The following is a 72,089-nucleotide window of genomic DNA, read 5'->3' on the forward strand; positions in this document are numbered from 1 at the left end:
TTGAGTCCCGCCGAAAAGGACCATGTCAAATCGGCTGTTGATGACATGCTAGCCGCCGACATCATTTCTCCCTCCAACAGCCCTTGGGGAGCGCCGATCGTCCTGGTTAAGAAGCAGGACGGTTCGTTGCGGTTTTGCGTTGACTTTCGGCGCCTTAACAAAATTACGGTTGCCGACGCATACCCGCTCCCACGGATGGACGAATCGCTTGACGCCTTGGCGGGAGCGCGATTCTTCTCCACATTGGACTTACTTTCGGGATTCTGGCAGCTTCCTCTGGACGATGATTCAAAGCCTAAAACTGCTTTCCGTACTCCGCACGGCCTGTTTCAATTCAACCGGTTGCCGATGGGCTTACACTCAGCGCCGGCAACTTTCCAGCGGTTGATGGAATTAGTTTTGGCTGGATTGCAATGGGAGTCGTGCCTGATTTATTTGGATGACGTTATTGTCTTTGGCAAAACTTTTGATGAACATCTCCAGAGGTTGCGGGCGGTTTTCCTAAAGATGCGGGCTGCTAATTTGAAATTTAAGCCCCAAAAATGCCATTTGTTACGCGAGTCGGTGCGTTATTTGGGGCACATCGTGGGACGCTCAGGTATTTCTACCGATCCCGCCAAAACGCAGTGTGTAAGCTCCTGGCCGACTCCCACCTCAGTGGGAGAGGTTAGGAGTTTTATTGGGTTTGCGTCGTATTATAGACGCTTCGTCGCTAATTTTGCGACTATAGCAAAACCCCTACACGCTTTAACATCAAAAGGGGTTCGGTTCTGCTGGGGTCAGGAGGAGGAAGCTGCTTTTTGCTCCCTTCGGGACGCTTTGGTAAACGCTCCTCCCCTGATTTACCCTGATTTTTCAAAACCATTCTTGCTCGACACCGATGCGAGCAACACGGGTATTGGGGGCGTGCTCTCCCAGGTGGTTGACGGCGTGGAACGTGTGGTTGCGTACGGCAGTCGGGTGTTGTCTCCAGCGGAGCAACGATATTGTGTCACCCGTAGGGAACTGTTGGCAATTGTCCATTTCATCCAACAGTATCGCCCATATCTGTACGGTCGGCATTTCACCGTCCGCACAGATCATGCGGCACTGCAGTACGCCCTGAGGGTTCAACAGCCATCGGGACAATTGTCCCGATGGTTGGAGGTCCTCCAGGATTACGATTTCCAAACCACATACCGTAAGGGCGTTCGCCACACCAACGCGGACGCTCTGTCGCGCTTGCCAACCACCTCCGAGTGTGCATGCCTCCTGGGGTCTGGACGTTGCAGACCTCCAGGGGACACATCGGTTCCTGTCTTGGCGGCCGCCAACGACGACGATACAGTAGTTACTAATTCGATCGAACAACAGGGCAAAGATTCCCTGTTGGGGTTGCCCGTCATTGACTGGGGGCGCCTCCAGATGGAGGATGTGTCCCTCCTCGGGTGGCGACGTCGCGTTGGCGGTGCGGCGGGGGGAAAAAGAGGTGGTTCCGACGCATGGGAAATGTGCCAAGGCCTGCTGATGCATTGGGACGGGAAGTCGCGTCGACATCGGCTGGTGGTCCCTACTGGGTTGCGGGGCAGGGTGGTATGGGCCGCTCATGAGCGCCTCCTACACCTGGGGACCCAAAAGACTCTCGCCTTGCTGCAACTTGATTTTTATTGGCCTGGCATGACGAGGGATGTTGGGGATTTGTTGGGATCATGCCCTCGATGTGCACAACGCAAACCGCCGGCACGGGAGTCTAACCCGCCCTTGCAATCGATCAAAGTGTCCAGGATAAACGAGCTGGTCGCTCTGGACATTTTGGGACCATTCCCCGCCACCCCCAGGGGGAATAGATATTTGTTGACTGGTGTCGAGTATTTTACACGCTGGCCTATGGCCTGGCCTCTGGCCAACCAGTCGGCAGCAGCCATCGTGGAGGCCTTTGTTCAGGGTTATGTCCTGGACAAAGGTGCTCCGGAGAGGCTGCTGACCGACCAGGGCAGAAATTTTTCCGGTAAACTACTCAGACAAGTCTGTGATCTCCTGGGCACAAAGAAAATTCGGACCTCCCCATATCACCCACAAACTGACGGGATGGTCGAACGGTTGCATCGCACCATCACGTCCATGTTATCACAACAAGTTTCGGACTCGCAAACGGATTGGGACCTACAAATTCAGGGGGTCTTGGCGGCGTACCGGATGGCACCCCATGCAGCTACGGGGTTTTCTCCCTTTTACCTCATGTACGGCCGAGAACCAGACCCGCCTGTTCGTGCCCAGTTGCAGATCCCCGTGCCGCAGGGAAAAACTAATCTGGCTGACCACGTTAAATTTAATCTGGACAAATTGACCGAGGCACGGGATGCTGCAATGCAAAACTCTGACCTCCGTCAGAAGGCGAATGAGCGCCTCAGATTGAGTCGAGCGCACATGCTGCAGTGGAAGCCGGGGGACAAGGCATGGCTGCACTGCCCCCAGGTGCCACTGGCAACCTCCTCTAAACTGGTGCGGCCGTGGCGGGGCCCTGTGGAAGTGGTGGAGGTGTTACGACCGCAGTGCGTGCGCATCAAGTGGGGGAAGCGGCGATGGTTCGTGCACCCCTCTAGGTTAAAACCCTTCTCTGCGGTACACAATCACACTTCACACGCGCGTGGCCAAGCATGTGGGGGGTCGGCCGACTCGCTGGGTCCGTCTCCGTCGCTCTCACCTAATGCCTTGCCGGCTGTGCCACCTTCAGGTGCATCAGGAGTGACGGGCTCACGCCCAATCACCCCTCCTGCGGATACCGAGGGTCACGCGGAGTCGGATGAATGCTCACCCCAAGACGGACAATTGCCACCTGATGGTCCGCCACACGCGGTTACCCCGTGTGAGGGGCCCGCTGCAAGGACGCGCGCTAAAATGCGCAAACTGTTGTGAGGCCGGAAAATGTGTACATAGCTGTTGTGTTCATTGGATGTTGTGTGGGTGGTGTGTTCCCCACTCCTCGGATGTACATATGTTGGCTTCACCGTGTGTTGTGTGTGCGTGGTGGGTTCCCTGCTGATTGTATATAGGCTGTTTTTTTTACGGAATTCGTATTTATTCGGGGGGGGTGCGACGGGTTGTTTTCTCATCTTGCTGTTGCGTTCTTGTTCTGGTTCCTGTTATTGTTCAAAAATAGTGAGGCACACGCGCGGTCAGGGGGTGAAGGCACCTTTATTGTCAAATTTTTGTATGTTGGCAGCCGGGACGGCTGCATGCTATGCAGGGGGGAGTGATGTAGGGGTGTTAGAGAGAGAGCCCGTTATGCATGGCAGCCTATGGTAAACAAACACAGTAGGCGGGGCTACATGTGTGCACGAGCAGGTGCCCTCTGCGACGTCCGCGCCAGACACCCTGGGGGGTCGATTCGGTCATTATGATCCCCCGGGGCCCCACCCCTCAGGGAGGGGTTGGGTATAAAAGGGGAATGTATCGAGGGGCTCGGGAGTGTTGTGTTAGCTAAGAAGAGGAGACGGAAGACGTCCTAGATAGAGCCCTGGTCTCCCCCTGGCACGCCGTCCTTATCAGGACCGCGCAGGCTCGAGCCAGTGGCGTGGTACCAGAGCCAGAGCCAGTGCTGGTCTGGACTCTGGGTACCGGGCCCGACTGACCAGTGTCGGGCCAAGATAGCCTCCCCTAGCCCATTAGAGGAGGACTCAGAGGCAGGCTAGGGTTAGCCTAGAGGTGTGTCCTCAGATAGACGGGTGAGGGGGCCGATACCCCCTCAGTGTGTATGTCACAACGTGTGGTGTTAAATAAACAAGTGTGCCTCCAACTCCGGTGTGAACGAGTCATAAGCGTTACTACATATGAATTAATTACACGCACACACACACGCTATGGCTAAAATTATTCAGATTCATTATTAGTAATTGAGGCTGCAAGATCCAGACACGCACACCTTGATGATCCTTAGGGTTCAGTGTTAATGCCTGAAGTTCTCAGACTCCAAGGTACCTTTAAGATTCTGTATTAATATTCGTAGGTTTATCAGACAGCCAAAGGCTTAACCTAGGTTGATCTTGTACAACACTACGCGGACAAAAATGTAAATAACTATAGAACGTGTATCAATATACATTAATATATAGCACACACGCAGACGAGTGTAAATCATTATTAAATGATCTCTATTAACACTGCACGTGTGTACGATTGAGTGAGGATGCTGTTGCTATTCTGCGTGAGTGTTTGACACACACGCTATGGCTGATATTATTAGGATTCATTATTAGTGCTTGAGGCAGGGCTGTAACACTGAACCCTGAGGATTCTTAGGGTTCAGTGTTACAGCCTGAAGCTCTCAGAATCAAAGTCAACATTAGGTTTAATTAGACAGCCAGACCAAGGTATAACCTGAATTGCCGTGTAAATCACTACACAGGCAACAACAGGTTAATTACAAAAGAACACGTATCAATAAATACTGATACGTTGATATAGACAGAGATCCCTCGTATGGCCTTAACAGACTGTAAGGGCTGTTAGAGAGCACCTATGAAGGCCGGCACGGCACACGAGGAGTGGGTGGCCACCACCACGCCCGACCGCCTTTGTCTTCCCAGTGGCGATGTAGTCATCACTACACTATCTCACACACGAGTGTACATCACTACACTATCACACACACACACACACACGAGTGTACATCACTACACTATCAAACACACACACACGAGTGTACATCACTACACTATCAAACACACGACTGTACATCACTACACTATCACACACACGACTGTACATCACTACACTATCACACACACACACGAGTGTACATCACCACACTATCACACACACACACACACGAGTGTACATCACTACACTATCACACACACACGAGTGTACATCACTATACTATCACACACACAGTGTACATCACTGCACTATCACACACACGAGTGTACATCACTACACTATCACACACACACACACACACGAGTGTACATCACTACACTATCACACCCACCTCGTGTGCCGTGTCGGCCTTCACAGGTGTTCACCAACACCACTTGCCCCTACAGCCTGTGTTGTACACACACAGAGACGCTGCGGCGGTGTCAATATCCACGCTGCTGCTGCTGCTGTGATCCACTGCCTCCCACGGGCACTACCGCACAGTGGGGCTGAACGATGAATCGATTTCAAATCGAAGTCGCAATTTGAAACAATGCGATTAGCAAATCGCAAAGGCTGCGGTTTTTGAAAAGTCCTATTACTTTCTTATTGGAATGTTTTATTTTGTATTATTATAACTTTATTGATTTAACTCAACAATTAATTCTAGATTTGAAGCTTTCGTGACTGCAAGGATTCATACTCTTAGGTTGTTTCGGTAAAGTCACGTAGGTTAAAATAAATAAATAAATAAAAATAATAATCTATGAAAATAACTCAATTAAATCATGACGTTTCGGAGGCAAAACAAGTCTCCGTCTTCAGGTGGGACCGTCACAGCTAAATTTACTGTATCACTTTATTTTATTTTATTATTATTTTACCTACGTGACTTTACCGAAAAAACTTAACAATTGCTCTATGTTTGATCGTTCTATTTCAATTAAAACATTTTAATAAATACATGTTGGAAGCAATTAATATCTTTTAAGTTTTCAGCCTTGCATTAGAATATATAGAGCAGTTCACATTTTGATGGTATCATCACATGTTGTACATCTATTACACAGTGAATATTGAACTGAAGCTCGACTTTTAAAAATGTAGATGACAGGGCAGACAAACGCACCGCTGTACTGTACTTCTGTGCTCTCGCCAGCTGCGCCGCCTGCCTTCGCCAACGCGTGGTGACCGGCGTGGTGAAGTATGGTCAAATATCCCCGCGACCCGCACGGTGTAGGGAGGCCCTCATCCAGCAGCGGATTGACAAAGTGCCCGTTACATGTCATCACACCGATAGCTACGCATTACAACGTTGTGTAACAATGCTCATTATGAATTGCTCTATTGTAGTATATGTGCGTGTTAGTGCACGAGTGCTGTTGTTATAGTGGTGCTGTTGTTACACGGCTACTGTGATTATCGTTACTGCAGACGGACGCTCACCGACTGTGGACACAAACTCGGCCTACAACAAGCTCCAGATTTCCTCGGACCTCAGGACGGTGACGTGGACCACTGTCTCCCAGGGTCGCCCCCATCACCCACACCGCTTTGATGGCTGGTCACAAGCCCTGTGCTCCGAGAGCTTCTCGTCGGGTCAGCACTACTGGGAGGTTGACGTGGGGGGTGCGGCACGGGGCTGTGAGGTTGGAGTCGCGTACGGGACGATCGCACGCAAAGGGAGTGATAAAGAGTGCAGGCTGGGACACAACGACTCATCCTGGGTTTTATGTAAAGATCACAACAGCTGCTACGTGATTCATGGTGGTGTCTGGACCTCAGTGCCGGTGAGGGATCCTCCCCGGAGAGTCGGGTGTCACCTGCACTGGGAGGCGGGGCTGCTGTCGTTTTACCGCGCTGACTCTATGGAACTGCTGCACTCCGTCCACCACTCGTTTAGTCAACCGCTCTACCCTGCACTGTATGTGTGGGGTGTTGTTGGTGACTCAGTGAGGATTCTGGATCTGAGTCGTGCGTCCTGAGAGCACCGAGAGTGAGCAGCGCAGAGAAACTGGCACAACGCACAGACTCACGCACACAAAGACACAGATCCCCCGTGTAGCCTTCACAGGCTGTTGGGTCAAGTGCTGTTAGCAAACGCCTAAGAAGGCGGACACGGCATTCGAGGGGGTGGGTGACCAACACCACGACTAACCCGCCTTTGTCTCCCCAGTGGTAACGTTGACACACCGCACCAGGAACTAATTTGAGGCTGATTCGACCTAGGGGAGGCCCATGACCCGTTCACCAACACTATTGACGATTATCCGATTCGGTCCTGGGTCTCTCCTAGGGTCGACTCAGCCTCAAATGAGTTCCTGGTGCGGTGTGTAAACATCGGCACTGGGGAGACAAAGGCGGTCAGTCGTGGTGTTGGCCACCCACCCCCTTGTGTGCTGTGAAGGATATACGGGCGATATTTGTCCGGGTGAGTGGGTTGGTGTGTTCATGCCTTTCTGTGTCTTTGTTATTGTCTCTGTGTTTTCGTGTCTGTGTTATTGTGTCTGTGTCTTTGTGTGTCTGTGTGTCTGTCTTTGTGTGTCTGGACATGGTGCTTGCCACCCACCCCCTCGTGTGTAACAGTGCCGGCCTTCATAGTTGTTACTCGCTACTTACAAAACTTGCCCCAAAGGTCTGTTAATGCTACGCAAGGGATCTTTGTATTTTTATAGAGGGGCATGTGCGTAGTGTGCAGTGGAGCGGTAGTGCAGTGGTTATCGCACTGGTGGGGGGGGTAGGGAGGGAGTGGGGGATTTAAGGTTCTCTCTGACCCCATCGTCCCTCGCACTACACTGCAAGCTGCGTGGCGCTCAACGCCGAGAGCGCTGAGTTCTACCGCGGGCGTGCTCGGAACATGCGTCACGTGATGCTACGGGGTGACGCACGTGATCCCCTCACGGTCACTCGCTCTTTGGGTGATAAACCAGGGGTGGGAATGGGATGGCATCCCTCGAGGGGAACTACCGTATTTTCCCGCATATAGCCCGCATACGCATATACCCCACAAAAATAGCGTTTTGTGTAAAAAAAACAATCAGATAGCCCACACCTCCATATACCCCGCATGCATTCATATATTTAACGTCGTTACCGCAGCTTAATTCCATCATAATAATACGAAGTTTACATTTGTAATACATTCCACTCTCAATTGTTAAAATTAAAATCATAACGTGCACAAAGAAAACAAACTAACCAGAAACGAGTGAACTTAAAACGGTAAATAAGTAACAAAAGTAAATATCCAATAAAAAGTAACATAACTGGTAGTCGCACTGGTAGATTGCGCACTGCGCAGATAATAGCGGCACTACGGTAACGCCGTCGCCTCGCCCCCAACCCCCCACCCCCCACCTCTCGCTCCCCCCAGCTGCCCCACCCCCCATTCCCCCACATATCTCTCCCCCGCAGCTCTCCCGTCGCCGGTAAACAGTGCGCGCACTTCAAACATTGTCGTTAATTGTACAAACAATTCATTTAAAACGTGATAACATGTGAAATTTTAGTGTGAGTGGTTTATTCAGCAGTGCTTTAGTCAAAGGTACGTGTTGTTTAGTGGATAGTCCTACTATGAAAAAATTAAACGAGTTATGACATGCCACACGTGTAAAATATTTTTGAGATAGCCCGCACCTCCATATACCCCGCAGGGTCTTGTTTTGTTTGTAAAAAGTGGTCTACCCCGCGGGTTATATGCGGGAACATACGGTACTCGTGGTGTGTGCCGAGCGTCGCTGGGCTAAAACATTTTTGTCATAACCAGGCGTCAAGTGACTCCTCCACCCACCCAAAGTAGTTTTATTTTATAGGGCACTGAGAGAGAGAAGCCATTTTATAACCTAGTAGGAGGGCTTTCGCCACCAATATTATCCATAATAAAGGTTTGTTTTGTTTAATTTTTAATTATCTTTGGACCTCCAGCCACAACCTTCGATTCATGGGATAACACCTCCCTCTGCTGACAAAAATTGGAACTGTCTTTGACATTAAAATCTGTTATTTAATTAAGTCTGATATATATCTCGAGTGAAGATATACCTTTCACTACAACACGACTAATATTGTCTCAACATGCATTAGTACCACACAGACACTGTGTGTTATTACAGCGAGAAAGACCGCAAACTCCAAATATACAGCAGCTGTCACGGTCGGAATCCAACCCACGACCTCCTGCATACCAGGCGTAGGAGTCAACATCTCCTAGCCACCACGGACCCCCTCCTTGACGTGATACACCAATCCGGTGTGAACCCAACCTCGAGTCTCAGGCTGTTTAGCAATGCGTAGATGATTTGAGACACATGTATTATATCGTACCAGTTGTGTACTTGTGTGAACGCGAATCGCATTGTGCTCTGGGCTGTGGGTGAGATTTATATTTGCTTCATTGCTGGCATTGGATTGACTTGTTTTGCTTTTTCATTTTTGTGACCCAGGTCACTCTTGTCAATGAGACTCATCCTGATCTCCTGAGTTCTGGCCTCATTAAATTTAAATTCAACTCGACTCGATCATCAGCATCAGCAGAAGTATTATCAGCAGCAGAATTAGTAACAGGAGCAACAACATCAATAGCAGTAGCTCCATCATCAGCATCAGGAGTAGAACCAGCAGCATCAATAATAATATAATCATTATCAGCAGTAACAGAAATATCATCAGCAGCGGAAGCAGCATCATTATCATCACTCTTGCAACCGAGACTCATCCTGGTCTCTTGAGTTCCCACCTGGTTAAACAAATCGACTTTAACACATAGGCTTTCGCGACCAATATTATCAATGATAAAGGTTTATTTGGTTAGATCGCGTAAATGTAAATATACTTGATTGTGTTCTGGGTTACCTGTGAATTGGAATCGCATTCTATTGTGGGTCAAGGGTCAATGTGTTCTGGGTGAATAAAACATTTAATCTGAAAATCTATTTTCAAGATTGTCATCCAGGCTGTGAATGTGCTTCTCTCATAGCTGAGACTGACTTGTATAAACATGTATTTTTTTGGATGGTTCCAGTTGTTTTGTTTGTATGGAGGTAATATTATCGGAGATTAAACCTGGGCACGGTTTGTAAATCTACAGCTTACGCCTTTGTCGTGTTGTAATTACAGACGAATAAACTTCTCTATGAGGCACACACTGTTAATTGTCTTTCTTCGACACGGTCCCTAACACACAAGGTCCCCGTACCCGATACCTAGGGAGGTATGGCCTCCGGACTCGGCAGGACTTCCTCACGAGTTACCCGCTAACCTAACGTCCTCCAGCTGGGACCTTGGAGAGGCTGACTGACCCGACCGTTGGCTCGGTGGGTCCCCGACCACTAGTTACGCCGAACCTCAGTCCTTAGAAGGGCTGCAAGGCTTGGTCCTATCTATCTTCAGCCCGGGCTTCGGTCTTCGTGTGGAGAGAACTGCCCCGAGCCCTCAGCGCTCTCCCTTTTATACCGGTTCGTCGCTGGCTCCATCCAAGCCATGCTCCATCGTGTAACCTTCTGATTGGTCCTTCCCAATCGGCTTGGTGCCTTCTGATTGGTCCTTCCCAAATAGTCGTTCTGATCCGCTCTCACCTCCGCTTGACCCCGGGCATTTCCCCCAGGGAGGTAACGCTGCTGCACGCCGTTGACTCTCAGTGGTACTGCAGGTTACTGAATGGTGAGTGGCGATCACCTTTACATCTTCACAGGTAAGTGCTGTCTGAAGCCTTGGGCCACATTCCATGGCGTGTCTCGTGGTATTTATAGCTGCACTCTCAGTCAGTTTCTGTGTTCCTCATCATCATTAGCAATGATGATGAATGGATCCTGACAGATGGATGATGATGAAGAGGACAATGATGATGATAATGACTACGCTTGATAATGATGACTACCACCCACTCACCTGCACCCAACACTCTACTACCCGGCACCTGCCACTCCCTAACCTAATACCCCCCCAGCCATCTAAAGGGCCCATCCCTCCCACCTGCCCACACTCACACCTGTTCAGCCATACACTTGCCCATCCCGCCACCCTCCCACCTGTCCACCTCATGCTTATTCAAGCGCCCATTCCCCGCTGATGTCCCTCCCACCTGATCACCTGTAACCTGCTCACTCACCCGCACAAAGACAAAGATTCCCCGTATAGCCTGAACAGACTGTTGGGCAAGTGCTGTTAGCGAGCATCTATGAAGGCCGGCACAGCACACGAATGGGTGGGTGGCCAGCACCAATCCCTGCCGCCTTTGTATCCCGAGTGGTGATATGTATACTCCACACCAAGGTACTCATTTGAGGCTGAATCGACCTAAGGGAGGCCCATGACCGGTTCAGACAATGGTCATTGGTGTTGGTGGCCATGAGTAGGAATTGAACTTGGATCGGCAGGTTCATATCACAGCGCACTAACCACTAAAACACCAATCTCCACCCACACACACCTCAACCACCCACACGATCACCCTCCTCCCGTCCCATCTGATCCCCCACTCATTTACACGTGAAGTTAGGAGATGATTTGGGAAATGATTAACAATAATAAGTTGACTATTTTTTTAAGACAATTTTAATCAGTTATGCTAAAATAAATCCAGAACAAATAAATGTCAATGATAGAGACGACATACTTTTTTTTAAAACCTTTAATAATAGAAATCCACAAAGCCTCACCATAGACGACGACATCAGTCCAAGGGACAAACCATCACCGTTTGCCTGGCCACTCTGGGTCTTGTAGAAATCGCGACCCATAAACCCCGCGGTGTGAATGCAACGCTCCTGTCTGCGCAGGTAAGTCGATTCGTTTCTTGGTTCGTCACCGCCGTGCGCGCTCCTGGGACAGCGTCTCTCAGCCACAGCGAGCGGCTATCGGTGAGAAGCAACTGAGAGTCGTGGCGAGCACAGCTCCCACTGAGAGCGGAGCGAGTGGACCTGGCTCCCGTCTGGAAGTGGTCAAAGCCGACCGTGTAACGTGTCTCACGTTGCGTCTAGACCGCTGCGTGCAATACGAAGCTCGTGTCTGTGACCTTGACCACCTGAGCACATTTCCACGGAGTGTCTCGTGAGGTTTGTAACCTCGTGCTAAGTAATGTTGGTTTCCTTGCTAATCTCCGATGTTGTGAGCCCCCAGGATGTTGACGGGTTAAAATACTTTACCTGGAAAGTCGCTCGATTAAACATCTCATTTACAAGGGTGTCCAAGGTGTCAAGTGACACGCGTAAAAACTTCAATGAAACAATTTACCATGGACTATATTTTGTTATATTTTATCAGGTAAGGCACACTGAGCAATGTAGCTCTTTTTCAGAAACGATCTGGCCATCACAGATGATAGCTCAACGAAGTGGCTTATAATCACGTGGAAATGTATATCAGTAGCTTAATACTCGAAACGCGTGATGTTGATTCTAAATGTGGAGGGAAAACCCGACCATGGGGAGAGAGAAACACGCAAACTCCTAATATGCAGCAGGCGTCGGGATCGAATCTACGACCTCCTGCAGACCAGGCGAGAGAGTTAACATCTTATCACTCCAAATAAAAACGTTGAAATCTACATCTTACACGGTTTACGTTTATATACAACGTGAAACACATTGATACAGAGCCGAGAACAGAGGCAAGGCATCGCACCCACGAACATCAGAGGGCAGTCAAACGCACGAACGCACGGTGCACACTGCCGGTTCATGTGGGATGTTCTCTCGCTGCCACAAAATAACTCGACGCGTTCGTCAAGAAACACTGTGTGGCCCTTATTGGTAACATATATTAAATGACGTTTCAGGCAACGGGCCTATTCATAGGACATAATTGAGAGATAAAGCAGGACTGCGATTCTGAATGAGTGCGTGCGTGTTTGGGGTTTTTAATCTGATGATCGTTGCTTGAGTGAATGTAAGGATTTGGAATTGGTTCCAACGCACTCGTTTCTCTCTCTGTGTGCACGTGGCAGAGTTTAGCGGATCAACAGCGAATTAATAAATAAATAACAACGCCAGTTTCTGCAGCACCGTAGCGTGGCGAGCCGTTCTCAAGTCACCGAAATGTTTTGGCGATGCTGTGTTTGGCAGTGGCGCTCAAATAACAACAACAAAACAATCTCAGCACATTCGTAGAGTCGCTCTACCTCGCGATGTGCTGTAGAGAGGGGCCGTTGCTCGAAACGTCGCCTGTTGTATACAGTACTACCTTCTAAGGCCACAAAGTGTCATGAATAAACGGGAGAGCTGTAAACAGTCAACGGCGAGGTTATTGTGAGAAAATGATGAAAAGTAAACTCATTGGTTCTTTCGGTAAAGTCACGTAGATATTTTCACCGAAACAACCAAAGAGTATGGATGCCTGCAGTCACGAAAGCTTCAAATCAATAACGATGAGAAGTGTCCATCGTCAAAGTAAAAAAGTTGCATCGGTGATAAAATCGTGCGTAGTTAATTGAAAGAGACATTGATGAGGCGTCAACCATTAATGTTGTACAACAACAACAGCAGCAGCAGCTGCTGTGCGTCAACGAGCTGCACCACTCGCACGCCGTTCGCCTCAATGCGCTACAGACGCAGTCCATGGCGACACGGAGCCAAGGCGAAGTCGTCGCTGCACTCCGACAACAAAGAAAGCGGTGGATAAAGCAAAGCACTTTGTGGCAATCACCCGAATGTCAACAAGACGCAGGGAACTACTAACTTTTATATTTATATATATACTGTAGATGTCCATAATGCAGGTTGTTTGGGTTAGATGGTTAACCCCAAATAAAACTGTATAATGGATATTGGTCGCGAAAGCTTTACGTGTTAAACTACTGTTAGGTGTTCTAGATTTGAAGCTGTCGTGACTGCAAGGATTCATATTCTTAGGTTTTTTTCGGTAAAGTCACGTAGGTAAAAAATTATAAGTAATAAAAGTAAAATAAAAAATAAAATAAAAATCACGACGTTTCGGAGGCAAGACGGAAGCTTGTGTTGCCTCCGAAACGTCGTGATTTTTATTTTATTTTTATTAATTTTTATTTAAAATGTTTACCTACGTGACTTTACCGAAAAAACCTAAGAATACTGTTAGGTGTGTTAACTTTCCTTGTACTTGCGCAACTATCATGTTTGTGTACTGTTTATTGTTGTGACGTTCTTACCCCGTGCTCCTACTGGACATCTGTTACAAAGAGCTTTACAGGTCATCGGATTCCTCCTGCAGTATAAATATTCCGATGCTGATGCACGTCAGTCTAAATATGCCAAATTAACATGTGATAATAAAAAATCGCGTTACCGGTATCTGCATTGATCCACATTGCTCACCGTAGCTGTTGGGCTGTTCGGAATGTACCACTCACTCAGCGGGGGTGGGGGGGGGATAGCAATAATTTCGCATAAACGTTTGCTTTAAAACATAAATGCAAGTCAAAGCATGATAAAAAACACTGTAACCGTTATTATACAATGATTAACAAATTACAATTTAAATCGACGGAATAGGGTAAAGTTTTATTCGTAACATTGTGAAATAATGGTATAGAATCACCCCTGTGGTTGGTAATGGTTTCTCTCTCCGTGGGTCATAGCAAGACAAATTATTTTATTCAATTGTAATTAAACTTTAAAGCATGTTTTAAACATGTTATTGTATTTTAACTTTTAAATACAGAAAAACTTTGTTTTTCATGTAAACATCCCCGATTGTAAATGTTGTTTTGGCCAATCAACAGGCGGGAAATAATGAGCGTTAGCGTGACACACGCTGGTGCTTGTTTAAGCCAAGGGCGCGAATCTACAGGTACATCTAGACAGGTTTGTGTGATGCGGGGCTTGTTTTTACATTCCTTAAACATCTGAGCACATTCCATGGGGGTGCCTCGTGAGGTTTGTAACCCCGTGTAAAGTAATTTTACATCCTTGTTTCTCGTCTGTCTGCGAGCCCTGATACAAATACTCACCACTCACCATCTACACACGACAAACCAGCCGATATCCACAAACATTACTCACCATCTCATATGCACACACTACTCACCACTCACCATACACACACCACTCACCATCCACACACACTACTCACCACTCACCATCCACACACACTACTCACCACTCACCATCTCATATGCACACACTACTCACCACTCACCATACACACACATTACTCACCACTCCACATTCACACACTACTCACCATCCACACAAACTACTCACCACATACGCACTACTTACCACTCACCATCCACACACACTACTCACAACTCACCATCCACACACTACTCACCATCCACACACACTACTCACCAGTCACCATATACTGTACACACATTACTCACCACTCACCATCCACACACACTACTCACCATCCACACACTTCTCACCATCCACACACACTACTCACCACTCACCATCCACACACACTACTCACCACACACACTACTCACCACTCACCATCCACACACACTACTCACCATCCACACACACTACTCACCACTCACTATCCACACACACTACTCACCACTCACCATCCACACACACTACTCACCATTTACCATCCACAAACTACTCACCATCCACACACACTACTCACCATCGCATATGCACACACACACTACTCACCACTCACCATCCACACAGATTACTCACCACTCACCATCCACACACACTACTCACCACTCACCATCCACACACACTACTCACCGCTCAGCATCCACACACATTACTCACCACTTACCACTCACCATCCACACACACTACTCACCACTCAACATCCACACACCACTCACCATCCACACACAACTCACCATGCACACACACTACTCACCATCTCATAAGCACACACTACTCACCACTCACCATCCACACTCTACTCACCATCCACACACTACTCACCACACACACACTACTCACCAGCCGCCATTAACCAGGGAGAACATCTCCCCCAGGAATAAACCCGTTTCGCAGATATTCTGATGGAGATAATGAGACCAAGTAAGAACTGCAAAGTGTAAAAACAAATACTTGCAGAAGGAAGAGGCAATTACAGAAACGAGAAAAAGGCAGCTCCAACCAACTCGCCTTCGCCTTAAATGGACTTTTTCGATTTAAAGCTTTCGTGACTGCAGGGATTCATCTTCTTGGTTCTTTCAGGAAAAAAAATCACGTAGAAGGGAAGTAATGAAATAATAAAAATAAAACATAATTATTTTATTATGTTTTATTATTTTTTGGTTCTTTCGGTAAAGTCACGTAGAAGGGAAGTAATAAAATAATACAAATAAAACATAAAATAATTACGTTTCATTTTTATTATTTTATTACTTCCCTTCTGTCAAGAAATTAAATGGACTTGCTCCTCGCTACATTCATGATCTACTACAGCCACGAATATTCCATCAAGATCGTCAAGATCCTCAGCTTGTGCATTCCTCACTGTCCCACGGTCTCCATTATGTTTTATTATTTTTTGGTTCTTTCGGTAAAGTCACGTAGAAGGGAAGTAATAAAATAATAAAAATAAAACCATAAAATAATTATGTTTTATTTTTATTATTTTATTACTTCCCTTCTGTCAAGAAATTAAATGGACTTGCTCCTCGCTACATTCATGATCTCCTACAGCCACGAATATTCCATCAAGATCGTCAAGATCCTCAGCTTGTGCATTCCTCACTGTCCCACGGTCTCCATTATGTTTTATTATTTTTTGGTTCTTTCGGTAAAGTCACGTAGAAGGGAAGTAATAAAATAATAAAAATAAAACATAATAAAATAATTATATTTTATTTATATTATTTTATTACTTCCCTTCTGTCAAGAAATTAAATGGACTTGCTCCTCGCTACATTCATGATCTCCTACAGCCACGAATATTCCATCAAGATCGTCAAGATCCTCAGCTTGTGCATTCCTCACTGTCCCACGGTCTCCAGGCTACACACGTAGAGGTGCGTTGGCAATCGCGGCACCTACACTCTGCAACTCGTTGCCCTTCAAGGTCAAGGGGACTTCCGAGTCACTGCTCATCTTCACATCTCCACGAAAGCCGTCTTTGTTTAAAATGGCTTTCTCTCTTTAGTGATGTTCAAATGTCCTTCTCACTTCTTTCCTTGGGTGATTTTCACTATTTTCTGACACCCGAGAGCGATTGTTTAAGGGCGCTTTGTAAATGTTAATTATTATATTACCATTACTGAATGATTATGTAATCAGTAGAAATGTATTATTTAATTATAAAAATACAATTATTGCATTAGCGTCAGTAGTATAGCACGAGCAATTATTTATTACGTGACTTTACCGAAAAAACCTAAGAATATGAATCCTTGCAGTTACGAAAGCTTCAAATCTAGAATTATTTAATTATTGTTTAGGTGTCAGTATTAAACAGTTATTTAATTATAATTAAGTTAATACATACAAAATAGCTAAATCATTATTTTATTATTATCCATTTCCAATTAAGTAATAATTTATTTATTATTATTACTACATTATACAGTACTAATGAAAGTACTGTATTATTACTTGACAGTCACGCCAGTTGGTTCAGGGCACGGGGTCGGCAACCTGCAGCTCCGTAGCAGCGTGCGGCTCTTTGAGGGACAGCTGCTTCGTGAGACGTTTTTATTTATCAAGGACCACCACCACCACGGTCTCTCGTACTTACACCACGTTTTTATTTATCAAGGACCACCACCACCGTTTTCGTACTCGCACCACGTTTTTATTTATCTAGGACCACCACCACCGTCTCTCGTACTCACACCACGTTATTATTTACCACGCACCACCACCATCACGGTCTCTCGTACCCCCACCACGTTTTTATTTATCAAGGACCACCACCACCGTCTCTCGTACTCACATTACGTTATTATTTATCAAGGACCACCACCAGCACCATCTCTCGTACTCACACCACGTTGCATTACGGCTCTTGAAATAATGAGTTGTTTGGTTTCTATTTTACTTACCGAATTATAAAAAATAAGAAAAAATATCTCTCCTTGTTTTGGTTTCTGAACCCCCTGGTTTAGGGGAATCTTTTTTTGTTAAACCTTGAATACGAACTGACAGCTGTGTGGTTTGCTGGGCAAAACGCACAGCCTCACCCTAGCGGGAATGTTTTTATTATTATAACACGCTTTTATTTAACTCACTGTCTGTTGTTGTTGTCGTATCCTCAAATCTTGTAACTCAATTTTAACCCACTTCCCAATGTGGTATCGACTGCAAACTTGGTATACTTACGTCATACTGATGACAATACTATGGGTCGAATTGTCCACGCTCAACTGACGTTGGTTGTAAATCACCGCGGTCCCTTACGTTATGGCAAGCTTCGGGGCCACTTCCTGGAGTCGTCGAGTTCTGCCATTCTGAGTACGGTACATTTCATTAAAGCGTGTTTTAAAAAAAAAAGTATTTTTAAACATTACTTATTTTGTTTACGTGACAAACCTTACTCATTGGTTGTGTCGGGTGGTGGCGAGTTTTACGACACTTTCATATTTACGCGATCTACCCCCAAAACACGTTTTATGGATAATATTGGTCGCGATAGCCTACTTATGATTTTAAATCTTTAATAAGAATTTACACGGTGAGGTTTACAGTGGAAAAACACAGCCTCACCCAAGCCGGTGTAACCAGTCTATAAGACAAACCATCACCGTTTTCATGGTTACCGTGCGGTTTTTGTAAAAAATATATCAATTGCGACTCTTTAACCCTGACACTGTGTGTGAATGTGACGCCACGTCTACACAGGTGAGTACGGGCTGCCGCGTGCAACATTCCAGGGCGCGTCTCGTGGTGTTTATATCTTTACTGCAGGTTAAGTCAGTTCGTTTCCTTGTGCGTTGTCGCTGCTCTGTGATTTTTTTTACATCTCGCTGCGGTGGCTACGAGATGTTAACTACCTCGCCTGGTATACAGGAGGTCGTCGGTTCGATCCAGACCCTGACGCCTGTACATGCAATTAGAGTTTGCTTGTCTCTCTCCCCGTAGTCGCGTGAATTTGTCTCCGGGTTCTCCAATTTTTCCCTCCACACTTAGAAACATGCACTTAGAGTGTTTGGCTGCGAAAAATGTCCACGTAATAAGCCACGTCTGTGAGCTATCAATTGTGACCAGGTCGCTTCTGAAAAGAGCTATATACCTCAGTGGGCCTTACCTGGTAAAAGAAAAATAGTTTTTTTTATAGAATCGACCAAACTCAGCGAGTCCAGGATGTCAAATCTTAACATTAACAATAGGTGATGAATTTATATTTTTTAGGTTATTAAGATTTAAATCCTCGATTTTTTCACGCATAATAGGAAAATGGACGGTGAAAGTCATACAGATAATGAGCTTAAATGAACTACGATTTTTGTTTAGCTAGGGGCTGTTCACTGTGGTAATGCGTGAGGCCACTCACCTCGGGACCCAACCACTAAACCGCACGCCCTCCCAACCACTCTTCCTCCAGCCCTCTCTCACCGCCTGCTCGCCCACCCTTCACGCCATCCTCCTGCCCATCTGTCTCCCCTCTCACCAAATAACCCCCCCTACTTACTCACTCAACCACCACCCACTCACTCGCACCTTCGATTAGCACGAATGGCTACGGAAGCTGCGAAATAAGTTCAACATAATACCTACCCACTCACCCACACACCCATTCACCCAACCACTCACCCACAAACTAAACCACACACCTTCGATTAGCACGGTTTTACTACTTACGGTGACAAAGAAGTTCAGCATACATATAACCACCATCCACTCAAAATAAAACTGTGTCGTAAGAATGAAAAAAAACTAAAAAATAATTGACAGGTGAACAGAGGATGCACGAAGCAAGTAATAATATTAGTTGATAAAGGTTTAACACGATTACAGACTGTGAAGCTTTAACAAACAGGCCTTGCAAGAAAAAAATGGATAAAGACACAGTTGGGAAAAAAACAAGTTCACCTTCACATCAGAATGTCTGTACAAGGTGCGGTTCCACTAGCAACGCACACAGCCTGACCCTATGTTCGACGCACGACGGTCAAACCACTACTTTACAATGCTCACAGCTGGACTTTGGAAAAATGAATTTCATAACCAAACTCTGTATGGGTTTGTGTTCATGCCTGGCATTGATAATGGGGCTTAAGCCATCAACTCGTTTCACTGAAGAACCACGTTTAATCACAGGCGACTGCTTGGAATCGAAAGCCCGCATCTCAGGATGTGTTATTTTTTACGATTGTGATCATGTTCTTACAAAGTCCATTGTTGGCACTGGTTAAAGCCAACGGTGCGAATCTACAGGTACATCTAGACAGGTATGTGTGATGCGGAGCTTGTTTTTACATTCCTTAAACATCTGAGCACATTCCACCATCCACACACACTACTCACCATCCACACACACTACTAACCAGCTGCCATCCACAAGGGAGAACATCTCCCCCAGGAATAAACGCGTTTCACAGATTTCAGGAGAGAATGAGACATGTGGGACAAACCATTATCGCTGTGTCCCTGGCTGCTGCTGCTGGGGTTTGTTTGTACAAATATATCACTTGAGACCAGTCAAAGCTATGTATGTATGTATGTTGAACTTCTTACACACCGTACGTAGCCAACCATGCTAATCGGAAGTGCAGAGGGAGGACAACAAATTAAACACAAAAGCAGTTTTAGTTAACACAGTGCGTGACTGTAACGCCACGCCTACACAGGTGAGCATGGCCGCCGTGTGGAACATTCCAGGGCGTGTCTCAAGGTATTCATAACTAAACTACAGGTAAAGTCAGTTGATTTCCTTGTTCGTCTCCGCTGTGTGAGCTGCGCACAGAACAACTCGTCAATGATATTCAACATCTCAAGAGATTATAAAAGTAAAACTATTTTTTGTTAAAATATATATTTTTCCGAGCGACAGGGAGTGACTAACTCTGGGTGCATCCTCGGGTCATGGCGAGCACAGCTCCCGCTGAGAACGTGGACCGTGAGTTGATCTGCTCCATCTGCCTGGACACGTTTGACTGCCCCTCCACGCTGAGCTGCGGCCACTCGTTCTGCCTCCAGTGCCTGGAGGATGCCTGGAAGGAGATAGATTCCTACTGCTGCCCGCAGTGCCGCAAGACCTTCCCTCGGCGACCCCAGCTGACCAGGAACGTAACGATCGCCAATCTCATAGAGCAGCTGCGAGTGGCTGAGACCATGGCTGCTGCTGCTGTTGTTAGTGCTGTTTTCTGTGACCACTGCCCAGAAGGAAAGACGCCTGCAGTGAAGACCTGCCTCAAGTGTGAGATGTCCTTCTGCACGGAGCATCTCGCGCCTCACCTGGAGAGAGCGAAGTTGAAGGACCACGTACTGGTTTCACCAGATGTGAACCCTGAAGAACGCAAGTGCAAGAGGCACAACGAGGAGCTCAAGTTCTACTGCAAGCAAGACCTTAGCCTCGTGTGCAGGGACTGCACCATCGCAGGAGACCACACGGGTCATAAGTTCATCACACTGGAGGATGAGCATCAGACACGGAAGGTAAGGCCTGCGTGAGTTGAATTGGAGCCACTCAGGAGCGAACAGTGCCATGACCTTAGCCCAAAAGAGTGCTACAACAACATTTAATTAAATCAAAACCATCATGGTGGGATGATTCTCTCTCCATGCTGTTTATTCTATCAATCTGACTTCCTTGGACTCTTTTCTGGTGGGCAGTTAGAGAACGATCACTGTGGAGGGCTCCGTATGGAGTGGGGCTGAGAGGGAGTCGCTCAGGGTGTGGAGACTCCTCTGGTGACTTTGTCTCTTACAGAGTGGAGTCGGAGAGGAGACGCGAGCGGTGGAGGAGAAGATGACGGAGGCGGAGGCGTCCGTGGGACGGATGAAAGCCGCTCGCAGGGCCGTGCAGGTACCACGCGTGGGCTTTGTTACCCTGTGACCTCCACCCTGTGTGGAGTCTGTGACTCTCTCCCTGTGAGGACAACTCCGTAGATTCAAGTGAACTTTATTAGCTTTGAGTCATTGTGTAATAAGTGTGTAGGATATTGCATTATTATAGCTATGGGGGCTTAAAATATCAATATATATAAAAGTAAAAAATTGTTTGTGGGTTTGTGTGTGTTCACGCGCTTGTGAGAGATTTGGCTCTCAAACGGTGGGGTTTCTGAAAAACAGAGCCAGGTACCACGCCGTATGCCTCGCGGTTGGCAAGCGCTATTCCGTTTTCCCGTTACTCACCTTTAAAAGAGTTAAAATAGGCGTTTTTCGCGATTTTTCTTTATTTAAATATGTAGTTGTTCATTTATTTATTTCCCTTCACCGCACGGGAAGTGACGCCCACTGGGTTACCCCCTAGCAATCCACACGCACCATCGCCCAAGGTACAGTGAGAGAAAAAAGTATTTGATCCCCTGCTGATTTTGTACGTTTGCCCACTGACAAAGAAATGGTCAGTCTATAATTTTAATGGTAGGTTTATTTGAACAATGAGAGACAGAATAACAACAAAAAAATCCAGAAAAATGCATGTCAAAAATGTTATAAATTTATTTGCATTTTAATGAGGGAAATAAGTATTTGACACCTCTGCAAAACATGACAGCACATGGTGGCAAAACCCTTGTTGGAAATCACAGAGGTCAGACGTTTCTTGTAGTTGGCCACCAGTTTTGCACACATCTCAGGAGGGATTTTGTCCCACTCCTCTTTGCAGATCTTCTCCAAGTCATTAAGGTTTCGAGGCTGACGTTTGGCAACTCGAACCTTCAGCTCCCTCCACAGATGTTCTATGGGATTAAGGTCTGGAGACTGGCTAGGCCACTCCAGGACCTTAATGTGCTTCTTTTTGAGCCACTCCTTTGTTGCCTTGGCCTTGTGTTTTGGGTCATTGTCATGCTGGAATACCCATCCACGACCCATTTTCAATGCCCTGGCTGAGGGAAGGAGGTTCTCACCCAAGATTTGACGGTACATGGCCCCGTCCATCGTCCCTTTGATGCGGTGAAGTTGTCCTGTCCCCTTAGCAGAAAAACACCCCCAAAGCATAATGTTTCCACCTCCATGTTTGACGGTAGGGATGGTGTTCTTGGGGTCATAGGCAGCATTTCTCCTCCTCCAAACACAGCGAGTTGAGTTGATGCCAAAGAAGCTCCATTTTGGTCTCATCTGACCACAACACTTTCACCAGTTATCCTCTGAATCATTCAGATGTTCATTGGCAAACTTCAGACGGGCATGTATATGTGCTTTCTTGACCAGGGGGACCTTGCGGGCGCTGCAGGATTTCAGTCCTTCACGGCATAGTGTGTTACCAACTGTTTTCTTGGTGACTATGGTCCCAGTTGCCTTGATATCATTGACAAGATCCTCCCGTGTAGTTCTGGGCTGATTCCTCACCGTTCTCATGATTATTGCAACTCCACGAGGTAAGATCTTGCATGGAGCCCCAGGCCGAGGGAGATTGACAGTTCTTTTGTGTTTCTTCCATTTGCGAATAATCACACCAACTGTTGTCACCTTCTCACCAAGCTGCTTGGCGATGGTCTTGTAGCCCATTCCAGCCTTGTGCAGGTCTACAATCTTGTCCCTGACATCCTTGGAGAGCTCTTTGGTCTTGGCCATGGTGGAGAGTTTGGAATCTGATTGATTGATTGCTTCTGTGAACAGGTGTCTTTTATACAGGTAACGAGCTGAAATTAGGAGCACACTCTTAAAGGGAGTGCTCTAAATCTCAGCTTGTTACCTGTGTAGTGGTGATACGCGCTGGGTGTATACGTCGTGTGCCAGCGCGTATGTACGGGTGTGTGTGTGGTGACGCGCGCTGACGGGGAGGAGCAGGCGTCAGTGCGCGGGTGGGGGTAGTGCTGCTGATTGGCTGTGTGCCGGTGACGCGCTGAGAGGGAGTGATCGGGTGGCAGCGCGGTGTGATTGGTCGGGGAGTGGAAACACGCGCTGGGCGGAACCGGATCGTAGAGATAGCGCGTGGTGATTGGGTAACTGAGGAGCGGTGCCGACGTTGAGGTCCGCATCCGCTCCGTCTCCCGGGAAGAAGAGATATATAAGGTGATGCACAGAGGAGTAGGGGGGCAGAAGTGGAACCATCTAAGAATGAAGACGAAGGTGCAGAGATAGAGGCCGGAGAGGAGAGTAATGGAGAGTAGAGGAGAGTAAGGTATAAGTGTGTAGCCAGAGAGAGAGAACGGTCTACACGAGCTGAGTAATGTATAGTGTGTAGCCAGAGAGAGAGAACGGTCTACACGAGCTGAGTACTGTATAGTGTGTAGCCAGAGAGAGAGAACGGTCTACATGAGCTGAGTAATGTATAGTGTGTAGCCAGAGAGAGAGAACGGTCTACACGAGCTGAGTGATGTATAGTGTGTAGCCAGAGAGAGAGAAAGGTCTACACGAGCCGAGTATGCATACGGTGTAGCCAGAGAGAGAGGAAGGTCTACACGAGCCGAGTATGCATACGGTGTAGCCAGAGAGAGAGATGCAAAGTCTACACGAGGCGAGTGGAGAGTGTAGCAGAGGCGCAGAGTCTACACGAGACGAGAGAAGAGTGTAGCCGAGGCGCGGAGTCTACACGAGGCACAGAGAGCCAGCAGCACAGAATCTACGAGAGTCAAGAGAAGCGTAGGGCGGAGAGAAGAGGTCACGAGTTGTACCGTTGTATGGTGACCGCATTGTGAAGAAGAGAGGCCACGCGTTGTATCGTTACAAGTCAAGATTTAATAAAAGAAGTGTGTTCCCGTCAAGGAGTTTCCTGCCGTCATTTTCCAATACTTCATCTGGCGTCAGAAGTGAAACGGGCTTCCAAGCATGGAGACAAGGAAGACCCGTAGGACCCACGGGATTGACCGCGAGGAAAACCTGGACGACTCGGGGCCGCTGGTGGCGGGGGGTGAGGAGGAGGACTTGCCCACGCTACAGGATCCGTCGACGGCGCCGGCCGAGCGACCGGGGACCGACGCCGGGCTTCGTGAGGCGCACTCCCGACTGGCGGAGCTGCTGCTCGCCGCCGCGTCCATCTTGGCGGAGATCAGCTCGTCGGGAGGAGCGGGGACGGTGGGGGACATTTTACAAGGTCGCCCCGCGGATTCCCGCCAAAACGAATGGGGGATTCCCGCCATTGCGCCTGGGCCTACTTTTGGCGGGAACGGCGAGCGCCACGTGGTGGTGGGTTCCCAAGCGCGCGCATCGACGTCATCAGCGCGCGAGGGGGTCCGCCATTTTACGTCTGCTGCTGGAGCCGCCATCTTACACACCGACGGAGAGGCGGAGAGGAACCACGAGGCGGATGACTTCATTTTTCAGCAGCGCCTGCCCACGTTGTCAGCCTTCAAGGCGGAAGGCGGAGACTGGGGCCAATTTCAGCGAAGGTTTTTGGCGCATCAAGAGATGTCAGCGTGGTCCGATGCTACGGCGCTGCGGGCATTGCCCGCCATGCTGGACGACGATGCGCTCGCGGCCTTCAGGGCTGCACGGAAGTCGGACCGCTCCACGCTGAAGGATGCGCTGGGTTTGTTGGCCAGGGTCTACGGACCTCCCTCTACGTGCCGCCATCAGTTCTACGCAAGACGGAAAGCGGCCACGGAGACCGCGCTGGCCTATCGCACGGCGTTGCTGGCTCTTGCTGATGCTGCGTTCCCTCGGATGGACGAGGAGGGCCAAGACGCGATGGTTTTGGAGCAGCTGCTCAAGTTGGCGCAGGACCTGGGGGTCCCTATCAACACAGCTGACGAGATTGATATTTCTTCTTTGAGAGTCGCCACGAGTATTCAAGCGCACGAGGCCCTACAACGGAAGCAAGGCGTTGGTTGCAACGCTGCTGTCGTCGCAGCCCCGGGTTTGGTGGTCGCCGAACCCCAAGTCGTCAGCCCACGAGAGGAGGCGTTCGCCACGGGACGACCAGGGGACTGGAGGCCGGGGGCCCGGTCGCCTCTGCGATCGGGCCGAAAGTCGGAGCAACCAAGATCTACTCCGACCCTCGTCACGTGCTATAACTGCGGCCTCCGGGGCCACGTGGCGTCCGGGTGCCGCGCTCCGCGGCAGCGCGCCATGGGAGCTCGGCTGGACGACGACCGAGAGCCCAAGTCATCTCTACAATCCCCGGCAAGTCGCGGCACCTCACACGCTCGGCCTGTTTATTCGGCACACATGGGACGCCGCGTTGAGGCGGAGGAGGGCCGGTTAAGGTTCGGGGATTCGGTTCGGCGAGGGGGGTTCGACCGGGACCAGGGAGACATTGAATGGGCGGAATTGGGGCATAGAATTGTGGCTGCTTCGGCGGGTTCGTCCGTTGTTACGGGATCTATTGATGGGGTTGAGATTAGGGTGTTAGTGGACACGGGGGCATCGGCAACTATTATATCGGACCTCATTTATAATATTCTTCCAGTCCAATGTCGTCCGCTGCTTCCAGTGGATGTGCCATTTTACGCCGCTAATGGGGGATCGTTGGGCATTATCGGTCAGGTTAGGGCGTCCATTTGCATTGGAGATATCAAATTGTCGGGACCCGTTTTCGTTTAGTCTTCTTTGGCAGTTCCGTGTCTTTTGGGCACTGATTTTTTGGCTAAAATGCCTATTAAAATTCTTATCGATCAACGATGCATTGAACTGCCATCGGGTCGCCGGATTTCATTTTTGACGGGCCCTACTGACATTCGGACGGCGTGCGCTACGATACAAGCGGTGGCGACGCAGACAGTGCAAGTGCCCCCGGGTTCACAGATGTTGATTCCCCTCCGGTTGCGGAAACCATGGGTGAGGGAGGCTTCGGGACAAAGTATGCTTTTGGGTCCTTCTAACAAGGCTGTCGGGGGTCTTGATTTATCGGTGGCTCACACTTTGGTGCGGGCTGACAGGGATCCGTTTGTGATGGTTTTGAACGCGGGGTCGCGACCAGCTGTCATTCCGCAGGGCACCGTGCTGGCTCACGCGGCGCAGGTCCCTGTGGATGATGGGTTGGTTGCGCAGGTGGGCTCGAGCCCCGCGCGGAACGTTGAGCCAAGGGAAGACCTTGAGTGGGTCCATTCGCTATGTGCCGCCTCGGACGATTTGTCGGCGGCGCAGTTGGGTGCGCTGCGCGAGTTGCTCATTGAATTCTCTGATGTATTCAGTAAACATAAGTATGACATTGGGTGCACGGATTTGTTGCACCATCACATTGAAACGGGCGATGTGGCGCCGGTCAGGCTAAGTCCCTTCCGACTGAGTCCCGTGGAGAAGGAACATGTTCAGTCGGCTGTTAACGATATGCTAGAAGCCGATATTATTTCGCCCTCCTCTAGCCCGTGGGGAGCGCCTATTGTGCTGGTTAAGAAGCAGGACGGGTCCCTGCGATTCTGCGTTGATTTCCGTCGCCTGAATAAGATCTCTGTGGCTGACGCGTATCCGCTCCCCAGGATGGATGAGTCCCTCGATGCATTGTCTGGTGCGCGATATTTTCGACTCTTGATTTGTTATCGGGGTTTTGGCAGTTGCCGCTCGACGAAGAGTCGAAACCTAAGACAGCATTTCGGACTCCAGGGGGGCTGTTCCAGTTTAACCGGTTACCCATGGGACTTCACTCCTCTCCAGCGACGTTTCAGCGACTTATGGAGCTGGTTTTGTCGGGCTTGCAGTGGGATACATGCTTGATTTATATGGACGATGTCATTGTTTTCAGTAAAACGTTTGAAGAACACCTCCAGCGATTGAGAGGGGTGTTCTTGCGAATGCGATCGGCTAAGTTGAAATTTAAACCGGCCAAATGTCACCTCCTTCGTAGGTCGGTTAGATACTTGGGTCACATTGTCGATTCTTCGGGGATCTCCACCGATCCCGCGAAGACGGATTGTGTCGGTTCGTGGCCGACACCTACGTCCGTTTCCGACGTGCGTAGTTTCATCGGGTTTGCTTCTTATTATCGGCGGTTCGTTGAGCACTTCGCCACTATTGCAAAACCCTTGCACGCTCTAACGGCGAAGGGAGTGAAGTTCAAATGGGGACCGGAGGAGGAGGCCGCGTTTCGCTCCCTCCGGGACGCCTTGGTGGGTGCCCCACCCTTGTGTTATCCCGATTTTGCCAGTCCCTTTTTGCTGGACACGGATGCTAGCAACACGGGCATTGGGGGGGTGCTATCCCAAGTCGTTGGGGGTGTCGAAAGAGTTGTCGCCTACGGTAGTAGGGTGTTGTCTCCGGCGGAGCAGCGCTACTGTGTCACCCGTCGCGAGCTGCTTGCCATTGTTTTTTTTGTGCAGCAGTTTAGGCCATATCTCTATGGTCGTCACTTTACAGTCCGAACGGACCACGCGGCGCTACAGTATTCATTGAGGGTCGCCCAGCCCTCGGGCCAGTTGTCGCGTTGGTTGGAAGTCCTCCAGGACTATCAGTTTACGACTACGTACCGTAAGGGGTTGCAACACACAAATGCCGATTGCTTGTCGCGGTTGTTGCCTTGTGATGAATGCGCGTGTTTGTCGGGATCGGCGCGCTGTAAACCGACGCTTGCGGGGGAGATGGGGGCACTGGCTGCGACAGCGGGCGCACTGATCGTGGATGATTCCACTGCCTCTCAGGGTCGGGACTCGCTGCTCTCGCTGTCGCTCAGCGAATGGGGCCGCCTCCAGATGGCGGACAGCTCGCTGCTAGCATTGCGCCGCAAGGTTGGGGGTCCCGAGGGGGACCAGGAGCGTACCGGCTCCTATGTACTTGAGCAGGGCATGTTATTGAGATGGGACAGTTTGTCCCGGCGGAACGCACTCGTGGTGCCTTCCGCTGTGAGGGGGAGGGTTGTCTTGGCGGCACACGAACGCCTCTTGCACTTGGGAGTTAACAAGACGCTTGCCCTGCTTCAGCGTGACTATTACTGGCCGGGAATGGGAAGTGATGTGGTACATATTCTGAAGGGGTGCGTTGAGTGCGCCAGGCGTAAACCACCGCCCGTGGCAGCTAATCCACCGCTGCAATCTATTCAGGTCTCGCGTACCAACGAGCTCGTTGCACTCGATATTTTGGGGCCCTTCCCAGTCACGCCGAGAGGGAATAAATATTTGTTAGTGGGGGTCGAATACTTTACCCGATGGCCTATGGCGTGGCCTCTCGCTAACCAGTCGGCAGCGGCTGTGACGGATGCCTTCGTCCAGGGCTATGTCCTGGACAAGGGGGCTCCCGAACGCCTGCTGACCGACCAAGGTAAAACATTTTCGAGTAAATTGTTGCAAGAGGTGTGCGATCTGTTGGGTACCAAGAAGGTGCGTACCTCCCCGTACCACCCGCAGACAGACGGGATGGTGGAGAGACTCCACAAAACTTTGACTTCCATGCTGTGCCAGCAGGTGTGCGAGGCACATGTAGATTGGGACCTGCAGGTCCCGGGAGTCCTTGCCGCGTATAGAATGGCCCCCCATGCAGCTACGGGGTTTTCCCCATTCTATTTGATGTACGGTCGGGAAGCTGACCCGCCAATGGAAACGCAACTTGGCCTGTCCGCTCCACGAACTAATTCTAATTTGGCAGAACATATTAAGTTTAATATTCACAAGCTGACAGAGGCGAGGGAGGCCGCACGGCTTAATTCGCGGGCTCGCCAAATTGCTAATGAACGGTTGCGGGCACGGAAGGTGTCCATGCACGAATGGAAACCAGGTGACAGGGCCTGGCTGCATTGCCCTCAGGCACCCTTGGCTACGTCGCCTAAATTGTTGAGACCGTGGAGGGGACCCGTGGAGGTCGTGCGCGTTGCACGGCCCCAGTGCGTTCAGATAAAGTGGGGAAAGCGCCGTTGGTACGTTCACCCCTCCCGACTGAAACCGTTCTCGCCTCCATATGGCCTCCCCTTGTGTCGTGATGGCCGGGCGTGTGACGTGACCGGCGACCCAGAGGGGGAAATGTCTCTGCCTGATCCACACGTATTTTCGCCTGATCTGCTCCCAGGTGTCTCGGAACTGACAGCTGCCGATCACCGGCGGCCGGATCTCCGCGGCGGGGCCGGCCCTTTCAGGCCCGTTCCGCGCCGTCTGGAGCAGCCGGAACCGCCGGACGGTCGTCAGTGTCCCGCCCCATACGACGGACCAGCCAGACGGACTCGCGCCAGGTCGTGCTACTTTGCATGACCTGCCTCGTGAGGAGTCGGGGCAGTTGGAGCGCCTCGTCACTGCGTGTAGTCGCAGGGACGTGGGGCGCGTTCGTTTTTTGGAAATTGCTCGTATCGTGTTATTGTTGACTTTTCGTGTTCATTGTCAATCTGTACATAGTTATTCTTGTTGTTGTTGTTGTTGTTATGTTACGGGGCACACTCGGGGGGTTACGGGTTTTTTTTGTTGGTTGTCGTTTTATCGTCGCGGTTGGTTGTTGTTAGCAGCCGGGCCGGCTGCGAGCTATGTGGGAGGGGGTGATGTAGTGGTGATACGCGCTGGGTGTATACGTCGTGTGCCAGCGCGTATGTACGGGTGTGTGTGTGGTGACGCGCGCTGACGGGGAGGAGCAGGCGTCAGTGCGCGGGTGGGGGTAGTGCTGCTGATTGGCTGTGTGCCGGTGACGCGCTGAGAGGGAGTGATCGGGTGGCAGCGCGGTGTGATTGGTCGGGGAGTGGAAACACGCGCTGGGCGGAACCGGATCGTAGAGATAGCGCGTGGTGATTGGGTAACTGAGGAGCGGTGCCGACGTTGAGGTCCGCATCCGCTCCGTCTCCCGGGAAGAAGAGATATATAAGGTGATGCACAGAGGAGTAGGGGGGCAGAAGTGGAACCATCTAAGAATGAAGACGAAGGTGCAGAGATAGAGGCCGGAGAGGAGAGTAATGGAGAGTAGAGGAGAGTAAGGTATAAGTGTGTAGCCAGAAAGAGAGAACGGTCTACACGAGCTGAGTAATGTATAGTGTGTAGCCAGAGAGAGAGAACGGTCTACACGAGCTGAGTACTGTATAGTGTGTAGCCAGAGAGAGAGAACGGTCTACACGAGCTGAGTAATGTATAGTGTGTAGCCAGAGAGAGAGAACGGTCTACACGAGCTGAGTGATGTATAGTGTGTAGCCAGAGAGAGAGAAAGGTCTACACGAGCCGAGTATGCATACGGTGTAGCCAGAGAGAGAGGAAGGTCTACACGAGCCGAGTATGCATACGGTGTAGCCAGAGAGAGAGATGCAAAGTCTACACGAGGCGAGTGGAGAGTGTAGCAGAGGCGCAGAGTCTACACGAGACGAGAGAAGAGTGTAGCCGAGGCGCGGAGTCTACACGAGGCACAGAGAGCCAGCAGCACAGAATCTACGAGAGTCAAGAGAAGCGTAGGGCGGAGAGAAGAGGTCACGAGTTGTACCGTTGTATGGTGACCGCATTGTGAAGAAGAGAGGCCACGCGTTGTATCGTTACAAGTCAAGATTTAATAAAAGAAGTGTGTTCCCGTCAAGGAGTTTCCTGCCGTCATTTTCCAATACTTCACCTGTATAAAAGACACCTGGGAGCCAGACATCTTTCTGATTGAGAGGGGGTCAAATACTTATTTCCCTCATTAAAATTCAAATAAATTTATAACATTTTTGACATGCGTTCTTGTAAATGTTGTTGTTGTTATTCTGTCTCTCACTGTTAAAATAAACCTACCATTAAAATGATAGACTGATCATTTCTTTGTCACTGGGCAAACGTAAAAAATCAGCAGGGGATCAAATACTTTTTTCCCTCACTGTAAGTCGCACACATTAGTATTATAAGCATTTATCAAATTACACTTTCACTACTGACATGGGTTGCCCCTAGCAATGCTCACACAATCGGCACAATTTTTCATTCGCGTTAAACATCCAGAAAAAACACACAAAACACGTAAATTCTTCACAGTGTGATGTCCTCTTCTCCCCAACCCACCCAAATGCGTTCTGAAACTACTGAAGAGCCCTTACATAATATTATTATAGCGCTTACATAGTATTATTGTTGCGCGGCCAGGTGGAGTGGCCCAGCCACCAGCATGCCAAAGTCACACCTCGGCCGGCTGGGAAATCTAGGTGAGGCAGGGGGCTCTGCACGGGACTAGGCCTCACCACGGCACTCTGTCTGGTTAGTACTTTGTGTTATAGATTCGATAAATACTGCTATCGCATCAGCATGTACTACTGTAGTGATAGCAGCTACCACTACAGTCAGCATCCACTATTGTTATCATAGCAGGTGACAGGATAGTCTGTATGCCCTGCTGTTATCATTGCAGGTGCCACCACAGTCAGTATGCCCTGCTGTTATCATAGCAGGTACCACCACAGTCAGTATGCACTGCTGTTATCATAGCAGGTACCACCACAGTCATCATGCACTGCTGTAATCATAGCAGGCACCACCACAGTCAGTATGCACTGCTGTAATCATAACATGTTCTACCACAGTATGCACTGCTGTAATCATAGCAGGTACCACCACAATATGCACTGCTGTAATCGTAGCAGGTTCCACCACAGTCAGTATGCACAGCTGTAGTGAAAGCAGATATTACCAAAGTCGGTATGCACTGCTGTAGTGATAGCAGGCACCACCACAGTATGCACTGTTGTAGTGAAAGCACGTACCACCACAGTCGGTATGCACTGCTGTTATGATAGCAGGTACCACTGGAGTGCTTCTCCGGAGACACTTCGTAGGGGGCACGTCTTTATTATACACACGCGCCCTAACTACTATACATCAACTCATCGTACAGTTGATCTCCTGTGCTTCTTTCACTCGGTCTAGTATACGCCACCTACGTAGCGTGCCTACCCCGGCTACGCTCCAGGTCCTCCGGCTATAATATCCTATGGGAGGCTGCCTGGCCTGACAACAAGTACCACCACAGTCAGTATGCGCTGTTGTTGTGATTGCAGGTTACACCACAGTCAGTAGGCACTGCTGTAGTGATACCTAGAGCAACCACAGTTTGTTTGCACTGCTGTAGTTAAAGCAGGTACCACCACAGTCAGTATGCACTGCTGTAGTGAAAGCAGGTACCATTACAGTCGGTATGTACTGCTGTAGTGATAGCAGTGCATACCGTTGATGTGTGTGTGCGTAAGTCGTTGTGTGTGTGTTAGTCAGTGTGTGTGTGTGGTATGCGTGTGTAGACAACTACTAATTTAAAATTAAGTTACTTATTTTCACAATAATAACGTGTGTGTTTAAGTCCATGTTGTCATGTGGGTCGTTGTGCGTGTCTGCGGCGATGTATGTGTAAGTCGATGTGTCTGTGTGAATCAATGTGTGTGTGTGAGTCGATGTGTGTGTGTCAGTCGATGTGCGTGTGTGTTAGTCGCCGTGTTTGCGTGGCTCCATGTGAGTCATTGTAAGTCCATTTTATTGCGTGTGTGTGAAGGTCCATGTGTGCGTGTGAGTCCGTGTATGTGTGTACGTACGTGTGTGTGTGTGCGTAAGTCCATGTGTGTGTGTCAGTCCATGTGTGTGTGGCTCTATGTGCATGTGTGAGTCGATGTATGTTTGTGTGTGAGTCTATGTGTGTCAGTCGATGTGTGTACGGCAATGTGTGTATGTGTGTGAGTGTCCATGTGTGTGTGTGCGTCGATATGTTTGTAAGTCTATATGTGTGTGTGTGTAGGTCCATGTGTGTGTGAGTCTATGTATGTGTGTGTGTGAGCGTCGATGTGTGTGTGTAAGTCGATGTGTGTGCGTGGGTCCATGTGTGTGTAAGTCCATGTGTGTGTGTCTAAAGTCGATGTCTATGTGTTAGAGTCCATATGTGTGTGTGCATGTAAGTCGATGTGTTTTTATGTGTGTGGGTCGATGTCTGTGTGTAAGTCGATGTGTGTGTCTGTCTTTTTCGCCCGGACAACGAGGGGTACTTCCCGCTAGTAAATGATAAAAGAAATGCAACGTTTAAAAAATCATATCGTGAAACTGCAAAGCTCATCACAGATTAACTTGAATAGCTTGCAATGGGTGAGATGAAATTACGCAGTATGGAGCTACGACTGCAATGAATTAGAAACTAGAAATTAAACGAGTGAATATGAAGATGAAATGACAGAATATTGGCTGTTAAATGCTAGAATAAACACAATAGACGTGACTTCAAGAGAGTAATGGGAATGCTGGAAAACATTTTTCCTCTCATGACACGCACCCAACTGTCAAGCAGACATAACATAGAGTCTGACTTTAAAACATTTTAAATTGAATTTGCACGAATCGTGATGTATCAGTGATTAACTCTTTGTGCAGTACATTTTATTGGTAATGATAATTACGTAATTGTGTCTATTTTTGGTATGTCTTCAACGATTTTGCTATGAGCCTGTTTATGTTTTCGCATGAAGAAGTAGCTATTGTAATGCAGGGCATCGGGTCAGCTGGTGATATTAATAATTTACAAAAAAACGTGGAGAATATTAGTAACAAAAACAAGATAAGCACATAAAACGCCTCCATCATATGTAAAAAATGATAAGAAAAAATATAAGAAAAATATATACATCCCATCAGCCCCACGACGTGGGAGTGCATTTTTCAAAAGTATTGAATGGGTAAAAGCAAACTCTGGACTGATTTCCACACCCAGTGTCTCGGTATCAGAGGCAGGCTTGCTTGCGGTAAGGCTGATGAACTGCCCTATGATTATAGGCAAAGACCCTTTCGTAATTATATGGGTCCTAGTTAGATGCCAAATTATATAATACACAACATAAACATAATAATTATACTCGTTGCGGAGAACATCACGATAAAAACATTAACATACGTTATGATGTCCTTACACATCTGTCTCTCCACCTAATACATATGTAGTGGGTTCTTATGAGAGCAGAGACGGACCGGTAGAGGCAACACATTTATTAACAAATGCTATAACACAGCACGTACAGCCTTAACACTCGAAGGGGTAATGGCCCCTTCACCCACTGCCTGAGGAGGTATGCCTCCGGACTGGCGTGCCCTACTACTGGGGATATGGTCTCTGGGTCCTCCGGCTAATGGTGACCTAGGGGAGGCTCTTCTGACCTGACCCAGCCAATGTACAGGTCCCGACCACTGGCCGCTCCATCCCGGCCCTGACAAGGACGTCGGGCCCCGAGGGTTCCCAGGGTCGCACCACTGGCCCACTCTGACCTGGCCCTTATAAGGACGGCGGGTCAGGGGAGTCCCAGGGTCCTGGCTGGAAAGTCTTCAGTCTTCAACTGCCTTTTGGACCCGTCCAGAGGTCCGGCTTTTATACATCTCTGGAGATGTGCCCTCCCCCGTACCCGCCTCCCTTCTAGAGAGTTCCAAGGAGGGTTCCGGGGGATCCCAGCACACCCCGCAGCCCCCCTTTTACTCGGGGCTGGGGAATCTAGCGGGCCCTATGCCGGCCCGAGGTATTGCCCCTGGTGGATCCCATCTGCTACTTCAGGTAAGTAGCGCGACCCATCCATTTACACAGTCCCATTTACAGCGCTACACATAAATTCATAAACATTCCATTGGCTCCACAGTTATTCTGGGAGTGCATCATTTTAGCAGCATTGATTCTGTATAAGATACAGTGGACTTGTTTATATATCAAAACAAATTATTCTGACTAAGATCTATATCATAGAGGGTCCTTGTCTATAACATCTAGCAGTTAACCTGAGTTAATTCAAGCGAGACTGACTCTGCTAATAAGACACTGCATGCCAACACCGGTCCAGAGTTTACATGCACTGAATGAATACAGTTATCCTAGAATTATACAATCACAAAAGGCCACCAGGCCAATAGACTGCATACAAAATACTTTTATTGTTGATGTGGAGAGACAGATCTATGAGGAAGGCGACTTGTGTGCTTATCTATTTTGCAAATAATTTACAGATCCTCACCAATACACTTCTAGACGACGGCTTCCCCACATCGTGTTGATAATTGAGGCTAGTTAGCCATACTTAGTTGTGCGGGTGAGTGTGGGTTGCTGAAGGTAAAATCCAGAACTGGTTCATATATCACTCATCACGCAGGTCTCTAATCATTTTGGAGAGTGGGGAGGAAGCCCAGCCTAGGCTGAGAGGCACAGACATTCCAGTAACGTGAGGTAGTAGCAGTGGCATGGAAGGACGCATCACAAACAAAGTTTTAATAATATATATTTTTTATGAATTAGGGAGATTATTTTGAATCTGCGACTGGGAATTTGCTGAGTTAGGAGGTCCTTACATATGCAGTGAAATCGCGAATGTCACTGTGTGGTGCCGGCCCAAGAGGGGTACGTCGTGCGATGTACTCACATCACGGACATCATGTGTGTAGCGACATCGTGTATGTCACGGTGTAATGCCGGCTCTAGTGAGCCACGGCGTGTGATGCATTTGTCATCGTGGACTCCCCGTAGGTGGGTGTAGTACCAGCCCTAGGGGGGGCTCGGTGAGCGCTGGGATAGCGCTCAGTGGCACCACGCGTGGCGTGTAGTGCTGACTCTTACAGGAGGGAGTGTGAGAGTGTCAGCCATGAGATGAGGTTACCCTAGGTCATGGTACTTTGGTTGACACTGGATGGCACGTAACCAGTAGAATCTACACAGGGGCCCCAGGGTGGGGGCTTGGGGGTGGTCACGTGTCAGGGTAGATCCTACAGGAGGGGTCGAGAGACGGTCTGAAGTTTCTCGAAGGTGGTTGTGGCCAAGGTGGGGCCAGCCACGACCCAGCAGCATATAAACTGGGTTCGCACAGGGCCCGGGGTTCCGCGTTGCTGCCGTCATCTGAAGATCTACGATCTACATTCTACATCCAAGGAGAAGTCACCAACACGTGGACGAGGACTCCAGCTAGGGTCCTGTCCATTGTAGCTACCAGTAACTAATGTAGTTAGACTGGTGGTCCACCACCCTAGGTTATCTGTTGAAGGGGCAGTAACCCCTTTGTTAGTGTTGGTATTAACAAATATGTGTTACCTCCAAGAAGTACATCTGCGACTCAGTTGAATCCACTACACATATGTAACGACTCCAGGAGACACTGCTCTTGTGATGATTTTTATTGAAGGCACATTCACTTAACAGGCGAAGACCCCGACTCCAATAGCAGCCTCGAGCCCCTCCTCTCGACCCCTTTCATCCCCAGCGTGGCCATCCCTTGACCCTTGGCCATGCCCCTTCTCTTGAATCTTCTCGATGGCTCTCGGCCCCTGATCCACACTGCGACCGTTTCAACTCTATAATCTTCCCCCTTCCATGCAATGGCCGGTGTAACTTGGGAGACGTACGCAGCGGCACCTGCGGACAATGTAACCACGCCCTGTCCCCGATTGCCCATGGAAGCACGTGCTCACGCCGCTCCGTGTTCCTTTTGTTAGCGGCTTGAGCCATGGCAGTATTTTATTTTGCTGTCACGCGCGCTTTTGACACATGCCCAAGTGTATCCTTCAGTGACATGGGTACGGACGACTGCTTTATCCCAGTTGAGCCTCTATGGGGGTTCATTTTCCCGTCCCATACATGAGAATAAAAAGGGGAGTATCCCATAGAGGCGTGTCGGGCTATGCTTTATGCTGCCAGGATGCCCGGGACATGCAAGTCCCAGTCCATCTGTGCCTCATTAACCACTTGACAGAGCATAGATGTTATGTCCTGTTCAAACATTCTACCATCCCATCCGTTTGAGGATAGTATGGCAATATTCGAATTTTCTTTGTACCGAAAGCATCACACACTTTGTGCAGCAGTTTAGAAGTGAAATTTCGATCCTGGTCAGTGAGAAACTGCTCTGGGGCACCCTTATCTAAGACGTGGCCATGTAGGAATGCATCTGCAATGGATGCAGCTGTTTGGTCCGGCAATGGCTAAGTCATTGGCCACCAAGTAAAATACTCCACCCCCACCAGGAGAAACCTGTTCCTCTTTTGTGAACATGGAAAGGGGCTCATGATGTCTAGGGCAACCAATTCATTTATGCGGGACACTGTGATGGACTGCAACGGGGGCTGATATCTTTGCAATGGGAGCTTTCGGCACATGCAATCCATGGAACATGCGACCAGGTGATGAACATCGGTCGACATTCCAGGCCAGTTAAAGTCCAATTGCAAGGTCAACAGCGTTTTCGGATGCCCAAGGTGCAGCAGCTTAGTTTAATGCATAGCTCGCGTCAGCTTACTTCACAGGGAAGTGGGGACCACTAAGCAACGATGGTGTGAAACCTCTCCGTCATGGAGAACAACTAGCGAGACTCCCGCATTGCTCTGGCATCTCCGCGCAATGTGTCCTGGCTGTCCGCACTGAAAGCAGGCGATGGCCTGCTTCCAGTGCCACCTCCTTCCCCAGCTCCAGATCCTCCTCTGTCGGTGTCCCTGCGCTCCCCGCTGACTGGGCTGTCGAGGCTTCGCCCAACACGGGCTCACCTGCCCATGCAATCACTCGAGGTTGCGGGATCATGCTTTCATGTGCCTGCAGGCAGCTAGCTACCCACAGAAAGGTCTGTGCCTCCTTCTCCACGATGGGCAGCACGACCCCCATCTCCTGTGCCAACACCAGCATCTTCTCTAAGAATAGTGAGTCCAGCACTGTCTTGTCCATTCGCGGGTATGCTGCCTGCCCGAGTGCCATCAACATGCTATGGTAAGTGAGCGGCATCTCGGCCTCCCCCGTCTCCGCTGCAGGAACTTCCTCCATGTGTTGGATGCCTGTTGAAGAGTGGCCCTTCATCCCTCAGGCACAGCTTGGATTGCAACGAGGGCATTGTCGTCAAGGGCGGTCGGCAAAACCCTCAGTGCTCCCTCCTCCGTCCAACCTATTGCTTGATATGCTGCCTCAAACCTCCGGGTGAAAGTGGACCAGTTACCTCCCGCTACCACAAACTCCTTGATGGGAGTCATCCGTCTTGGATGGTCCGCTACTCTCTTTTGCACCGCCGGAGCTGCAGCTGAATGGCAGCCGTCGATTGCGCGGTTTCCATGGTGGGAGCGATGGTGGCCGTCGATTGTGCAGTCTCCACCGTGGAAATGACTGCGGCTGTCCATGGCTCCCCCTCTCGCTGCAGTCACCCGCAACTGCAAGGTGAGCTGTGCGACTGCCGCGAATAGTTGGTCCAGCCGTCCCGCCATCTCGCTTCACCCCTCCATGATTTTTGGCTGCTATGGTTCGGCCCCCTCCCTCGTTGCCGCCGCAGCTTCTTCACCTGCGGGGTTGTTAACCGGGACCCCGCCTCCTGGGGCTGTCTGAAGGGGGGTCTCGTCCTCTCCCTCGTCTCAGGTGGGTTTTTCCTCCGGTTATCCCGTGACACGATGATACCACCCCACTTCGGACAGCAGTTGTAACGACACCAGGAGACACTGCTCTTGTGATTATCTTTATTGAAGACACGTTGACTTGACAGGAGATGACCCTGACTCCATCAGCATCCTCAAGCCTCTCCTCTCGACCCCTTTTGTCCCCGGTGTGGCCATTCCTTGACCTTTGACCATGACCCTTCTCTAGAACCTTCTGGATGGCTCTCAACCCTTGACCCGCACCTGCTCCCTTCTATCACTCGGCCACAGCCCCTATTCTTGATCCTTCTCGTAGACCCCAGATCCTTCCCCTGTCTGACCCTTAACCTGTCATTATCCCATGTGGCCCCTAGTCTCTTCCCATGCTAATTCCCTGTCATTACCCCCTGTGCCCACTATGTCAATTAACCTGTCATTACCCCTTGTGGCCCCTAGTCTCTTTCTTTGCTAATTACCCTGTCATTACACCCTGCGACTGCTAGTCCTCTGTACTGTCTTTACACATATTTGGTAGTTTTATTCAAAAGGATGTTTATGATGAAGGTATCCAGGGGGTACAAATTCGAGGTGATACAGAGGATGTAATCATGCATTGATATGGAGGCATCAAGGTCAAAGTGGGCTGCCAGGTGGTATAATGGAACAAGAGGCGAGGCGGTCGGTGGTTACACAGGCGTTAAAGATGGGGAGGATGGTGGCTTGGACTATATCATTACTGGCCAGATGATCAATGTGAAGGACAAAATAACACCTAAATACTTACAAATATTGTCCTGTTCCAACGACAATGTCGAGGCAGGGAAATCTAGGTTTGAAGTATCCAGTGACTTTGGTCTTCACAGCATGGTATATGAATTGATATAATCTATCGCACGCCCCTTGCAGGATTCCATGGTCCAGACCAAGGCTCGCATCTCAGGCGACTTCACCCGCATGAGGACGAGGCTGGATGAGGATGAGAAGGCAGCTCTGGAGTGCGTGGACGTGAAGGGGCGTGAGCTGCTGTCCCAGATCGAGGAGAACATCGCTCATTACGACCGTGAGATCAGCGACCTCCAGGCAGCAGCCACGCGCCTGCACGCTCTGCAGGAGGAGAGGAACTCACTCACGTTCCTGCAGGTATAAATATCACGGAGCCAGGGTGATTTCCCAGTTCGTGTATATTCGTTGCATTTCTTAAAATGATGCACATTCGGTGCAACTCAACGCATGGGCTTCACATTTTCAATACAATGTAAGGCCCATGCGTTATGAAACTAAATGTAGAATCAAGTCCACCAACGTTGAGTTGTATATTTTCATACAAATATTAATTATTTTTGAAATTCCAATTCATAAATGAACTATTAACACACAAATCTCTCGAGTTAGTTCATTGGTAATGTATACAGATGTTAAAAACTGTAACCACATGGTCCTGTAATGTACAACAGATTGAGGCTACTTGACACTACAATTTAATTATTCATGTAACCAAAGGTAGACCAACCATCAGTCATCCTGAAAATAGAAGTTCTTTAAGGAAATCCAGGGGGCTTTGTTTTTCAGCACTGACTGCTGATGAGCCCAATGCGGAGATTGCCTGCTTCAACAAATGTTCACCCTGTTAAACTATAGACTCTGCTAACTCGACGCTCTGGGTGCATTCTTATTTTGAATGTTGGTCACAATCACTGCGAATCGACATCAAATGCTACGGACGCCTCTTCCTGTGACATCGGGTACCGAGTGGCAACGGTTTGAGAGACCACACCTTGCTGATGAGAACCATCGAGTCCGAACGACTCCACGGCTTTGTCTTGTTAACAACCAACAACACTTGGATACGCGAAAGGCTGAGCGCAGCCCATCTCATCGCGTCTACCAATCACCGTGTGGTGAACATGTCTGGAGGTGAACTGACTTGCGCCCCCTGTGTCTGACACCTGCAGGTTCACCTAAAGGAGACAAACCGGTATGGACTCATGAAGTCACACAGATCAACACACGGGGTGACGCCGTGTGTGGGACATGGGCTGCGTGATGATGATAATGTGTGTAATGAAGATGATGTGTGGTATGATGCTGTGAGTGATGGTGTATGTTGATGCTGTGTGATGATATTGTGCGTAATGATGATGATGTTGTGTGGTATGATGCTGTGTGAAATTATACCATAGTATGGGACCTTTTTGCCAATGACTGACTCAGAGACACTCAGAGTTGGAGGCACTCTGTTTATTAAACGGCCTTAACAGTTCACACTTGGTAACTATGATTCCGAGTCAGGACAGCTGGTAGACTGCCTGACTGGCGACGCCGAGATGGTGAAGACGGAGACGAAGACTCTAGCAGCAGGAGCACGACAGGATCCCAATCCAAACGACAGCCCCGAGGTCCCCTCCCAGGGCCCCTCTTATACTGTCAGTGTGGCCTAGCTCTGCCCTGGCCACGCCCACCTTCTGGAACCTACTAGCACAGACATGGGCAAAGTACGGCCCGCGGGCCGTATACGGCCCGTTGGGCTTTTTAATCCGGCCCGCCGAACTTGTCCAAATATTATTATTAAATTAAATTTTACCTTCCTCCTGTAATGCCCCAATTTCCCCATTAGATGGCGCACTTTGTGTAATTCAACAAAACAAACAAAACTTTACTCCGAGTTATCTCCGAATTTCACGAGTCCGTTCTAGACCCCACAGTTTTTTAAAGAGTTTTAAGCACAGAAAAAATAATTAAAGTTAAAAAATCGTTAATTATACAAACGTTTCAATAATTTCCTTCTTCACTTCGATTTAAATTTTCTTTAAAAACTTCTTCTCACCAACATTACCACTCATTACCACTTTCTCCGAAGGCAAATTTGTAAAGAATACATGGTACAGACAGCAGACATCTTGTGTCCGGAGATCAAAAGCAAATTTGAAAAAGTCAGTTTATCACGCAGGACTGTGACTCGCCGTGTGGAACTGATTGATAAAAACATAGCCAGTCAATTAAACAAAAAGTCTGATTCCTTTGAATTACATTCACTAGCACTGGATGAAAGTACGGACGTAAAATACACTGCTCAGCTCCTCATTTTTATCCGAGGCATTGACGACAGTTTTGCGATAACAGAGGAGTTTTTGACCATGGAGTCCCTGAAAGGAACAACGCGGGGAGAGGACTTGTATAACAAGGTATCTGCTGTCATCGAAAGAATGACGCTGCCTCGGAGTAAACTTGTCAATGTCACAACGGATAGATCGCCAAATTTAACTGAAAAAATGTTGGGCTGCTAAAAAGAATCCAGGATAAAGTGAAAGAGGAAAACCCTGTCCAGGATCTTATTTTCCTTCACTGCATCATCCATCAGGAATCCCTGTGTAAGTCTGTATTGCAGCTTAATCATGTCGTGAATCCAGTCGTAAAACTTGTGAACTTTATACGGGCAAGGGGACTTCAGCACCGTCAGTTTATTACATTCCTGGAGGAAACTGATGCGGATCATCAGGACTTGCTGTACCACTCTCGTTTCCGCTGGTTAAGTTTGGGGAAAGTGTTACAACGAGTGTGGGAGCTGAAAGAGGACATCGTCGCATTTTTGGAGTTGATGGGGAAATCTGACGAATTCCTTGAGCTAAGCGACAAGAACTGGCTTAGTGACTTTGCATTTGCTGTGGACATATTTTCACACATGAATGAGCTGAATGTGAAACTGCAGGGGAAAGATCAGTTTGTTCACGACATGTACAGACATGTGAAAGCCTTCAAATCCAAGCTCACTTTGTTCTCCGGACAAATTGCGAACAAATCTTTCGCTCATTTTCCCACACTTGCCATGCGGGAAGAGGCACCGCGATACGCAAAAAAATACAGCAAATCGCTTGAGGACCTGCACGGAGAATTCTGCCGTAGGTTCTCTGATTTCGAAAACATTGAAAAGTCACTTCAGCTGGTGTCCTGTCCCCTGTCACAAGACCCTGAAACAGCACCACAGGAGTTGCAGTTGGAACTGATAGATCTTCAGTCTGACTCCGTCCTAAAGGAGAAGTTCAACTCTGTTAAACTGAATGACTTTTATGCTTCACTTAACAGAGCCACGTTTCCAAACCTCCGGAGGACTGCACAGAATAAACTGACTTTGTTTGGCTTGACTTATGTGTGTGAGCAGACAATCAGCATCATGAACGCCTACAAAGCCCGTCACAGATCAAAGTTAACGGATCAGCACCTCAGATCTATCCTGAGAATTGCAACAACCAAAATAACTCCAGACTTGGATGCACTGGCAAAAAATGGGAGATCAACAACACTGTTCCCACTGAAACTGAAAGTGATGATCTGTTGCTGCAGCGAGGTTGGAGCCAAATCTCCATCACACAGCCTGCGTGGCTGCTCTAACCTGTTAATGTAGATAATAAAGAAGTTCAAGTGAGGTAATTGGTTTGGGCGCAGGCCTCAGATGTTTTCATGATGTTTCATCAGTCACGTTACGGCATGTTTTTGTATTGTTCATGTTCGTGCAATTTGTTAAATTTCCTTGCAAATAAATGCTTTGCTACCTGTTAAAGGCCAAATCCTTTCATGTAATGATTTTTACATGTCATTTATATTAGTTCACACAAACACTCCATCCATCTGTTCCTGGCCCGCCCCCTCTGTCAAGTTTTAGAACCCATTGTGGCCCGTGAGTGAAAAAGTTTGCCCACCCCTGTACTAGCAGGTTCTCGATGTGTCCCTTTCGTGACCCTTCCCCTACATCCATCTCTGGTCTGTCACGTGACCTGCTGTCAGTCAGGGCTGCTGTAAGCTGCAGATCCCCTTCCCTGCCAGCAGCCAGCACTATGCTATGTGACCGATTCCATGTCACTACAGTAGTATGCAATATAAGAATAGGTTTACCCTTTCTGGCAATAAAACATGTGTTAAGATGTTCAAACAGCAATAGATACGTTCGGCAAGGACTCAAGCCTGCATTAAACCACACTTTCTTGTAATGAACCTGCAAACAAATATGCTCACTGTTCGCCTTTGGCGTTCTCTGGTCTGACACGGGTGAGACTAGGCTATAAAGAAGGCTGTCTCTGTTCTAGGCCAATCAGTTTCAAAGACATTGCATCATATATAATTATCAGAGAATGTTTGTTTGCATGTTCACGATAAGTACGTGGTTAATGCAGATTGTATTCCTTACAAAATATATCAATTTGGTGTTTGAACATCAGAGCACCTAGTTTATTGCCAGAAAGGGCAAAACCTATTCTTATTTTTCAAAAGATGATGCTGGGTAAGACACGGGCTGTCTGATGTTGCTGTGAGTGATGATGCTGTGATGATGCTGTGTGATAGTGCAGTGTAAGACACGGGCTGTGTGAGTCATTGCTGGTTCTGGTCTCACAGGAGAGACGCTCAGAAGGGATCTCCACCCTCATCTCCCAGTGAAGAAGACATCGCCTCGATCAGCACCCTGCAGGGAGCTGTGGTCAACCTGCTGGCATTCATGTGTGAGTTCCACGGACTTTTGCCACATGTGCGTCTGTTATTGTGCGTGTAATTGCGCTTGTACATGTATGTTGCAGAGCGGTAGTGTCGTGGTTAGTGCGCTGCACTTCGAACCTGGCATCCCGAGTGTGAATCCCGCTCTCGGCCACCAACACCAGTGATGGGTTATCTGAACCGGTCCTGGACCTCCGGTAGGTCGACTCTGCCTCAAATGAGTACCTGGTGCGGTGTGTAAACATCACCACTGGGGAGACAAAGTCGGTCTGATGTGGTGCTGGCCACTCACCCCCTCATGTGCCGTGCGGGACTTCATAGGTGCTTACTAACAGCACTTGCCCCAAAAGTCTGTTGGGGATATACGGGGGTATCGTGTTTTTGTAATAGTATATAGATCTATGTTGAACTTCGTTCACACCAACCGTGCTAATCGGAGGTGTATGGGTGTATGGATGAGCGGGAGTGAGTACGGATGTCCAGTGAAGATGGGATGGTTTGTGCACTGAGATACAAACATAGCCACCAACAGGCTATTCACGGTCTTGGATAACATCAGTGGTGAGTGGATTCAGAACCAATTTTGGAGCTCTCCTAGGTCCACTCAGCCTTAATGAGTACCTAGAACGTCTTGTAAGGATGACCACTGCAGACACAAAGGCTGCCTGTAGGATTTGTACGATTCAATGATAAAGACTATGGCTTTTAGAACGAGATCAAGGTACGTTTAGGAATCGTATGGTTGATTGTTAATACCCAAGGACCATACGTCCAGACTAAGAAACATTTAGGAGTCTTAGGCTTCATGTTAACAGTTTGATGCAGAGAGAGTCAAACTAATGGACTTTTAGAATCCTTAGGTTCGCCAGTGAATGGCTGATGCTCACAAAGCCAGACTAAGGCATAACCATGGTCAATCTTGTCTATCAATCACTGTACGTGCACACATAAACATTGCGACTATAATGGATTCATTAGACGATAATATATAGCACACACAGTAGTGTATTTCACTATTACATGAGCTCCATTTATATTACACGCGTGTATTATCCAGTGAGGATGATGTTGGCCAAAGTAACCATTGTAGCAGATTAATCAATGACTATAAGTCTTCTCTGTGATGGATGTCATCATCAGACTCTAGCCAGACTCCATCACCGTTGTGATGCGTAAGGTTCATTGTTAATGCTGTAGGCTCATAACCAGACTAAACAGCCTAATGATTCTCATTAATTCATAATGCGTGAAGCTGCCATATCCCTACCAAGGCACAGTAAGGATTATTATGGGTTCAATGTTAATACTCGAGGCTCACAGAGCCAGACTGGGCTATCATTGTGGCTGACCATGTGCATTACTGTGCATACATACAGATACATTACTATTGCCCATGTATTGCAATACCTCTACGTTAACATACAGCACACACACGAGTGTAAATGAGTATTACATGAGCTCTATTAACCCTACACGTGTGTATTATTGAATGAGGATGCTGTTTGGGGGGGGGACACATCCCCCCCCCCATATTCAAATATGCTCAAAATGTCCCCCCCAAAATATTGCTATAAAATAGATTTCTGTTTATATGATTGTGATTATGGTTGTACTATTTTAATCCCAAATCTCTGCCATTACATTCAATGAAACAAGAAAAGGTAAAAAAACAACTAACAGAGAAATGTAATACAATACACTATTAGACATTGTAAAAAATAAATAAAACGTCCATCCTATGTGTTCGTGAATTATTTCATATTTTACGCAGGAAATGGCAGGAAATTCGTTTTCAAATTTTGATTTTTTTTACCTCTGGGTGGGAGACCACCAGACCCCCTGGAGGATTTGGTCCCCCCCAATATTGACTCCATGGCTACGGCCTTGGCAAACACACACACGAGTGTACATCACTACACTATCTCACACACACACACGAGTGTACATCACTACACTATCACAGACACACGAGTGTACAATACTACACTATCACACACACACGCGAGTGTACATCACTACACAGTGGTGGATCATCTCAACCGGTAATAGGCCTCCCCTGGGTCGGCTCAGCCTCGAGTGAGCAGCTGGTGCGGTGTGTAAAGGTCACCACAGGGGAGACAAAGGCGACCGGGCGTGGTGTTGGCCAACCCCACCCCTACTTGTGTGCCATGCCGGCCTTCACAGGTGCTCACCAAAAGCACTTGCTCCTACAGTCTGTGAAAGGTTACACGGGAGATGTTTGTGTTTATTGTACACACACAGAGACGCTACGGCAGTGTTGATAACCACGCTGCTGCTGCGATCCACTGCCTCCCACGGGCGCTACTGCCACAGCAGGGCTGAACAATTAATCGATTTCAAATCGAAATCGCAATTTGAAATAATGCGATTCCTATTACTTTCTGATTGGAATAGTTTTAATTTGTATTATTATAACTTTATTGATTTAACTTAACAATTGTTATATGCTTGATTGTTCTATTTCAATTACAAATTTTAATAAATACATGTTGGAAGCAATTCATATCTTTTAAGTTCTCATCCTTGCATTAGAATATATAGAGCAGTTCATATTTTGATGATATCATGTGGTAATGCTCCATCCCATGGTTTAAATCTATTGCACAGTTAATATTGAACTGAAGCTTGACTTAAAAAAAATTAATCGCAAATCAAATCGCAACATCTGTCAGAAAAATCGCAATTAGAGATTCTCCCCAGCCCTAGCGCACAGAGCACCCTCAGTGCGCCCACCTCCTGGCACCTCGCAAAGCCCCGCAGGGGCTGGGCCTGGGTAGGGCTCGCACGTGCGGACACCACCCTGCCTAGCAGGTGCTACAGGCTGCGGGGCTACGTGGCGAGGCAGAAGATGGCGGGGCAGACAAACGCACCGCTGTACTGTACTTCTGTGCTCTCGCCAGCCGCGCCGCCTGCCTTCGCCAATGCGCGGTGACCGGCGTGGTGAAGTATGGTCAAATATCCCCCGCGACCCGCACGGTGTAGGCATGCCCTCATCCAGCAGTGGATTGACAAAGTGCCCGTTACATGTCATCACACCGATAGCTACGCATTACAACGTTGTTAACAAAGTTCATTATGAATTACTCTATTGTAATGTACGTGCGTGTTAGTGCACGAGTGCTGTTGTTATAGTTGTGCTGTTGTCACACGGCTACTGTGATTATCGTTACTGCAGATGGACGCTCACCAACTCTCGACCCAAACTCGGCCCACAACGACCTCCAGATTTCCTCGGATCTCAGGACGGTGGCGTGGACCGCTGTATCCCAGGGTCGCCCCGATCACCCACACCGGTTTGATGGCTATACACAAGCCCTGTGCTCACAGAGCTTCTCGTCGGGTCAGCACTACTGGGAGGTGGACGTGGGGGGTGTGGCGGGGGATTGTGAGGTTGGAGTCACGTACGGGACGATCGCTCGGAAAGGGAGTGGTAAAGAGTTATGGCTGGGACAGAACGACTCATCCTGGGTTTTATATAAAGATAACAACTGCTGCTACGTGATTCATGGTGATGTATTGACCTCAGTGCCGTTGAGGGATCCTCCCCGGAGAGTCGGGTGTCACCTGCACTGGGAGGCGGGGCTGCTGTCGTTTTACTGCGCCGACTCCATGGAGCTGCTGCACTCCATCCACCACTCGTTTAGTCAACCGCTCTACCCCGCACTGTATGTGTATGGTGATGAAGGTGACTCAGTGAGGATTGCCGATCTGAGTCGTGCGTCCTGAGTGCACGGAGTATGAGCAGCGCAGAGAAACGTGCACAACGCACAGACTCACGCACACAAAGACACAGATCCCCCGTGTAGCCTTCACAGACTGTTGGGGCAAGTGCTGTTAGCGAGCAGCTATGGGGCCGTCCATGAATGACGTCCCGCACCTGGGGGGGGGGGGGGGGTTAGACATCCGAGTGCAGCGCCACATCACGTCAAAATTCGCAACTTAAATAAATATAGACAACACGTTCTACTTAATTAAATAGACTTTTTTTTATAAATGTTTTCTCCTACAACATCAGAATGCAGCGCCACATTAAATACGCACTACAATGACAATAGTTTAAAGCGATTTGACGCATGTTTTTTTTTTGGGGGGGGAAGAGCTTTGTGACGTCATATTTGAGGGGGGGTCTGACTTTTGTGACTCCGTGTGACGAAGGGGGGGGGGGGGTCAAAAATCGCGTGACGTCATTTATGGACAGCCCCTATGAAGGCCGGCACAGCACACTAGGGGGTGGGTAGCCAACACCACGCCCGGCCTCCTTTGTCTCCCCAGTGGTGATGTTTACACACCGTACCAGGAACTCTTTTTTTTCAGGCTGAGTCGACCTAGGGGAGGCCCATGACCGGTTCACCAACACCAGTGACGATATTCGGTATCGGTCCAGGCTCTCCCCTAGGTCGACTCAGCCTCAAATGAGTACCTGCTGCGATGTGCAAACATCGCCACTGGGGAGACAAAGGCGGGTCGGGCGTGGTGCTGTTCACCGACCCCCTCGTGTGCCACAGTGCCGGCATTCATAGGTGCTACTAGCCAACAGCACTTGCCCCTACAGTATGTTAAGGCTACACGGGGTATCTTTGTCTTTAGTGCATAGAGGGGCATGTGCGTAGTGTGGGGTGGAGCGGTGGCGCAGTGGTTAGCGCACTGGTGGGGGAGGGCGGGGGGAGCCAAGCTTCTCTCTGACGTCATCGTCCCTCGCACCGCGCGCCGCGTGGCGCTCAACGCCGAGACCGCGGAGCTCCACCGCGGGCGTGCTGGGAACACGCGTCACGTGACGTTACAGGGTGACGCGCGCCGTCCCCCTCGCGGTCACTCGTTCGTTGGGCGATAAACCCGGGGTGGGAATGGGATGGCATCACTAGGGGGGGAATACTCGTGGTGTTTGAGCTGGGCTAAATATGTTTGTTATAACCAGGGATCGAGTGACTCCTCCCCCCCACCCAAAGCAGTTTTATTTTACAGGGCATAGAGAGAGAGAGAAGCCAAGTAGGAGGAGGAGATATTTCACCAACAATATTATTCATACTAAAAGTTTGTTTTTATTAGTATTTTAATTATCTGCTCTCAGGCCACAACCTTCGATTCATGGCATAATGCCTACCTCTGCTGACAACAATGGGAATTGTCCTTTGACTTTAAGAAGTGGGTTCAAGTAATTAAGCGCCTGATAATTATCTAGAGTGAAGATCTACCTTCCACTACAACACGACTAATATTGTCTCAACACGCATTAATAATACGCAGACACTGTGTGTTATTACAGGGATAGAGACACTGCAAACTCCAAATATATAGCAGCCGACAGGGTGAGAATCCAACTCACGACTTCCTGCATACTAGTCGAGGGAGTTAACATCTCCTAGCCACCACGGCGCCCCTCCCTAACGTGAGACACCAATCCGGTGTGAATCCAACCTCGAGTCTCAGGCTGTTTAGCAACGCGTAGATGATTTGAGACGCATTGATTATACTGGTAGGAACGAAGTGGACCAGACCACCAATAGATTAATGTGTTCGTCTGTCCGTCCGTCCATCCGTCCGTCTGTCCGACAAGATGGCCGCCCGCTCCCCCTGCGATCTGTGAACTAAACAAGATGGCCGTCGCTTCCGCCGCCTCACAGGCGAAACTTTAAACTTTGCTTCAAAATTACTTTACTGAAACGCAGCACGTTTTTTTAAAAAAATTACTTTACTGAAACGCAGCACGTTTTTTTAACACAGAGACAAGATACATTTATTAACACAGAGACGAGATATATTTAATCACCTTATTTGTGCACGAAAAGCATGGCGCGATGCCTAGTGCGGCAGGCTTCGCGAGGCCTAGTGCGGCAGGCTTATTAACACAGAGACGAGATACATTTAATCGCCTTATTTGTGCACGAAAAGCGCAGCTTCGCGAGGCCTACTGCACAGGCTTCGCGAGGTCTAGTGCAGAAGGCTTCGCTAAGTCTACTGCAGAGAAGGCTTCGCGAGGCCTAGTGCAGTAGGCTTCGTGAGGCCTAGTGCGGCAGGCTTCGCGAGGCCTAGTGCGGGAGGCTTATTAACACAGAGACGAGATACATTTAATCGCCTTATTTGTGCACGAAAAGCGCGGCTTCGCGAGGCCTACTGCAGAGGCTTCGCGAGGCCTAGTGCAGAAGGCTTCGCTAAGTCTACTGCAGAGAAGGCTTCGCGAGGCCTAGTGCAGCAGACTTCGCGAAGCCTAGTGCGGCAGGCTTCGCGAGGCCTACTGCAGAGAAGGCATCGCGAGGCCTACTGCAGAGAAGGCTTCGCGAGGCCTACTGCAGAGAAGGCTTCGCGAGGCCTAGTGCAGAAGGCTTCGTGAGGCCTACTGCAGGAGGCTTCGCGAGGCCTAGTGCAGGAGGCTTCGCGAGGCCTACTGCGACAGGCTTCGCGAGGCCGTCCGTCTGTCCGACAAGATGGCCGCCCGCTCCCCCTGCGATCCGTGAACTAAATGAACTAAACAAGATGGCCGTCGCATCCGGCGCAGCCAATGACATCGCCTGTTGCAATCCTTGCTCTGTGGGCGCGCGAGTCAGTGGGGAGGGGGGTGAGGACGTCATCGCTCACCCCCCATGCACAAATCATTTTCTTTTTAACTCCTCTATACCCGGTCGATATCCCTGTACCGGTATTAGTATTATTCCTACCAGCCCACCCCGCAGGGTCCTGTTATCGTACCAGTTGTGTACTTGTGTGAACGCTAATCGCATTGTGCTCTGGGCTGTGGGTGAGATTTATATTTGCTTCATTGCTGACATGGGTTTGACTTGTTTTGCTTTTTTCATTTATGTGACCCAGGTCACTCTTGTCAATGAGACTCATCCTGATCTCCTGAGTTCTCACCTCGTTGAACTCAAATTCAACTCGACTCGATCTTCATCAGCATCTAAAGAAGTGTCATCTGCAGCAGAATTAGTAACAGCAGCAGGACCTACAGCATCAGCAGCAGTAGCTCCATCATTAGCATCATCATCGTAAGCATCAGGAGTAGTACTAACAGCATCAAAAATAATATAAGCATTTTCAGCAGCAACAGAATTATCACCATCAGCAGTGGAAGCAGCGAATGCAGCAGCAATCACTTTTGCAGCCGAGACTCATCCTGGTCTCTTGAGTTCTCACCTGGTTAAACAAATTGACTTTAACACATAGGCTTTCGTGACTAATATTATCAATAATAAAGGTTTCTTGGGTTAGATCGCGTAAATATACATATCCTTGATTGTGTTCTAGGTGACCTGTGAATTGGAATCACATTTTATTGTGGGTCAAGGGTCCATGTGTGTGTGGTGATGAATAAAAACATTAAATCTGAACATCAGCTTACTGTGCTGGGATGTGTGGGCTCATGTGGCGGGTAAGTTTCCTCGTCTCTATGTTGCTGGGCGGTGGCAGTTTGACATCGTGATATCAGTGGTGGCTATGCACGTGGCCTGTAATCCCGCACTGTGGAGCCAAGGGTTGGTGGGACCCCTCGAATGTTGTGAAGCCCACTTCCCGAGTTGAGCCGAGGAGGTGCCGTACCCAGGCTGGTTCTGCCAGGAGAACCCCGTACAGCAAAGTGTGGACTAAAATCGTCTGTTCCTTCTGTATGGCAAAGAGTGTAGCGCCGTTTCAGGCGCAGGTTTTCTCCGGGTCCTCCAATTTATTCCCACATTCACACACGCAAACATTCATTGACTAAAGACATCTTCTTCTTGGTTCTTTCGGTAAAGTCACGTAGAATGGAAATAATAAAATAAATAAAACAAAACATAATAAAATATTATTTTATTATATTGCTTCATATTATTATTTTATTACATTATTTTATGTATTATGTTTTATTTTTATTATTTTTTTATTTCCATTCTACGTGACTTTACCGAAAGAACCAAGAAGATGAATCCCTGCAGTCACGAAAGCTTTAAATCGAAATTTAAAGACATCTTAATATATATATAGAGGAGCGCAGAGATTTGGTAATAAGTTTAACACGTAGGCTTTCACGACCAATATCATCCATAACACATTTTTGGGGGGGGATTAGAACCCGTAAATATATAAATGATGAAGCTAGTTGTAATTACTGGTGAAACGTCGTACTCAGATTGTAAATGTTGTGGCTTGGCTGTTCAACACACCGGAGTGCTGTACTATTAACGAATTAGCATGTTCTATTTACGTGACAAACCTTACTAATTGGCTGTGTCGGGTAGTGTCAAGTTTATTGACACATTATATATTTACGCGATCTAACCCAAAGAAAACCTATATTATAGATTTGGTAATCGTTGGTGATTAGTACTACATATGCCCGTGCTGCATATGTAGTATTAATAACATTCCTGCATTTCCCATAAATATGTTAAATTCCTCTTGATATGCAAATTATTTTGTCAAGGCGCTCTTTCCCCCGTTTCCAACCCAGCTTATATATGCTCCAAGCTCGTGTTCTGTTTCATTCAGACGCTGTCTCCCCGACAAACCTGGTTTTCACCTGAGGACGGCTGCTTGCGTTGTGGCCGAAACGTCGTGAGAATTATTTTATTATGTTTTATTTTTATTATTTTATTACTTCACTTCTACGTGACTTTACCGAAAGAACCAAGAAGAGAGGATATCTATGAAAAGGTTTGCCAAACTGTGAATGGTTTGGAGCTGAACTGGGCTAAACTAGCCAGTGTGACAACTGATGGTGCTCCTAGCATGGTGGGGTCTAAGAAAGGAGTAATTGCTCGCATTAACCAAGAGATGGACAAACATAACCATTCTCATCCAATAGCCATACACTGCCTCATCCACCAACAAGCGCTGTGTAGTACATCACTGAAGTGGGACTCTGTTATGAAATTTGTGGTATCTTGTGTTAACTTCATTAGAGCTCATGCACTAAACCACAGACAATTTCAGGAATTTCTGTCTGAGCTAAATGTTGACTATGAAGATGTTCTGTATCACACAGAAGTCCGTTGGCTGAGTCGAGGGAGAGTTTTGAAACGTTTCTATGACTTACTTCCACAGATTACAGCTTTTCTGCTTTAAAAAAACAAAGAAGTACCAGAGCTCTATGATGCAGAATGGAAATGGCACCTTGCCTTTCTGACAGATGTAACAGAGCTACTCAACAGTTTAAATGTGCAACTTCAAGGAAAGGGGAAGCTCATCTGTGATATGCAATCACATGTCAAAGCATTTGAAGTAAAATTAGGCCTCCTCATCAAACAAGTGACGGAGGAAAACTTCTGCCATCTCCCCACAACTCAAAATCTGTTAGCGGAAAAACCATTGGTTGCATTCCCAAACAAAACATGTGTGGATTCACTGGAAAAATTGCAAAAGGAGTTCCAATTTGGATTTAAAGAGCTTCATCTCCATGAACAGGACACACAGCTTTTCCGTAACCCATTTTCTATTGACATTGAAAATGTGGATACAATTTACCAAATGGAACTGGCTGAACTGCAGAATTGTGACTCTCTGAAAGACGCATTCAAGTCAAGCAGCCTTCATAATTTATATGCATCTCTCCCCTCTGAGACATATCCTCATCTCCGGAACCATGCACTCAAAATGGCAACCATCTTTGGCAGCACTTATGTCTGTGAACAGACTTTTTCCAGAATGAAACATTTGAAATCTCCAACCAGATCTAGACTAACGGATGCACACTTGCATCACTTGTTACGACTTGCAGTGACAAATATGGAACCGGACATTGACCATCTCATTAGCCAAAAGCAGGCCCATAGTTCCCATTGAAATACTGGCAAGTTTGTTGATTTAACGTTACTTGTTCTTCATTTTAAATATTGTATTTGTTCCTGTTTTGTTTCTTCACTTCAAAATAAGATATATGCAGTGTGCATAGGAATTTGTTCATAGTTTTTTTTAACTATAGTCCGACCCTCCAACGGTCTGAGGGACAGTGATCTGGCCCCCTGTTTAAAAAGTTTGAGGACCCCTGGTGTATAGTGTAGTGTATAGTGTAGTGTATAGTGTAGTTTATAGTGTAGTGTATAGTGTAGTGTGTAGTGTATAGTGTAGTGAATAGTTTAGTTTATAGTGTAGTGTATAGTGGAGTTTATAGTGTAGTGTATAGTGTAGTGTATAGTGTAGTGTAGTGTATAGTGTCGTGTATAGTGTCGTGTATAGTGTAGTGTATAGTGTAGTGTATAGTGTAGTGTATAGTGTAGTGTATAGTGTAGTGTATAGTGTAGTGTATAGTGTAATGTGTAATATAGTGTAGTGTATAGTGTAGTGTATAGTGTAGTGTATAGTGTAGTTTATAGTAGTGTAGTGTGTCGTGTCGTGTATAGTGAAGTAGGCGAGAGACCTGCCATGGCACAAAGTTATATAGTAGGCCTCGGCAGTAGGGGGAGAGAGAGAAGGGGGGGGAGAGGAAGCAGGGCAGGAAGTGGACCACGCGGCAGCACCCGGGTCACTGGAGCAGAAATCGGAGAGAGATGCACAGAGAGAGAGAGAGAAAGACACACAGAGAGTCTGAAATAACAGCTGACATAGGCAGGCATGATGGAAACATGAATGTCAGTTAAGACTTTACCTGGTTAATAACGTCCTTCCAATGATTGCTCAGTTTGTACCCATCTTCTCGGTTGAAGTTGTGTCTGTGTTTATATATCTGGATGGCTTCATGAACAAATCTCTGATAATAGCCGGTGGGTTTGCAGAGTGGCTTCGTCTTGGAAAAGTCAATTTCGTGTGAGCCCACAGCGTTAAAACAATGATCAGCAACAGCAGAGGTATTGGTCCAACCATGTTTCAGATCTGCCTTGTGTTAGCGAACGTGGTCCGAGACATATAGTTTCATTTCCCCAATATAACTGCTGCCGCAGCCACAACTTAGTTTGTAGACACCCGGGTATTGCATATCAGGAATCACATCCTTTACAGTTTGGATCAAATCACGGATTTTGTGTACTGTGTTGAAACGAACCTGGATCTTGTGTTTGTTTAAGATTTTGGAAAACTTTTTGGTAACCCCTGCTATGTATGCCAAAAGAACATGCGTTTTCAGGACAGCTTTGTATTCCTGCGAGACTGAAAAAGACTGACAAAGATAAGGTATTGACACTCAAACTGTATTGCTACAGAATGATCCTGCATCTAAGCTGGACTCAAAGACTGAACAACGTAGAAGCAAGAAAAAAGGTTGCACAGAAGAAGACCTATTGCAGGCAGCGATGAGAAGGAAACTGGAACTATTTGTACATTGTGGGATGGACAACAGCAGGAAAATGTAACGTCTGTTGTTCGGAAAAATGGAAGGAACAGGAAAGAGAGGAATACCTAACAGAAAATGACTTGACGACGACATCATGAAGAAGTTGGTGCCTGAAAGATCTGGCACTACTTGAGGATATTAGCACAAGACGTAAGAAAGGGGATTTGACACTAACGGGCTATCTGCCCATGGATCGTGATGATGATCTTCAAGGGAGCTTTGTACTTTCACACAAACAACACAGAAAATAAAGTTGACAGCTCCAAAGATGGAGGCGAATGGCGAAATCTATCAAACAAGTTACAAAATTAAATCGTCCAACACAAACCAGGAGTGCCGCTCGCCCTGTAACCATGAAGACCGCCCCCAGCACCTCCCCCCAAATCTCAAGGGGGTTCAGGTGTTTGAGAATTGTAATGTTTGAATTAAGTACAGTACACAGTAGAGGGTCAGGCTTTTCAGAGTTTTAATATTTGAATTAAGTATAGTACATAGTAGAGGTTCAGATGTTTCAGTTTAAATGTTTGAAGTACTGTACAAGTCTTGATTTGAAGCTTTCGTGACTGCAGGAATCCATACTCTTTGGTTATTTCGGTAAGGTCACGTAGTTAGAACCTAACTACGTGATTTTACAGTACAGTACAAGTGTTGTGTTGTTACGGTATATCTGTCAACCCCTTATCAGTGGCTACTTTATTACAGACCAATTCAGACCTTATAAATCTCAATGTTCATCCTACAAAGTCCCATCCCAAGGGACAAAACACAAACAAATAGACACAAAAAATGTTGCCCATATTGAAACGGCTGTACACCGTATTGACTTGAAAACTCAATTTCGCTGTACAAGAATGCGGGTAAACCGTATGGGTTGACGGATATGTTACACGTGTAGACAAACTTAGCTTTGATGTCATGGTAAACAAGGGGGGCGCTCCAGAGCTATGGTGCGAGTTGAAGTGAGTCGCGCTTTGTGGTTGTTCCCCATTTTGTGATTATTATTAAATAGTTTTTTTTATGACCAGACCATTTTTGAGTATGATAATATTACACTACACAAATTGATAAGGGGCCGAATTTAGGAAATAGACTACACGGTTTAAACAGGGAAGTACAATACAGGAGTACATTAGGTGTCCTGCACAGTAAATCACATCGCAGGAGCACTCCTCTATCCGAATTCACAGCAACAGGAGCCCCACTTCTGAGCAGGACGATCAAGAACTATCTCGTGTTAATTTACTTATTTATTTTTCTCACGGATCTTGTGCTCTAACTGTATGACAGTCCCGTGTACTGTAGAATCATTAGCTAAGTAAATACACCCCTTCGATTTAAAGCTTTCGTGACTGCAGGGATTCATCTTCTTGGTTCTTTCGGTAAAGTCACGTAGAAGGGAAGTAATAAAATAATAAAATAAAACATAATTAAAATTATTCTCACGACGTTTCGGCCACAACGTAAGCAGCCGTCATCAGGTGACTATAAGACCTGTTCTTCACCTGAGGACGGCTGCTTGCGTTGTGGCCGAAACGTCATGAGAATATTTTATTATGTTTTATTTTTATTATTTTATTACTTCCATTCTACGTGACTTTACCGAAAGAACCAGGAAGATAAATACACCCCTTTTGACACAGTTCCCCTCAACCCTTTCGCCTCAGGAGAGATCCTTCCTCCACTTCAGCCAATCTTACAGTCGTTCACGAACAGCATTTGTCCCAACATTCTGTTGAAGCCTATATGGGGGATATTTGTATTGTGTGTGTGTGTATGTTTGTGTGCGTGAATCTGTGCATTGTGCCTGTTCTCTGCGTTGGTTACACTCCGTGCTCTGAGGACGCACGACTCAAGTCCAGAATCCTCACTGAGTCACCATCACCCCCCAAAGTGCGGGGAAGAGAGGCTGACTAAATGAGTGGTGAATCACGTGCAGCAGCTCAGCAAGCGTGCTGTGACGGTTCCACCTGAAGACGGAAGCTTGTGTTGCCTCCGAAACGTCGTGATTTTTATTTTATTTTACTTTTATTAATTTTAATTTTTTACCTACGTGACTTTACCGAAAAAACCTAAGAATATTTAAGTATATAGTTCAACTATTGGACCTAAAAGCCGAGAGCAATGGCGGCACATCGCCCCCTACTGAGCGTCCTGTGTGAAGTGCAAAAAAGGCGAAAACTGCCGCCCCCTGCTGGCCTGCTGGGGAGTGGCATCCACGAGGTTTTCTGTACTTACAGTGAGGGAAAGAAGTGTTTGATCCCCTGCTAATTTTGTACGTTTGCCCACTGACAAAAAAATGATCAGTCTATAATTTTAATGGTAGGTTTATTTGAACATAACATTTTTGACATGCGTTTTTCTGGATTTTTTTGTTGCTATTCTGTCTCTCACTGTTCAAATAAACCTACCATTAAAATTATAGACTGATCATTTCTTAGTCAGTGGGCAAACGTACAAAATTAGCAGGGGATCAAATACTTTTTTCCCTCACTGTATGCACCAAACAACAGTTCGGAGTGTTCGGCCTTCTTGGAGATGGTGGGTGCAGTGCTCGACAGAGTGCCGCCTACCGACTCCATAATCTTACTGGGCGACTTCAATGCTCACGTGGGAGACGATGGAGATACCTGGAGAGTTATGATTGTGAGAAATGGCCCCCCGTGATCTGAACCTGAACGGTGAGATGTTATTGTAATTCTGCACTTGTCACGGAATGTCGATGAACAAACACCATGTTTGAATTTCGATTTAAAGCTTTCGTGACTGCAGGGATTCATCTTCTTGGTTCTTTCGGTAAAGTCACGTAGAAAGAAATCAATAAAATAATAAAGATAAAATAATTCTCACGACGTATCGGCCACAACGCAAGTAGCCGTCTTCAGGTGAAGAACAGGTGTGTCAAGGAGACAGAATCTAAATGTCTCCTTGACAGACCTGTTCTTCACCTGAAGACGGCTACTTGCGTTGTGGCCGATAAGTTGTGAAAATAATAATATTTTTATTATTTTATTAATTTCTTTCTACGTGACTTTACCAAAAGAACCAAGAAGACCATGTTTGAAAACAAGGATGCTCAGAGAGCAATGGCGGCACAGCGCCCCCTACTGGACGATCTGCGTGAATCTTCTTGGTTCTTTCGGTAAAGTCACGTAGAAGGGAAGTGATAAAATAATAAAAATAAAACATAATAAAATAAAATAATTCTCACGACGTTTCGGCTACAACGCAAGCAGCCGTCTTCAGGTGAAGAATGAGACACTACCAAGCTAGGAGCTTATATATAAGCTGGGTTGGAGGTGGAAGAACGCCTTAACAGAACCAAGAAGATGAATCCCTGCAGTCACGAAAGCTTTAAATCGAAAGATCTGCGTGAAGTGCAACAAAGGCACAGACTGCCGCCCTCTGCTGGCTTGCTGGGGAGTGGCATCCACAAGGTATCGTGGAATGTCCTCGTCTGTCCCTCTCTCTACAGAGACGCAGAGCTTTGAGTCGAGTGAATTCCGGTGACTCGTGTGAAAAAAAACCCGACAGGGACTTTCCCATATTCTTAGTTTTTTTCGGTAAAGTCACCAGGTAGGTAAAAAAATAAAATTAATAAAAGTAAAATTAAAATTAAATAAAAATCACGACGATTCGGAGGCAACACAAGCTTCCGTCTTCAGGTGGAACCGTCACAAGCACTTGATACAGCTATCGTGCTGTGACGGTTCCACCTGAAGACGGAAGCTTGTGTTGCCTCCGAAACGTCGTGATTTTTATTTTATTTTTATTTTACTTTTATTAATTTTTATTTTTTACCTATGTGACTTTATGGAAAAAAACTTAAGAATACTTAAGTAAATTGTTCAACTATCGTACCTAAAAGCCGAGAGCAATGGCGGCACATCGCCCCCTACTGGGCGAGCTGTGTGAAGTGCAACAAAGGGGCAGACTGCCGCCTCCTGCTGGCCTGCTGGGGAGTGGCATCCACGAGGTTTTCTGTACTTACAGTGAGGGAAAGAAGTATGTTTGCCCACTGACAAATAAATTATCAGTCTATAATTTTAACGGTAGGTTTATTTGAACATAACATTTTTGACATGCGTTTTTCTGGATTTTTTTGTTGCTATTCTGTCTCTCACTGTTGAAATAAACCTACCATTAAAATTATAGACTGATCATTTCTTTGTCAGTGGGCAAACGTACAAAATCAGCAGGGGATCAAATACTTTTTCCCCTCACTATATGCACCAAACAACAGTTCGGAGTGTTCGGCCTTCTTGGAGATGGTGGGTGCAGTGCTCGACAGAGTGCCGCCTATCGACTCCATAATCTTACTGGGCGACTTCAATGCTCACGTGGGAGACAATGGAGATACCTGGAGAGTTATGATTGTGAGAAATGGCCCCACGTGATCTGAACCTGAACGGTGAGATGTTATTGTAATTCTGCACTAGTCATGGAATGTCGATAAACAAACACCATGTTTGAATTTCGATTTAAAGCTTTCATGACTGCAGGGATTCATCTTCTTGGTTCTTTCGGCAAAGTCACGTAGAAAGAAATCAATAAAAGAATAAAGATAAAATAATTCTCACGACGTATCGGCCACAACGCAAGTAGCCGTCTTCAGGTGAAGAACAGGTCTGTCAAGGGGACAGAATCTAAATGTCTCCTTGACAGACCTGTTCTTCACCTGAAGACGGCTACTTGCGTTGTGGCCGATACATCGTGAGAATAATTATATTTTTATTATTTTATTAATTTCTTTCTACGTGACTTTACCAAAAGAACCAAGAAGACCATGTTTGAACACAAGGATGCTCAGAGAGCAATGGTTGAACAGCGCCCCCTACTGGACGATCTGCATGAAGTGCAACAAAGGCACAGACTGCCGCCCTCTGCTGGCTTGCTGGGGAGTGGCATCCACGAGGTATCGTGGAATTTCCTCGTCTGTCTCTCTCTACAGAGACGCAGAGCTTTGAGTCGAGTGAATTCCGGTGACTTGCGTGAAAAAAAACCCGACAGGGATTTTCCCATATTCTTAGGTTTTTTTCGGTAAAGTCACTGTTTAGGTAAAAAATTAAAATTAATAAAGTAAAATAAAAATAAAAGAAAAATCACGACGTTTCGGAGGCAACACAAGCTTCCGTCTTCAGGTGGAACCGTCACAGCAAAATTACTGTATACAGTAAACGTCGTGATTTAATGTATTTGTTCTCTTTTAACTTACGTGACTTTACCAAAAAAAACAAGAGTATGGATCCTTGCAGTAACGAAAACTTCAAATCTATAATTGGTGTTTTGTTTACTGACAAATCCCTTACTAATTGGCTGTGTCTGGTGGTGGAGGGTTACGACGCAACATTTAAACTTACGCAATCTAACCCAAACAGCTTTATCATGAATATTGGTCGCGAAAGCCTACGTGTTTAACTGTATGTATAGTAATAGGTCTTCACCCTTTCAACTGATACAAAAACTGACACCTTTATACAAGGGATCATGTTTGCAATAACCACAACACAAGCAGTCAAAATGCAAACAAAAAGAAACAACTCTGATAATGAATGCACTGTCCTTGAAGTTGATTGGTCCACACCCGAGACAGCTTTTCTTAGAGCCTAGTCTCCATTGGTGTTGGACCAGATGAAGCCAAAAGGCGTACAACTTAAAGACAGCGCACTATCAGAGTATTGAGGGCTCGGGGTAAGCATTTACACTATGAGACCTCCTTTACCAGTGGCAAAATATAGTAATAGGTTTTTTTTGTACCAGTTGAAAGGGTAAAAACCTATTACTATATTTTGCCACTGGTAAAGGAGGTCTCATAGTGTTAAACTGTATGTAGTGTATAATGTACTGCATATATTTGACACTTGATTCAAGCGTAGCTACTTTGTGTTGTCACGCAAACGATGCCAACCGCCGGACTGGGTTACAGTCATTTGGAGCAGCTTTTGCCGATTAGCCTTAGACTGCCGGATAAATGTTGGAAGCCAGATAATCGCGCCACGGATAATCGATGATAAACTGTATAGCTCAGTTTAATTTACATGGGGACGCTGGTGCTGAGACCCGCAGCATCCACATCCGTTGAGGACCTCTTCGATCGCTTTCAGTCTGGAACCTCCCCCGTTGACCTTGCCGCCCATGGGTGGCGACCCTACCAGGAGCACGAGGCTCCTGATATCTATATTCTTGGGTTTTTTCGGTAAAGTCACGTAGGTAAAAATTTAAATAAAAGTAAAATTAATTAAAAAATAAAATAAAAATCACGACGTTTCGGAGGCAACACAAGCCTCCGAAACGTCGTGATTTTTATTTTATTTTTAAATTTTATTTGACTTTTATTAATTTTTAATTTTTACCTACGTGACTTTACAAAAAAAACAAGAATATGATTCCTTGCAGTCACGAAAGCTTCAAATCTAGAACTCCTGATATCTGTGTATGCGTCTCTGTTGGTCCGAGTGTCTGTGGGTCTATGTGTACGATTTATGTGGAACTTCTTTCACACCGTACATAGCCAACCGTGTTATGTGGGTGTCTGTGGGTCTCTGTATCTCATAAGTATGAACCTCTTTTGCACCACACGTAGCCAACCGTGCTAATGTGCGAGTCTCTGTGGGTCTCTATGCGTATGGGTGTCTGTGGGTCTCTGTTTCTGATATAAATGAACTTCTTTCGCACCGTACGTGGCCATCCATGGTAATCTGTGGGTCTCTGTGTGTGTAGTAATTGTCCCACACGATCGCTGGAAGGAGGGAGAGAAAACACTTCAAGCTCTGATTGTTTAGGGGGCACGGGGAGCAAGAGGATTGGCCGGACCATTCACAAGGAAAAAGAGGGTTGGGGTGAGCGTCAGGTGGGGCGATTAAGCCAGGTGAGGGTAAGAGAGGTGACAATGATTGGTGGAGACTTAGTGCGACGAGGGGCGGAGCCAAGAAGAGGTGAAAAGAGGGAGCGGGTGGGAGGGTTGGGGGGCGTTGAGCGTGACAAGCGAGGATGAAGGTGTGGACCCGTGCCGTGAAATAAAGACATTACCTTGGTGACAAAGATAATGGCCAGAGTTTTCTTTCACATATATGTTGAACTTCTTTCGCACCGTACGTAGCCGTCCGTGCTAACCGGAGGTGAGCGGAAAGGGCGGCTTCGCTCTCGGGATCAATGTGTAGAGGAGTAAAATGGGAACGCGCACGCGGACGGACGCACGAGTGTGTGGAAGCTGAGCGATCTTTACTTCACACATTGCACATTTATGCACACAAACACTGCACCTCAGCCAACTCTCCATTGGTCCCCGTGTTTCCACGTGTTTCTCTGTGACCCAGTGTGTCTCAACTTGACCACACGTGCCTCCGTGTGACCCAGTGTGTCTCCGCGTGACCCAGTGTATCACCACGTGACCCCGTATGGTGTCTCCGTGTGACCTAGTGTGTCTCCGTGTGTCTCCGTGTGTCTCCACGTGACCCCGTATAGTGTCTCCGTGTGACCCCGTATAGTGTCTCCGTGTGACCTAGTGTGTCTCCGTGTGTCTCAGCATGTTCCAATGTTTTTCAGTGTCCCCCTGTGTATTCATTGTTACCCGTGTGTATCCATGTGTCTGTGTGTCTCCAAGTGCGTCTCTGTGTCCCCATGTCTTCCCAAGTCTCCGTCAATCCCCGTGTATCTCTGCAACTCTTATTCCTCTGAGCGGTCTCCCTGTCTCGCCATGTTACCGTGAGCCTCTCTGTCCCCGTGTCTCACTGCGTCTCTCCGTATGTTTCCGTGTCCACTTTTAGGTCCCCCCGTGTGTGTTCCATCTCCCAGCGTTTCTTCGTACCCCTGTCCACATCTTTGCGTCCCTGTGTTCATGTTCGTATCTACTTCCCATGGAGTTCATCTTATTCGTTCTTTCGGTAAAGTCACGTAGAAGGGAAGTAATACAATAATAAAAATAAAACATAATAAAATAATTCTCACGACGTTTCGGCTTGCGTTGTGGTCGAAACGTCGTGAGAAGTATTTTATTATGTTTTATTTTTATTATTTTATTACTTCCCTTCTACGTGACTTTACTGAAAGAACCAAGAAGATGAATCCCTGCAGTTACGAAAGCTTTACATCGAAATTTTCCCATGGAGTGTGTGTCTGCCCGTGTTTCTGTGCGTCTCGGTGCGGACTTGGAAGTGCCCACCCTTGGTGAGATACTTGACCCCTTTTCATTGCTTGTACTTCTCCCCAGAGGTCCAGATGGTTCACTTTCAACCCTGTGATGACAACAACAGCTGCCAGTCACCAATATGTGGCAGTGATGTCACCACGGCGCTTTGGCCAGGCCAGGTGCACTTTGAGGCTGGTCAGGTGAAGTGTGAAAAGCTCGCCGACAGGTCACGGAACAGAGCCTGCAGGTTTCATGGGTTGACTGAGATGACCGGTAGCTGCACCACCAGTTGTGCCCACTACTGTGCCAACTTACTGTGCTTTAGTCGCCCGGCGCTCCACTCGTCGTTGTGAGCATCGCTCCGCTGCCCTCCGTTGTTTCTGGAGGGGCGACTGCCTCCAATTTCCCAGTAGTGTGTTTCACAAGTCTTCTCCATAGAGGTCGATTTTGACACTGCTGGTATCACTAAGCTCCACATCATGCCACGTCACTCCATCTCTTCTCTAGCCCGTGCAGCGTCCGTTTAGCACCCTCTATCCGGTGGAGAAAAATCTGTTTAGGCTTGCGGTGGTTGGGCATTTCGGCTACATGATCTAGCCAACACAGCCTTGCCTGCCGGAAGAGATCAACAATGGGACTTTGCCAAGATTTTTTAAGGATTTGTGAGCTCCTCACACAATCCAACCTGGCTAAACCCAGGATGGATCGTAGGCAGGCCAGCCTGAATGTTTATAACTTGGCGAAGATGTTCTATTAGGGGGTTTCACGTTTATCAAGCATAGAGGAGGGAGGGCATGACCGTGACCGAGAAGACCCGAAGCTTCGTGTAGAGCGACAGACCAGGAAGCTTCCACATAGCGTTACACAGACGATGAAAAGATAATGCTGCTCGACTGATTCGGAATAAGACTGCTGCTATCAAACCGGAGGTGGTATGGAAAACTCTCCACTCTCCCCACAACTGCCCCATCACCAATAGGGAGTTGAGAGGGTGCAGTGTTTGATGGCACAAAATACCCAGACAGGTGCTTAGTTTTGGTGCGGCTGATGGTAAGGCCCCACCTCTTAGTGGCAAGCTCCAGGTTCAGCAGCAGCACCTCCAACTCCTCCTCTGAGTGAGCAGCAATTACCAGATCATCAATATACATAACATAGTTGGCCAATAGGGAATCATCATTATACCGCACCCAGGCATTGATCAGCCTCCCATTGTATCTGTACTAGATGTAGATTCCTTCAGTACTACAATGAAAGGCTTCTCAAACTACATGGCCGAAATATGTTAAATAATGTGGGAGCCAGAGGACATTCCTGTCGCACCCCAATGTTAAAAGGGAATGGCGCCCACCATCATTAAGGTCCTTAATGATTGTGAGCAGAGAATCAGGGACTCCGAAAATATGAAGAACCCAGAGCCCAGGCATATTGATGCTATCATAGGCCTTGACCAGGTCAATAAAGCCGAGGTGTAGGCCTTGTTGGAATTCCCTACACCTCTGCTGTAGCAAACGGCCTGAAAATATGGCATCTGTGCCGGACCACCCTGGCCTGAAATCACATTGGAGCTCTGCAAGCGTCTCCTCAGCGCGCCTGGCAATGTGATGTTGAATAATCCTCGCCAGGACCTTTCCTGGCACACTGAGAAAGATGTATCTGTAGTTGTTAGTCTGTGCGGTCCCCCATTCTTAAAGAGGGGGACCACCTGTGGAACCTGTACAGTGGTCCAAACTGTTATGTTATATAGGGCAGTCTGCACACAAACGCAATCCTCCTTCAGCATTTCACTTGGGAGATTATCTCTGCCCGGAGCTTTTCCTTTGCATCGCCTTCCATACTTCCTCAATAGATGGTACATCAGCGAGCCACTCACAAGGGATTACAACTTCTTCAAATATTGGAGGCACTGCAGCCTCAGCAGGGTCATCCCCAATTTGCCCCATGATGTTTTCCAGACTGAGGGATTTCCCCTCAGCCCAGGAACAGGTTTGCAAATCTGCAAACCTGTTCCTGGGCATCGGAGATCAGATCACCTTTCTTTCCCCTCAGGATGGTAATAGGCATAGTACTGCAAGTTACTGTTTGATGAAGTTAAGAAGTGATTAGTGATAGCGGGCTAGAGACAGACCCAATCTCCTCAGCAACCAGTGACCACCACTCTCCTTTGCGACAAGCACAGCTCTCCGAATCTCCGAGTGAAGGCTGCGGTAAGCCTCCTCATTCTCCGATGTGGGATGCTGTAGACGGGTGAAGGGGGCCTGTCACTTTTCTGAGCCAGCCAGAACACCTACTCCATCAGCCAGGTTCTCTGGGAAGGTTTGGACCATGCACCCAAAACAGCCATTGCAGCTGCCAGTCCTAAATCTCATCCATTTCCCCTCGGCATCAGGCGGAGGGGGGGGGGGCGATGCCAACCAAAGCTGCAAGCAATGATGAAATTCTCATTTGCAACTTTCATCAGGGGGTCCGAGATTGTATCTTAGAGATGACAAGCCCATGGTCAGTGGGCAGATCAGCTCCACGTAAGGTCCTGGTGACAAAGACATGGGCCCGCATCTGCTGTTCCGTCACGATGTAGCTCAGCAGATGTTCTTGCTTGGACCTGGCGTGCATCCATGCTTTTGTGTGGATGTGCCGATGCCAGAACAGCGTGTTGGTAATTACAAGCCGATGGGCTGCAAATACGTCTAGCAGCCTCCTGCCAGCATCATGACCTACTCGGGCATTAAAGTCACCCAACCGGATATCCCGACGGGCCACTTTAGCTAGCACCTGTCACAGTAGGTCATAAAAGGCATCTGATTCAACGGCCTTGCCTGCATGATGTTCATCTTCAGTGGGGGCAGAAGCAACCACCACTGCTCACCTTTGGTTGATGTAGAGGTAAGCCTCCAGTAGCCTGGGGATTACAGCTTCCCACAACTCGCCACCATACTCTCACGCCTAGGCCTCGGCAAGGTAAGGTAAAAGTGTAAAAACAACGAGCCTACCTTTACCCTACCTTTTACCTTACCACAATACAATCACTCTACCCTACCTTTTACCCTTTAGCAGGTAAGGTAAAAGGTAAAAAGCAACGAGCCTACCTTTTACCCTACCGTTTACCCTTACCCCTTGGCATGTCGACACCTTTACCCTTTATCTTTACCCTTTTACCCGGTAAAAAGGGTACAATTACCTTACCTTGCCGAGGCCTACTCACGCCCCCTTCATTCTTTTATTCAGAAGAACCACACCCTGTTGTTTGGCAGCCCTCCTGCCCCGAGTAGAGGACTGTCCACCCCTCATGAAGGGCAGGAGCCAGAGCCGGTCCACCGGACCTCCTGAATACCACAGAGATCCAGGCGGTACCGGTCCAGCTCCCGACAGAGGAGTGGCAGCCTCTTCTCCGCAGTGAGCGTTCGAACATTCCACGTGGCCATCCGCAGTGGCCTTTTGCTACTTCTCAAGGAACTCCGAGGGTGAGGATTCAGTCTCTTGGCTCCGCCAAATGGGAGTTGGCGGAGCCGGGGCCTCAGCCACAAGCTTAGTTAAGTTTACGTGTACTTATGTTGAAGGTGGAGGGGGGTTACCACCCCCTCGCACCCTTCTAGAGCCCCCGTTTGGCCGCTATGGTGGGTACAAGCGCCATAAAGGGGTACAACCCATTAAATTTCCCTTCCCTCCATGGCACTGCTAACATTCACCAAAGCCACACCACAACGATCACCAACTCACCATCATATCATAAAAATCACCACCACGACCACCACCATGGAAGGGGAGACGACTTCAACAATAATAACAATACGTTTTTTTATTTTGAAACTTTGTGTTAAACGTTGAGCGCATATTTAAATTCAAGTTCATGTCCACGGACTGTGGGGGGATGCTGCTGCTGCTGCTAGGAATGTGTGGTCTGCATCTCTCTCTCGTTCTCTCTCTCTCTCTCGTTCGCTCTCTCTCTCCAAATCCTAAGGCGTCGAACCCCCGCGTGCCCCAGGGAAGTCGTCGCGTGCCAAGTCGACGAGCCGCCTTAACGACGTCATTGAAAGAAAGCAAAGCGGGCAGAAGGGGGATGATGGGTGGCAGACATGGCGGGGTGGGTGGGAGGGCGAATGAATGAGTGGGAGGAAAACGCGTACGACGCAGTTACGCAACGTATGTTGAACTTCTTTCGCACCGTACACACACATGGGTGAACCTCTTGCCCCTTGCTGGTTGTTGTCAAGCCACGATGCGCAATCACGGTAACCCATTTGCCCTGGACCAATGTATGTAACAGTATGTACGTTGAACCTGTTTCGCACCGTACGTATCCAGCCGTGCTAATCTGTGGGTCTCTGTGTACGTAAACTTAACACTTTTGCACCATACCGTAGCCAGGCATGCTAATCTGTGGGTCTCAATGGGTGTTTGTGGGTCGCTGTGGGTCTATGACTTATCTCTCTGGGTCTCTGTGGGTCTCTATGGGTCTCTGTGCATGTATGTTAAACTTCTTTCGCACCATACCGTAGCCAACCATGCTAATCTGTGGGTCTCAATGGGTGTTTGTGGGTCGCTGTGGGTCTATGACTTATCTCTCTGGGTCTCTGTGGGTCTCTGTGGGTGTCTATATGGGCCTCTGTGCATGTATGTTGAACTTCTTTCGTACCGTAGCCAACCATGCTCATTGGAGGTGGTGCCCACATCTCGTTGTGTACAAGCTGGGTCCACATCCCCTGAGCGATCAAACTGAACCATAAACTAAACTTGATTTGAAGCTTCCGTGACTGCAGGAATTACTCTTTGGTTCTTTCAGTAAAGTCACGTAGAAAGAAAATAAATTAGATAATAGAGTACGACGTTTCGATTGCAACACAAGCAACCGTCATCAGGTAGAACTAAATTTGTGAGGATGTAAGTCGTTTTCTCTCTCTCTGTGTGTGTCTCTGTCAAATTTCACACTTAACTTCTAATTTTATCAATCTTTGGAGATCGTAATCAACCAGGCTATGCGTTAACTGTGTGCTAGCCGACTCTCTGTGTTGCATTGCATTACATTTCCAAAAGATTTGCTACATTTTGTTTTCTCAAACTATTTCTCTCTCTAAAATTTACCAGACTCTCATAGGGCCATTCCATCTTCTGTCCCTCGGTCGCTTCGGGGTAGATTTATTGACATGCTAATTTCTCTGCTCCAGCAGCTGCTGTATTTTATGTTTTATTTGTATTATTTTATTATTTCCCTTCTACGTGGTGACTTTACCGAAATAACCAAGAAGATGAATCCCTGCAGTCACGAACGCTTTAAATCATTCCATAGTTTAGTTCCAGCAGGGAGTCACCAGCCTCGACACTGAAAAGCATCGTGCACTTCCCACCCCTTGACCACGCAAAGGAGCTCACGCGCGTTAACCTTCCCGATTGGCGGTGTTCACAAGCGACTTTCCTTGTTTTGCGCATCGACTCGGCTCAGAGGTGGACAAAGCAGTTGGGTGGGTGGGGAGGCAGCCAATTTGATTGCCTAGGCCAGGGGTCGGCAACCTACGGCTCCGGAGCCGCATGCGGCTCTTTACGGGCTGCTTCTTGACGATATGTACGTATGTACAGTATGTACTCAGATGCATTGCGGCTCTTGAAATACTGAATTTTGTACCGAATTGGAAAGAAATGGCTCTTCTTGTTATTTTGGTTGCCGACCCCTGGCCTAGGCTGTATGTTACAACTCTCTCTCTCTTGCTCTCTCTCAGTCTCGTGTCAGGCAGTTCAGTCAGGCACGAAACGATTCGGCTTACAATCCCAACTCAGGATGCTTCGCTGGAATAAACTCGATAACGACCCCACGCGCGCAAAAACAAAGTTGTATTTGTCATGCAGAAAGATGGGATTGTCGCTCCCTGGTGTAAACAACAAAAAATCCTCTAGATTTGAAGCTTTGGTGACTGCAATGATTCATACTCTTAATTCTTTCGGTAAAGTCACGTAGGTAAAAAATGAAATTAAAATTAATAACAAATAAAAACGATAATTTCATTTTTTACCTACGTTACTTTACCGAAAGAACTAAGAGTATGAATCCTTGTAGTCACGAAAGCTTCAAATCTAGTGATTTTATTGTTTTTATTTTTTATTAATTTTTATTTAATTTTTTACCTACGTGACTTTACCGAAAGAACTAAGAGTATAACAAAAACAACATCTAAACTTGTTTTTGTGACGAGCCACAGGGCCTCACAAATAGAGACAACCACCAAATGAAAACACTTTTGGCCAAAAAAAAAAGCTGCCCGTGACGAACACACAAAGGGGCACTTGGTTTGGTAAACGTGGCATCAGGTCAAGAGTTGTTATTGGCTGTAGCGTCGGATCCACGACTCGAGGTTGGATACTTGTTTTTTTACCCTTCTATCTGGCAACAAAACTGACACCTTTTTACAAGGAGTCATGTTTGCATAGACCACTATACCTGCAGTCATAATGCAAACAAAAACACATGACTCTGATAATGTGCACTGTCCTTGAAGTTGATTGGTCCACACCCGAGACAGCTTTCCTTATAGCCTAGTCTCACATGGGTTGGACCAGATGACGCTAAAAGGCGCCTTTTGGCGTCATCTGGTCCAACACCAGTGGAGACTAGGCTCTAAGGAAAGCTGTCTCTCGTGTGGACCAATCAACTTCAAGGACAGTGCAAATGATCAGAGTTACGTGTTTTTTGTTTGCATTATGACTGCAGGTATTGTGGTCTATGCAAACATGACTCCTTGTAAAAAGGTGTCAGTTTTGTTGCCAGATAGAAGGGTAAAAACCAATTATATATATTTACTGGCAAATGAGGTTCCAATGGTGTAAATGACTCGAGGTTTATTCATGGTTCACCGTCGCACGGTACGCGCGCGTACGGGGGCTTGCGCAGAAGCGATTGTTGGTTTCATTTTAATAACGCGCGTGGTGGATTTGAGCGGGTTAATTCATTTAAATTCATTGGCGAAACCAGCCAAGTCCATCCATCCCCCCGGCCTTTGGGGGGGTGGGCAGGGGGGGGGGAGACGATACCAACAATAGAAGCCAATACTGATAATCATAAAAAAGCAAATGTTGTCATAACACAATAGAATAATAGTGATAATCAGAACGTGTATTGTTGTACAAGAAGCTTAGCGCGGGTGGCTGTGAGATATTATTCACACAACGAATGTGGGGTTATCAAGTTTTTGTTTCCCTCCTCACTCCGTGACTCAACAATCGTTTCTTTGTATAATTTCATAGTGGTGGTCTATGTGGTCGTCCTTGTGGTGGTGGTGGTCGTTGTAGTCGTTTTGGGGTCATTTTTGTCGTTGTTGATGTGGCAATTGTGGTTCTTGTTGTATTCGTCGTGATCGTCATCTCTCAATGTCCGCTCCAGCCACGGTTATCGATCGAGTTCGCTCCGATATTCTAGACGCAGTGGTTCTGAAACTTTGCCTGGTCTACGGGACCACTCCAGCCGATGCAAAATATATTTATATATTTCGATTTAAAGCTTTCGTGACTGCAGGGATTCATCTTCTTGGTTCTTTCGGTAAAGTCATCACGTAGAAGGGAAAAAATAAAATAATAAAAATCAAACAAAATACAATTCTCACGACGTTTTGGCCACAACGCAAGCAGCCGTCCTCAGGTGAAGAATAGGTCTGTCGGAAAGACAGACACTCATTCAGATGCTGTCTCTCCGACAGACCTGTTCTTCACCTGAGGACGGCTGCTTGCGTTGTGGCGGAAAGACAGACGCTGTCTATCCGACAGACCTGTTCTTCTGAACACCGCCAAGCTTGGCAGCGTATATTTAAGTATATATTTAAGTATATATGCTGCCAAGCTTGGTGGTGCTCATTCAGACGCTGTCTTTCCGACAGACCTGTTCTTCACCTGAGGACGGCTGCTTGCGTTGTGGCCGAAACGTCGTGAGAATTGTATTTTATTATGTTTTATTATTTTTATTTTATTATTTCCCTTCTACGTGACGACTTTACCGAAAGAACCAAGAAGATTAAAACAAGATACAGTAAAACCTTGGATTGCGAGCATAATTCGTTCCGGAAACGTGCTTGTAATCCAAAGCACTCGTATATCAAAGCACTGGTATATCAGTTGTGATCACGTGATGCTCGGCAGACAAAGCTTATGTACGTACGACTCGTATTGCAAGATCCTCGCTCGTTTATCAAATTAAAATTCATTAAAAAATTTTGCTCGTCTTCCAAAACATTCGCAGACCAAGTGACTCGCAATCCAAGGTTGTACTGTGCACATATAATAGGTTTTAGAACGGGTAAAACCTTTACCGAAAGAACCAAAGAGTATGGATTTCCTGCAGTCACGAAAGCTTCAAATCGAGATCAAAACCCATGCGTATTTTTCATCATTCTTGATACCGGCAAATAAAAGTGTCCCGTAGGGGAAAATTCAGCATTGTTGTTGCTGTGGGTTCGGAAAAAATGGAGGGAACCAGGAAGACTTTAACAGAGACTACGGCTTGATGACTGGTGCCAGAGAGATGTGTCCACTACAAG

The 72,089-nt window shown here is 47.5% G+C and overlaps 2 protein-coding genes across 2 annotated transcripts in view; both read left to right on the forward strand.

Annotated features, from left to right (window-relative positions):
• Nucleotides 1–6,602, forward strand: part of LOC144947558 (zinc-binding protein A33-like) — a 19,890-nt gene extending 13,288 nt beyond the window's left edge. The window contains exon 7 of the mRNA XM_078876778.1: nt 6,052–6,602. Coding sequence (XP_078732904.1) covers nt 6,052–6,602 — 551 coding nt within the window. The remainder of the gene's footprint in view (nt 1–6,051) is intronic.
• Nucleotides 6,603–20,534: 13,932 nt separating this feature from the next.
• Nucleotides 20,535–47,950, forward strand: LOC144947504 (E3 ubiquitin-protein ligase TRIM11-like). The gene is made up of 6 exons (XM_078876727.1): nt 20,535–21,107; nt 21,382–21,477; nt 39,629–39,862; nt 40,675–40,697; nt 44,108–44,211; nt 47,400–47,950. The coding sequence occupies exons 1-6, from the start codon at nt 20,535–20,537 to the stop codon at nt 47,948–47,950; spliced, it is 1,581 nt and encodes a 526-aa protein (XP_078732853.1).
• Nucleotides 47,951–72,089: the final 24,139 nt, after the last annotated feature.

Source organism: Lampetra fluviatilis, chromosome 45 (assembly GCF_964198595.1).
Source record: "Lampetra fluviatilis chromosome 45, kcLamFluv1.1, whole genome shotgun sequence".
Lineage (NCBI taxonomy): Eukaryota > Metazoa > Chordata > Hyperoartia > Petromyzontiformes > Petromyzontidae > Lampetra > Lampetra fluviatilis.

Excerpts from the sequence above, each read along its gene's own strand:
- LOC144947504 (XM_078876727.1), top strand. The coding sequence starts at position 20,535 with ATGGCGAGCACAGCTCCCGCTGAGAACGTGGACCGTGAGTTGATCTGC. Across the intron at positions 21,478-39,628 it reads CCGCTCGCAGGGCCGTGCAG|GATTCCATGGTCCAGACCAA; the intron begins GTACCACGCGTG and ends CGCCCCTTGCAG. Across the intron at positions 44,212-47,399 it reads CAACCTGCTGGCATTCATGT|ATGGACGCTCACCAACTCTC; the intron begins GTGAGTTCCACG and ends TCGTTACTGCAG.